A 72089-nucleotide genomic window follows, 5' to 3' on the forward strand; every position below is an offset into this window, starting at 1 on the left:
ATGTGTATGTATGGATGTCTCCATGGAGACCCTGGTCCAGCAGAATGGTAGCCATGGGTGAGTTCCTGCAGTGGCAACGCGGAGGGAAACGAGGCGCCTCAATGATCCCCCAGGTACTCCTTCCCCTCAAGGAGTCAGGGCATGGTCCTCGGGCACCCGAAGGGAGGGGAAATGGCAGCTGGACACCCCTGGGTCATCCACTCAGTAACCCCAGAAGCTGTCCTCTACCTTCAATCCCCTTTGTCTGTCAGCCTCTCCGCCTCATCCTCTCTCACCGCAGAGAGAGCAGCTGGCCGATGAGTGATTCTGGAGGGAGAAGCGTGTGTGTGGCACGCTCTTTCGGAGCCTTGTGCAAACACTCTCCCATGCACTCAGATTCTTCACATATCATACTCACCTCAATGCACCAAGCATTATCTATGCTGCCTGCTGGGGTTCAATTTCAGTTGTCCATCTGAGCTGACCTACATCTCTGCCCACCCACTGATCACATTCCCATGCAGCGCCTGATCTCGCCCATCACAACTCTCGTTTCACTTTCAATTTAGACAGGATGACGGGTATTCAGTTCTTCATTTACTTCCCCGTCCTTTCCCCTCCCACAGTCACTCATTTCCTCTCCCCCATCACAGTTGATTCCCCCTGACATCACCTTCTGCCTCCCCTCTGTGACCTACCAGCCACAACCCTTTTCCTTCGGGAATATCCATGTGAACGTGTACGTTCACTTCCTGCCTGAAAATCCCACCCCCATCCACCTTACCCTCTCCGACCTCCTCCTTCCCACCCCCAGGGTCCGTGCTGGTTCCGAGTCCCCACCAACCACCCTTGCCGTCCTTCCTACCGCTACCGTCAAACCCTCAGCCTCCCCACCACTACCTCACTCTGCCCTCGGCCATTCTCACCATTCCCTCATACCACGACCACCCTCAATGTGCTCCCCAGGAGATCATCATGGTTTCATCAGGGCCTGCGCTTGCAGGTTCACCTGGACATCCCCCCCTCCGGACCCCTTCCCCCTTTGGAACACCTTCCCACCTTCGAACCCCGTTCTCCACCCCTGGAATGCCCTCGCTTATTCCTCCCCCCTAGACTCCACCCCTGCTTAGTCCTTCCCCCTTCCTGACTCCTTCAGACACCTTTACATCTTCCACCACCCTTAGTCCTTCCCCCCTCCTGACCTCTTCTTCCAGCCTTACTTCTTCCTGTAGTTTTATTCCTTCCCCCCTCCCGACTCCTTCAGGCACCCTTACTTCTTCCTCCACCCTTACTTCCACTCCTCTCTGCACTCCTTCCTTCCCCTGGACTCCCTCCCCTCTGCACCCTCCTTCCTCCCCTTTGACTCCCTCCCCTCTCTGCACTCCTTCCTCCCCCTTGACTCCTTCCCCACTCCAAACTCCTTCCTCCATCTGAACTTCTTCCCTTACACTGTCCATCATACTTACACCTACCTCCCCAGTTGCCGTATTCTCCCCCATTACCCCCTCGTCTCCCGCACTCCTTCCCCCCTCCCAACCTCACCCACCCGACACCTTGGTTCCCTCTCTCTCAATCCTCACCTCCCCCGACACCTCTTACTCTCCAGTCAATCCTAGACATTGCCCATCCATCCCCCATTACATCTTTCTCTCTGAAACACAGCTGGATCTCCTGCTCCATTCCATCGACCATCATTCGTTGTGAAGACCCCCAACGATGACTTTCCAACTTCTGCGGGCTGCTTCGCAGCAGAGCCATGTCCATGAGAATCCACGCAGCATGACATGGATGATCCTCCAGTGTGCCATTGCTGTCCGGCTCCTCAGATGTCCGTGACGTGAGCAAGGCCCTGGTGGTAAGCCCAACTTCTGCACATCACACTTGCCAAAATATGTTTTGTACCGGCGTGCAACCACTGCAGGCATACGATCCAGCAGGGGCGGCGGGGGAATGATTCTGTTGGGCTGGCCTTATAATGATAAGGAGATGTATCACATTGATGTTCCCGATGTCCGATGACGGAAACGCTGCTTTCCATCGACGGGCTGAGTGGACGATTGCAAACTGTTTTCATGATGTCGTGAAACCGTTTCTGGCCTTCTCACCATATTGTCCATTCACGCCACCGAGCACACCCAATGCCAGCGTGCACGAAAAATTCTGTCCTTGAATGAGAAATAAGAGGGAGCCCAGGATAGATTCGTGGGGAACACCAGAGTCAATGTTGCGGAAGCAAGAAGAGAAGTCATTGCAAATGATACTTTGGCTACAATTAGGTGGATAAGAATGGAACCAGGCTAGTGCAGTCCCACGAAGCTGGATGATGGTGGAGACGCATTGGAGAGGGATGGTGTATTCAATCATGACAAAAGCTAAACACAGGTAAAGAAGGGACAGATTATCTTCCTCACAGTCACATAGGATGACATTTGTGTCTTTGATAAGAGCTGTTTTGGTACAGATTGGTATAGCAAGATTCAAAAAGTCAGAAAGGCTGTCATTCCAAAAAAATATGGTGGAATCAGAGTTTATTGTCGATTGTGCCTTGTAGATGATGGACAGTTTTGCGGGCTCAGGAATTGAGTTATTAACCCTAAAATTCCCAGCCTCTGACATGCTCTTGTTAGCTACAGTATTTGTGTGGCCGGTTCAGTTAAGTTTCTGGTCAATGGTAAACTCAGGATGTTGATGGTGGAGGATTCAGCAATAGTAATTTCGTTGAACATCGAGGGGAGACGGTTAGATTCTCTCCTGTTGGAGGTGGTCATTGCCTGGTACTTTTGTGGTGCAAATGTTACTTACCATATATCAGCCCAAGCCTGAAAGTTGTTTAGATCTTGCTGCATGTGGGCACAGTGTCTGAGAACTTGAGAATGGTTCTGAACAGATCATTTGTGGAATATCCCCACTGTGACCTTATGACGAGGGGAAGGTCATTTATGAAGCAACTGAAGATGGTTGGGATTAGGACATTACCCTGAGGAATATCCTGGAGTTGAGCTGGTTGGCCTCCAACAAGCAGGGACTTATGTCTTTGTGCTAGCTATGACTCCAGCAGTAGAGAGTTTTTCCCCTGTTATCACCTCCAGCCAGGCAACGCTCTGAGATACCCATGTTCCTCTAATTCCAGCCTCTTGAGCATCTCTGATGTTAATCACTCCACCATTGGCAGCCATGCCTTCAGCTGCCTGGGCCCTAAGCACTGGAATTCCTTCCCTAAACCTTTCCACCTCTACCTCTCTTTCCACCTTCAAAACTCTCCTTAAAACCTACCTCTTTGGCCAAGCATTTGGTCATCTGTCCTAAAATCTCCTCACATGGCTCCATGTCATATTTTGTTTTACAATATCTCTATGAAGTGCCTTGAGATGTTTTTATTATGTTAAAGGCACTATATAAATGCAAATTGGTGTTGTTGGGGTTGTTGAATATACCTGAGATATTCACTAATGACCCACTCACTCATAACCCACCACATAATCTGAAATCGTCACCCAATTTCACAGACACTGATGTAGGGAATTTCTAAATACATCAGCAATATGTTTATATTATTGAGTATAAATGAACTGAATGCAAGTGGTTGATGCCATATTCACCTAAACTATTTTTCTTAAGCTAGTTTGTTTATTTTTATTATTCAATTAACATCCAATTTAAAAGTGTGCTGAACTCAATTTTCTTTTCCTGTACATATTTTTTTTTCACTGCAATATTCTGTGCTATGCTTTCTGTGCAACATTCTTGCTATTCAAACTGTCACCAAAAGATGTTTTCAATAGTTGTTAAGGAGGAAGGGCTTACTGGAATCTGGAAGTATTGAGCTATGTCCTTCGAATCAAAGAATGCTACAAACAAGATCCAGGGCTGATTGAATTAGCTTTGATTACATTTTCTATACAACTGTGCATTCTAGCTATTGCAGGTCCTTACAAGTGTAATATGTATTTTATAACACTTTTTGTCAGTTAAGATGTTGCTCAAAAATAGTCCCCTGGTATCAATCAATATTTATAATTGTTTTTCTAAACAAAACAATTTTACCTAGTTTTTTAACGTCACATTGAGAAATTAATTAATAATACTTATGTTTAACTTGGAGCTTATATCAAAATGTCACAAAGTGCATTTAATTACTTCTTTAAATGAGATGATTGTTGATTATTACAGTGCAAACAAAAACAACCACCATCTCGATCAGCAGCATCCTCCAGACAACAATCTAATGTGTGGCAAGTTAATCTGTTTTTGGTGGCATTGGTTTAGGGATGGATGTTGATCAGGACATCAGTGAATTCTCTACTCTGCTTTGAGTAATGCTTTGTGATTTTTAAAATCCACTTGAAACCTAGATCTAAATAACAAAGCATTTTCAATGCGATGCCATAGCCAGAGTGACTCGGAATGAATTAGGTGAACTCGTTGTGGTAGACGCCAAAGGCAATGGGCAGAATCGTCTCAGATTTGCACTAAGTGTGGTAGTGGGCAGGAAAACAAATGGCTTTTCATGTCATATCAGTCCAATCCCACCTCACTAATCTTGCATTCCCGGGAAACACACCATTTTGATGGCGGGTGGGCTCCGATTTGTCCGCCATGCCATCACCTCACCGCTTCATCACACCAGACGCCACATTAAAAGTACAGCTGCGCACACATCTCTCAGTGCTTCCAGCTCAGGAATGCTGCAAAGACATGGTCCTGAAAGGCAAGAAGACTGCAGCCTCCAGTTTTGTGACATGAGAATCGAATGTCTTTTGGACACGGTGGAGGCCTGCCATGATGTCCTCTACTCTTGCCCTGGCTGTAGATGGGGCAGCAACATTGCCACTCCTGCTTGGTAGGCAATGGCAGCGGTGATCAGTGCCAATGCTGCGCAGAAGAGGTTAGCCATCCAATGCAGATAGAGGATGAATGATCTCATCCATGCAGCCAGGGTAAGGCAACAATCTAAATCTAACACTCTAAACTCTCACATTCAAGCCCATCACACATTCACTGGCATCTCACTCATTGCCAGCTCAAGGGACATCACCACTCACTCTCTCATGCACACCCTCACATCTCCATCTGGCCTCATATCCTCTGGAGACTACCTCCTCAGCCCTCACCATCTTGAGGCCACTTGCACAGATCAACCTGTGGCACCACACACACCCTGAGATAACCCCATTCCCCAGCATAGTTCTCACCCCGTAGCCTCTTCTCTTGACTGAGGCCACTTCTCCCCCTTCCCCAAGCAAGCCCTAGCCCTGCAGCTGTTGAAAAGCCACTCCCACCTTACATTTGGTCTGGTAGGTAGAGAACTGCCAGTGAGCCACCCTAAAAGTGATGCGGTGCTGTCTGTGAAGCCTGGCGCTGATGACTGTGAGTGCTGCCCAAAGCAACGTAGGCAAAGAAACTTGCAAGTCCCGAGCGAAGTGCAGCTCGCCAGGTGCACGTCGCTTATGTATCGTTGTGATACACTTCAGTGTGGCTTGGATGATCCAGCGTGGGGGGATGATTCTAGCGAACTGGGCTTCTAATGATGTGCAGATGTATTACAATAGTTCCTGACTTCTGATGATGGGAAACGCAGCCCGCCATTGACAGGCAGAGCGGACAACTGCAAAATGGCTTCACGGCATGTGAAACCGATTTTTGGCCTTCTTGCAGCATTGTCTACTCACGTCGCTTAACAAGCCAGCCACCAATGGGCATGGAAAATTCTGCCCAATGAATTAGATGAGTTTTAAAATGCTCTGGTTGTGGTGAAGGGTATCTTTGTAGAATTAAATCATTCAGTAAATGGTAGCATATTAATTTAATTTTATTTACCAGTGTTATGTTTTGTTTTGTCAAAATGGCGACCACCCACACCCACACCGGCAGTTCAAATTTTATACTCGGTGTATAAGTCAACCCCTGATTTTGGAAATATTTTTGGAGAACTCAAAGGTCGACTTATACACTGTGATCTACACCTTATATAGATCGAGCATATCCTTCATTACTCCATTTGGGAGGTTATGCTTCAACAGGCTATCCAATTGGCATAATATCAGCAACACAAAACTTCCAGAGGGCAATGTCAAGCTTCTCAAAAAGACTGGATGGAGTCGTATGTCACATGGATGATGTCCTGATCCATGGATCCACTACATGACATTGGAGTGCGAACTGTGCTGTAACGATTAGAGGAAGCAGGATTTACACTCAACAACAAATGTGAATTCTCACAGCTGACTGTCAAGTTCCTTGGGCATATTGTGCATGCATCCTGTGTCAGAGTTGATCCATAGAAGACAAGAGCCATCCAGACACTTCCAGCTCTTAGAGCATGACTGAGCTCCAGAGATTCATGGGTATATAAACCATGTTCGAAAGTTCCTGCCCAATCTAGCCATCGTCAATAAACCACTACATCAGCTGTTGCGACAGGACAACAAGTGCCAGAAAGAAGCATAACAGAGGTCTTTTGAGAAAATTAAAGAGATGCTGATATTACCTGTTACCTTAGCTCACTATGGCCCAGAGCTACCCACTATCCGTCCTGCAGATGAATCTTCTGCAGGACTGGGAGCTGTACTCTTTCAGATACAGATGATGGGCAGTTTACTATGCATCCCATTCTCGGGATGGAGAAAGAAGCACTCACTGATACATTGGCTTGCAAGAAATTCACAGTTTATATTCTTGGTCTCCACTTCAAGGTAGAGACAGACCATACACTCTTAGTGACACTCTTAAATTCTAAGGAGTTAGCTAAAATGCCTCCACAAATACAATTCAGACTGAAGGCAAAGAAAGGGTATGTTCAGAGAGAACAGCAGAATACAACAAATGTTTTGCCTCATATCCCAGTGTCAAGGCCCATACAAGGTGATATAATCCTTGTTGAAGAGTTAGAAACCTTTGCATTGACAACAACTACAACTCTACTGGCAATGAATCAGCAGCTTCATGAAATCAGAGATGCACAGAAAACTGATGAAGGATGTGCTCAGGTCAGATACTACTGCATCAAAAGTAGGCCAGCATACATGCCACACAATCCCCTTCTCAGACAGTACTATGAACACAGAGGGCACCTCAGTGTAGTTGATGATTTACTTATCTATGATGAGAGAGTGGTCGTTCCAAGAGTTCTAAGTCTTGACATACGACAATAACTGCACAAGGACCTTTGGGCATCACAAAAGGTCGAGCAAGAGCAAGATATTCTGTTTGGTGGCCAGCTCTCTCAAACTTATTGGAATAGATATCAAACTGTATTACTTGTGCTATTCATTGTCAGGAGACAAGAGAACCATTGATGTGAAATTGCTTTCCATCATGACCATGTTAATGTCTTGGATGAATCTCATTGGACACAGAGGTAAGATGTTCTTGATTTTAGTAGACTATTACTCCAGATGGAAGCAACTGCAGAGTCACACATCTGAAGCAGTGATTACATTGTTGAAAGAAATACTCGCAACACATGGAATCCCAGAACTTGTAACCTCAGACAATGGAGCACAGTTTATCGATGAATACTTTAAAGATTTCATGGCATTACATTGATTTGTCCATGTAATGTCCATACTACCAGCTTACCAAGATACCTTCAAGCCAACGGTGAAGCTGAAAGAGGAGTGCATACGGTGAAGGTATTGTTGAAGAAGAACAATTACACCCAATTTACACTTCTAAGCTATCATTCAACTCCATTCCAAAATGGTGAACTCCTAATGGGAAGAAGGCTGAAACCTCAACTCCCTACTCTCACTCACACACACATGCTGCAAGTACATGCCTATGCCTAGGGCATAGTGAAGGAGTAAGAGGACAAATATTGCTGCAGCCAGGTGTAGATAGAATTATGACAAAAGTCACAAAACATGCAACCTGCCAGGCCTCCAACCAGGAGAGCCAGTTCGGATCTGAGGCCAAGCTCGCTATGGACAAGTGGTTGAACAGACATCACATTCATGGTCCTACCTCATCCAAAAAGAGCACAGTTCAGTGAGATGGAACAGATGTGTGCTGGTTGACATACAGAAGCCTCCTCCTACCGCATGGAAGCAATCCTCTGCCAATCGACCGGACCAGGGATGCTGCATTCATCCACCAATCCAGATGATAACCTGGCTGGTGAACCTTGGTCATCTATCAATTTCTGTCCTGCCCAGCAAAGTCTGAGACACCAGCTGCAGAACTCAAACCCCCAAAACCCTCCAAATGAGGAGAGGACTGATTCTGGTAAACTCGTGAAACTGCCACTGCGGTTGTCCCTCTGAAAAGAAAGAAGGAAAGAAGAGGACCTAAGAGAAGAAAACAAGATTAAGGACTGAAACACACCAGAGTTAAAGTTGTGGTTTGTTTGCTCTTCTCAATATAGAAATGGAAATGAGAGACTTGAGTGGAGATGTAGTTTAATGGGTTAATTCTAACTGTTTAATATGCTAATCAGATACTGTGTTCATCCTCACAGGAAGTAATGCAACATCACATGATTTGCCCTTTTGTTCAGCCTTGTGGAAGATAAAGCCAGAGCAGTAAGTTATTTTCCAATAAAGCTCATGTTTTACCTCTGCAGACTCATTTATATATTCTGTATTAGTCGAACAATGCCAAGAATATTGTACCACCCTTATCATCTAGAGGGGTTTTGAATCTTTTAACTCTCACTAGGCTCACCTTTAAGTGACAAATATGTGCCTGATTTCACAGGGGCAGCCTCATGTATGTTATCAACCAGAAAATATTGAAAAAATAAGAATTTGATGCGCATGCCATTATTAGGGTACAAATAACCCAGCAATTTGTAGTGAAGAAGAGAAATGCTATGAGTTGCAAACCACCACAAATTGGTGAATGGTGTGTGTTGCTTCACAATTAACCTCATAAAAATGTAATTCAAGAAATTGTTGTGGTTACACTAGTTAAATGAATTAAATTTTCTGCAGAAAGTTAGGGCTTGTGTTTAACAACATAATGATCATTTCAATGATGAGATTAATCTTCTTACAATGGCACTCAATCACTTCACCCAAGAAAGGGAGCAACTGAAACTGCCTTCTCATTCCTATAGGTAAGACATTGTTCCTAAAGATTTTTAAAATGTCTTATTTATTCAATTATGTGTCCTTATTCTCTCTCTCTTAATGCAATCTTGTTTTCCCTCTTTCTGTGCCTAATTTAACACTAATTATTCAGATTTATTTTCTGTCATGATGCTGGTTCTTTCCATATCCTTAAATTTCATTGGTTAAGGGGATAGGCTCTTAGTCCCATTGTTCGCCATTGTCTCACATATCCTGTTGACCTCATCACACTATCATCAACCATTCTTCCAGCGATTTAAGGCACAAATATTTTTCGAGCTGAAGGCTGAGGAAATAAATCTAACAAACGAGGCACAATATGCCCCCTCTAGCAAACTCTGGGCCAATATCTCAAAAGCCTAAGGTGATTGGCTAACTGATCTGAAGCTTTTACCAGCAAGACATAAACAAAGATGGAACAACCATTTTGCTCTTCAGCATCAAATTAATCCAAAGGTTTGTTTGTATTCACTCACCCCAGGCCGTCAAATCACAACAAAGGACAGAGAAAATCTTATCAGAATCAGCAGCTGTGGCATTCATTTTAATTATCCCAGTTCTAAGGTCAAGTTACACTTCAAATAGAAAGATGCATTGTAAAAACATTTTTAAAACAGGGTGGAATTTTAGTTTTGTCATATATTTCCTGCTCACAACACAGGTTTCACAGGAAGACTAAACATGATTAGATAGCACTTTACTGCACATCTCTGTTCATTCCACAGGTGTGACCTTGAGTCTCCAGTCACTTGCCACTTTAATTTTCCATCCCACTCCCATTCTCACAATGGCTTCCTGCGCTATTCCAGCGAAGGTGATGGAAAAGTATTCATCTTTCTACTTTGTACTTTACAACCTTCCAGTCTTAACATTCAGTTCAACAGCTTGAGGCCTTAACCATTGTTCCCATTTTCCCTTGAACATTCTGTAGTCCTTTGTCATTCATCTGGACCCATCTTTTGTCTCCATGTTCGTCCCAATGTCACCTCCATTTGTCTTGTATTATCATCACAGACCTTGTTATTCTTCCTCTCCCACCTGCCACCAGCCACTACAGACTATACACACTAACACACACACACATTTTTCTGTATTTGCTTAAAAGCTGTCCAACTCCAGCATTTTCCTATTCTTATGAAAGGTCATTGGCATGAAACGTTAACCCTGTTTTATTCTCTACACATATGGTATGCGTAATAAACTTAGGAGTGCATAACGGGCTTCTTGAAAGAAACAGTAAGCTTTATTCACAGACTCCAGGATGAGAATTTTTCCTATGGCGGGCAGGCTGTGCGGGAACGGGCAGAGGCAGGCGCAGAGCTGATCACCACACTTGATCAGCTGCGCGCCACCATTTTACGCGGGCGGGCCAATTAAGGCTTGCCCAGCGTAATGTGTGGCCGGTAGCATTCAGCGCTACCTGTGCAGGTGGGGAGAGGAGGGAGAGTCGGGGCCTGTGCTCTTTCACATGGAACGATCTCCCCGAGGCACGGAGCTGCCTCGGGGAGATTGAATAGATAATAAAACATTTTAGTAAATGAAGTAAACATTTATTTAAACATGTCCCTTATGTGTCAGTTTCACATCAGTTGGGACATGTTTGTGAAGTTGGGAAAATTTATTTCATTGTTTTATAAAAGCTTCAGGAAACCTCATCCCGCCCATGGATGGGGTTTCCTGAAAAACGCAAAGGCCACTTGGGCTCTTTGCCTGCCTGCCAACCTTATGTTTGGACAGGCAGTGTTCTAAAGTATTTTAATTAATCCTTAAATAGCCTTAATAGGCCCTTAACATTTCGGCGGGTGCGCAGTCGACTCTGGTGTGCACTCGCCAAACCAAATATCGAGATGACGCGCGATGACATTGGGACACACGCCCAACGTCATTGCGCATCATTTTACACGTCAGCGTGTCAGGCCCACCCCCGCACGCCGACCAGAAGAGTCAGCCCCAGATGAGGCTACATGCTTGTTCCAAGACCAAGGCTAAAAAGCTCTGTCTCTAAGATTCCCCGCACTTAAGGCTGATTTGCCTATACAGTCATATGATCCCCATAACTGTTAGAAATGGTTTAACTTACAATTACTACATTCCTCCCCCTTTAATTTTGTTTTACCCTCTCATCTACAAAAACACCTTAACTCATGTTATATATAATTATATACAGTTCATGCCATTATAAATTTAGTCTTTGAGGAGATTTTAGGTCCAGGTAGAGCGACGCTACTCTACAACTGGAGATTCTTCCATTTGATTGACTTGCACAGGAGCTGCAGCATCAGGGACATCCTTAGACAATGGCAAGTAAATAATAGAATTATTTACTTCAACAGAGACATCCGTATGTCTATTCTTTGTTGATCTGGCACCTCAGGGGTCGAAGTTTCAACTTCAATTTCAAGTGGATTAATTGGTTGTTGGAGGGCTTCTTGACTTCTGAGGAGATCCATGTGTTTCCTAACTATCCTGTTTTCCACTTCGACTTGATAAGATAAGGGTCCTCTTTCAGAGGCGATTGTACCAGGGACCCATCTCGGTCCAGTTGCAAAATTTCATACAAAAACTGTTTCTCCCACAGTAAACTCTCTACCTTTACTGTGAACGTCATGATTCGCTTTCTGAATACCTTGGTTACTCTCCAGCTTCCCCTCTAAATTAGGAAATACTAGATTCAATCTCGTACAAAGTTGATGCTTCATCAACAATTCTGAAGGTGTTAAACCAATGGTCGCATGAGGAGTTGTGCGATAGATGAACAGAAATCTTGGAAATTCACGTTTCCAACATTCCCTCTTTAATCCCATTTAGGTTCACAAATCTTTGGAATTCAGTGCTAGTGTCATGAAGAGATATTAATATACATAATGTTATTGGAAATTATTTTTTTAAACAGACATTTAGTCTGTGTGTGTGTTAATTGGATTAAAGCCAGCTAGTCTGAGTGTTTTGATGTATAGTAGTTTTGAGATGTAAACAGTAAGGTAGAGGGTACATTTGCATTTTGTTGAATAGAGCATTTAAGAGTGGGAGTGAGATCTTGCACCTAGCTAGGACACAGCAAGCAATACTTATATTACTAATAAAATTGGTACTATGAAAGGAGTTCAATGGACCTGGTGATACAATGAGAATTTACATTCAAAGAGAAAGGCTGGGCACAACAGAAAGGTTTTTGTGCGTGCAGGTCAGAGGTATGTAAGATCTAAGCCTGTAAGCACACCACTGTGTCTCCGAAGGAACAAATTGAAAGGAAGCTCATTTTGAATTCATAAGGTGAAAAATTCTTTGCCTGGTGTCTGTTTAAGTCTATTGGTTATTGTTGCCTCAGTGGAGATTAATTTGGGAATTTGTGAAAAGTTATGATAGTAGTAATTTGTAGCCATGTGTACGTTTAATTTGTTGTAAATTAATACATGTTTCATTTAGTTTGATATAAAAACCTTTCGAGAGCTGGTGGTCTTATTCCTGAATTTAGAGCTGCAACTCAAAACATACCAATTGAAAATATAGGTTATGACAGCTGTTTAAAATTTCCCTCTGGGATTTTAAATAACTCAGCCTTTATCAACTGCTGTGTCATAACAGCTAGTGAAAGCAATGCCAATGCCTGACACAATAACTTCAGGTAAACCATGGACACTCAAACTCTGGCGCAGTTTTTCAATAGTTACAGATGAAGTAGGTGATCTCATTTAAAACACATCCATCCATTTTGAACATGCATCGATAATCACCGGAAACATGGTACCTAGAAATAAACCTACAGAGTCTATAGGTAGTCTAACCCAGGGTCAACCAGGCCACTCATGGATGCAGTGGAGCTGAAATGGGCAACTTCTGTTGTTGCTGGCACTGGAGACAGCATTTCACCATGTTTTCTATATCACTGTCTATACCTGGCCAGCAGATATAACTTTGTGTGAGCATCAGATATAACTTTGTGTGAGCACTTTCATTTTTGAAATGCCTGGATATGCACTATGAAGTTCTTCCAATAATGGTTCTCTTCCTTGCACAGGGATAACAACTCCTGCTCCCCATAACAAGATACCATCTTGACAACTCAGTTCAGATCTAAGTACAAAAAAGGTTTTAATTCTTCAGAGACTTGTGCATTTGACCATCCTTGTCATACCTGTTCACAGACTCTTGCTGAAATTGGACCCTGATTTGTCCAATTCTTTAATTGTCTCGCACAGACTGGTGAGGAATCCAGGAAATTCAATGCAAGTACTACCACTTGAGGTATTAAAACAGGTATAAGACTATCAAGCAAAGGCAGATGACTGAGGGCATCTGCATTTGCTTTATGCACACTCAAACGGTGCATAAAAATGTACCCGTATGCCAACAAAATTAAAGCCCATCTTTGAATTCTAGAAGAGGCTATTGGTGGGATTGCCTTATCTTCACCAAACAATCCTAACAGTGGTTTATGATCTGACACTGTGGTGAAGTTTTGACCGTGTAAGTATTGATGGAACTTTTTACTCCAAATACGATAGATTTTTCTATTTGCGAGTATCCTTTCTCGGATGCAGAAAGGGTTCTGGATATATATCCTATTGGTCTTTCAGATCCATCCTCCATTTTGTGTGACAATATTGCTCCCACTCCGTAAGAAGATGCATCACAAGTGAGTATCAATTCCTTAGACGGCTCATAGTGCACTAGCAGGCATGACGAGTGTAAAAGTTTCTTGACTCTTGTGAAGGCTTCCTCTTGCTGTGCCTTCCAGCACCACCTGTGGTCCTTCTTCAATAATAAGTGTAAAGGGACTAACACTGTAGATAGATTAGGCAAGACTGTAATAGTTTTCCATGCCCAAAATAGACTTGAGCTCCATGACGTTGTTAGGAAAGGGAGATTCCTTGATTGCCCTGACTTTCTCCTCTAATGGATGCAACCCTTAGGCATCCACTCAATGACCCAGATACATAACTTCCTTTGCTTGGAAAGTGCACTTCTGTTTTTTATATGAAAGCCAGCCTCTAAAAATATCTCCAGAACTCCTTCCAGGTTTGCCACATGTTCTGCTTCTGTGGATCCTGTGATTAGGACATCGTTCAGGTACACTATAACTCAGGAGAGTCCTTGTAGTAAGATTTCCATGGTTCTCTGGAAAATCGCACAGGCAAAAGACACACTGAAGGATAGGCATATATACTGGTACAGGGCCTTGTGCGTGTTTACTGTGACATAACTTCTTGATGTGTTGTCTAGCTCGAGCTGTTGATACACATGACTCATGTCTGGCTTAGTATAGGATCTTCCTCCTGCAAGTTTAGCATACAGATCTTCAATCTTTGGTATTGTGTGTTTGTCGAATTTCGCAGCCCTGTTTACAGTTAATTTATAATCCCCGCAGATGTGAATGGCTTGGTCTGGTTTTAGTACAGGGACTATGGGTGCTACCCAATCTGAAAATTGGACTGGCTGTATTATTCCCAACTTCTCCAAATGAACCAATTCCACATCTGGTTTTTCTTTTAGGATGTAAGGCACTTGCTTCAGAGTCCACATATATTTTAGCTTGTAGACCTTTGGTTTTCCCCAACTCATATCAGAATACTTTGTCATTTTTTCAGCAACTCTGGAATTCCTCCAGCCCTGACCTGAAAAATTTCTGACCAATTTAATTTGATTTCCTTCAACTAATCATGACCCAGAAGGCTAGGTCCTTCTCCTGTTACAACAATTATTGGCAGCTGATACAGGTACAGAGGTGATGCCTTTCACCTGCATTGCTTCTCCTGTATATGTTTTTAACTGAGCAGCGGTTTTCTCCAAACGCAATGGCTGGGCACCTTTTCTGAGGTATTTAAAGATGTGTTCCCCCACCACTGTGGTCGATGCTCCTGTGTCCAACTGCATGAGCAGAGGTTTTCCATTTACTTAAAGTGTAACAGTAATTGATTCCGTTTTCCTGGCCTTCAGATTTTGTAGGGAATAAACGTCAGCCTCAGTAACTGCTGGCTCATCTATATTGTTCACTTCATTTAACTTAATCTGCTGTCTGAACGGCTGCCTTGATCTAGTCCTGCATTGTTTAGCAACATGCTCTTTTCTGTGGCAGTAGTGGCATTCTGCCTCTTTAAATCCTCAAGCTTCAGGTGCATGATTTCCCCACAATGGTAACACTTTAACTCCTGGGTTACTGGTAATCTGCTTCCAGTATCTCTTTTTTATGTTTCTAGCGGTAGGGATCATGTCCCGCTTCGCGGTAGCCTCCTTGATCTTCGCACCACGCCTGGCAGCAGGTTCCTGCCCTAGCTGCAAAACAGTGCCATGTTGCACACTCTGCAGAGCCTGCTAGTCCCTCTCAGCACTCTCCATTGCTCGTGCTACCTCCATGGCTTAAGGTCTATCACAACTTCTGCAAGCAAACAGCCCTGAAGGACATTGTCATTCATGTCGCGAACCAAACGTTCGCGCAACATTTCATTTAAAGTATCACCGAAGTCACAGTGCTCCTTTGACTGTTTTAACTTTGTGATGTACGCTGCGCTCGACTCATCGGGGGCTCTTACATGAGAGTTAAACTTGAATCTTTGCATGCTCATTGATACAAACAAATCAGCCCTAAGTGTGGGGAATCTTAGGGGCGGAGCTTTTTAGACTTGGTCTTGGAACAAGCATGTAGTCTCATCTGGAGTCTGTAAAGAAACGTTACTGTTCCTTACAAGAAACCAGTCCTGCACACTCCAAGTTTATTACAATTGGCGATGAGGATAAATGGCGGCAGCACAGCACCTCACCTCTCGACTGTCAGCATTCCGACACTTTAAGGGAAGGAAGAAAATAAGTTTACTCATCAGTAATGCCTCTCTTTGGTAGAAATGACCCGTATGGCTTATCTGTAAAATGTCCTTTCATGAGGTCTACTATCTCAGTGAAGGTTCTGGAATTTGGCGTGTTCAGAGCCATCAAGCTATGGACTAGGTTTTACATTTTGCTCTTAGGAGAATTACCTTCTGTTTCTCCTCCACTGTTGTTTCATTAGCTACAAAGCTAATTGCAACTGGGCAACCTGGAAGTGCCTTAACAGATTTAGGACTGGTGTAGGTCGTTCAAAGGTGTCACTAAGCAAATGAGGATATACAACCAGCCCGACAACTTGTGAATGTGGAACTGAGCCACAGACTATGCAATATCTCCTGCAATGCCTATCGCTAGAGGAACCCTGCACTGTTGCAGATCTTGCCGAATTCAACAACAAGGTACAAAAATGTGTCCAGTTCTGGCTGGGCCATGTATAGACTGTCCGTGAACACGATAAGAAGAAGCTACAAAGTAGAAACCTAATCACTCAATGTATTGACTCCAGTCCTTGACAAATAAGTTGTACGGGTCATTTCTACCAAAGAGAGGCATTGCTGGTGAGTAAACTTATTTTCTTCCTTCCCTTAAAGTGTCGGAATGCTGACAGTCGAGAGGTGAGGTGCTGAGTCGCCGCCATTTATCCTCATCGCCAATTGTAATAAACTTGGAGAGTGCAGGACTGGTTTCTTGTAAGGAACAGTAACCTTTCTTTACAGACTCCAGATGAGACTACATGCTTGTTCCAAGACCAATGCTAAAAACCTCCGCCCCTAAGATTACCCGCACTTAGGGCTGATTTTTTTGTACAGTCACATGACCCCCTATAACTGTAAGAAATGGTTGAACTTATAATTACTACAGTACAGAATTTATTGGTTGCAGCAGTGGACCTGTCCACCAGCTAGAGAGCAGTGGCCATTTCTGGGAACCCAGTTGGGATTAAATCCCAATCAGTCTGCCGGCTGCTGTCAGGGTTCCTGGCTCCTGCATGTGGAGTCTCCTTCCTCTGAGAGCTGTCGATCAATCAGAGATTGTCCCAAGGATTAGGATAATCATTGGAGCCCTGGAACGCAGGTAAGTGTTGGGGGTGGAGTGGCAACTGTAAAGGGAAAGGGGGTGTCTTCCTGCAGATGCTTCCATTGGGCACAGGGTCCCCAAAAAGGATGACCCCTTCTCCAGGCTGCAGACATGCCCACCAGGGTTTACCTGGCATCCTACCCACACGGCGTGCCCCCCAGCCTGCCAATGTTGAATACCAGCTGAGATGGGATGAGTGCCTTAAATGGCCCTTAATTGGTTACGTAAGGGCCTCAATTGGCCTGTGGGCAGAAAGGCCATTCTCAACCCTTACTGCCCTGGAATTGAATGAGCAGAGTCAGGACGGCAACAGGTTCTATATGCCGAACAACCTCACCTGATTATCAAGCCTTCCCTCCCCCAGCCAGACTCTGAGCATTCTCCTGGGGAACATTAAAATCCACCCATGCTGCAAGACCTGCTGAGCGTTTCCAGAATGTTCTGTTTTTATTTTGATTTCATGCATCCACAGTATTTTCCTCTTATTCCAACAATAAATTATTTCTCTGATTTTATACTTGCTCATTATTTACTTGCTAAGCAAAAAACCTTTTAACTTAATCCATATTTAAATGTTCTTGCACCATCAAAGCTCATCTTATTATTTCAAATTACATGCAGTATTTCTGAAAAAAGTTGATAGTGCTGGCTAGGTTAATGAAACACACTGAAAATATATCAAATATTTTTATTGATGCTGAGATTTCTTAACACAATCTACTTTGTTAAAGTATGGGAAAACAATTAATTAAATATTCTTAAATATTTAAACAATTTATGCAGAATTTATTTTTTGATTTGAAAACCCCATTCTATTTGTGTGCCAGCCACATCTCAGTTGGTAGTGTTCTGGCCCCTAATTCACAAGGTTCCAGGTTCAAGTACCATTTGAAGACTTGGGCACAAGGATCAAGGCTGATGCTCCAGTGCAGGACTGAGCAAGTGCTGTACTATTGATGCGTTGTCTTTCAGATGAGATGTGAAACCGAGGCCCATCTGCTTTCTTAGGTGGATATAAAAGGTCCCGTGGCACTATTTGAACTAGAGCAGGAGAGTTAACGCCGGTGCCTGGCCAAATTTATCCCACAATAAATATTGCAAAAAAAAAAGGTTATCTGGCCATTTTCACATTGCTGTTTGTGGGATTTTGCTGAGTGCACACTGGCTGCCATGTTCCCTACATTAATGGCGAGTACAAGTAACTACGCTTCAAAAGTACCTCATTGGCTGTAAAGTGCTTTGAACAGTCCAGTGGTTAAGAGAAGTGCTATATAAATGCAAGCCTTTTTTTTCATTTTACCCATCATAAAGAAACAGCAATAGAATGCAGCTAATATGACTCCTAATAAATTATTGTTTGATCGTCTCTGCTCCATTTCATTTAAATGTTATGGTGAGAAACCATAACTTCAAAGATTGAGTAGGTTTTGGGAGGGATGGGTGGTTAAAAGCATCGGCATTAACAGCACGTTGGGCACTCGGCTCCAACTCCCCAGTTTCTGCAGTTAACTGGAGTGTGTTCAACTGTGCATGAGAAATATCCTAGTGGGAGGCCAGCTGTCAGCTGAAATATGATAGGAGATAATTAATAGCTACTTTAACAGAAATTTTCAACTATAACTGTGGGTGCACAGGTTTCCTGGGATTCCTGGAGCTCACCAGTGAAAGCAAAGCAAGAACACAGCAGCAATTGTGGGGTTTAAACAAATGACAGGCAAGAAGTCCCTTAAGCACGGAGATCTCACACCTGTTTCCTTGCCTCAGTGAAAGGCTTTTGCTTGCAGTATTTGTTCCGAGAGTTTGCTTTTACTGCTTTGGGGATGATTTCTACTACTTGGAGTTAGTTTTCACTGATTGACATTCTTCAGCGGTCACTTAGCAGATCAGCATGGCTGCACTTTGTTGCTTTATCTTTGTAGGAAGAAATATGAGCAGCAGCAACAGTACCTGCAGCAGGAGGACCGGTAACAGCAGCACTGGCAGAAGTAGCGGAAGCCTTCTTCTGACAGACCCTACTACTCTACAAGAGAGAGTGTTTGTAGCACAGAGATGCAGCTCACAGAAGGAAATAGCAGCAACACAAGATATACAGACAGAGGATCAGTTTTCTGAGGCAGGATCTTCCGCCTGTCGGTGGGGTGGTTGTGCGGGAGCAGGCATGAGCGGGCAGGTTCCCGATTGGTGCCCCCGGTTGGGGGTGCGCCACCATTTTACATGAGCGAGCCAATTAAGGCCCGCCCAGTGTGACATGCGCCAGGAAGCGCTATGCGCTCCTTGTGCGGGCGGGGGGCTGAATTCCCTGAGCCAGGAGTGCGCTCTTTCACGCACGCACACTAAAGAGCGCACAGATCTCCCTGAGGCAAAGTGCTGCGTCAGGGAGATCAGTGTCACTTTTAAAAAGATAATAAATGATGAGAAAAATTTTATCGACATGTCCCCTCGTGTGACGCTGTCACATGTGACACTCACATGAGTTGCGACATGTCAATTACTTTTATTAAAAATGTGACACAAATTATAAATCCCTCACGAAACCTCACCCCACCCGTGGATGAGGTTTCATGTTTTTTCTGAAGGCCGCCTGGGCTCCCAGCCTGCCCGCCAACCTTAAGGTTGGACAGGCAGCTCCTTTAACTGTTTTAATTACTTTTCAATAGGCCTTAGTAGGCCTTTGACCGTTCAGTAGGCGCACAGCCGAGTTGGCTGCATGTCCGCCAAACTGAAAATCTAACTGACACGCGGTGACATCCGGACACCCGCACGACGTCAACAGGTGTCATTTTACGCATTGGCAAGTGGGCCCCGCCCCCGCTCACCGAAGGGAGAATTCTTCCCTTGGACATATTGGAACACCAGTGCCTCAAGAGGCTCGAGTTATTGCTACAGGTCACCACAGACATTTTCAGCCTGTGGGAAGATCTGTCACAAAATGGATCTGATGGTCATACTTTGCCAATGGCTGTCAAAGTGACAACCACCTTCAACTTTTTTTCCCTCAGGTTCCTTCCAGGGATTTGCATCAGTCCACTTCCCTAAACCCTTTGCTCCTTTGAACACACTTGTTGGCTGGCTGCTTGGAGACAAGGACTATCACTTAGCCACATAAAATGTGGCTGATAACAGTTGTGAGGAGCCCAAGCAATGAGGAACAAGAATGTTACAATCAAAGCTCTATGGTGATGAGAAGAGTCATTGAACAAACAATATGGATGTTGAAAGAACCTCCTGAGGAACTGGAGGTGCCCTTCACTGCACACCAGCACACCGGCCAGGATCCTCAGAAGGATTGCCATGTGCTGTATTCTGCACAATAGCACAACAAGGTGCAGCAGTGAGGACTGGAGATGTAGAAGGTGCAATGTGCAGAGCACGGTCCCTTTTTGAAGGGACAGGAAGAGGGGGAGGAGGCGGAATGTGATGGTGCCATGGCACCAGCAGTGATACGCAATGCTGCCTGGGCCTCATAATCATAAGATTAAGTTAGTGTGCACCTATCTGGCAGCGACTTGCTGAACCCACTTGCCGTCCTGTCACCCACTCCACCCGCAACACAAAGTAATCCAACAATCAACAAAGCACCCCATTGCATGGCTTTAAGTCTAGTGCTACCATTCATTGCATTTGAATAGGCTACTTGTCAGGCAGCAGGCAAACATGGGCAAGACAGGAAAGTGGCAGAGACAAATCATTTCTATGTGACTGAAACTAAATCAGAAATTTAACAATCTAACATTGTGTTACATACCCATAATGTATACCCTTCTTCAACTTTAAATCTTTGTTTTAACTTTTTCTGCTATGCATAAGTGGTTCAACTCTAATAGCTTCAGTAGAGGCACGCAGCCCAAATTCCTGCACTGGCTGCTGAGATGCTCTTCACCTACGACCTCAGGTTTTGAAGCCCATGCAGGCCCCACCAAAGAATACTACACCTGCACCTGTGCAGGGGAAGATTCAGTCACAAGGACACAAAGCAGCATTGGCTACTGACTGAGGGGGGAATGTCGGGGGTGAGGGTGTTTATTGGTGGGAAGTAGAAGCTCTTTGAGCAGTGTTCCCCCTTCCATGTCTCCTTTCTCTATCTTCTCTCTCAGAGCCCAGCTGCACTTCCCTCCTGGCAATGAACTGGAGAACACTTTGTCGGGCAGTGCATCAATGAGAGCCAAATGGCCTCAGCAAGAGTTTTGTCAATCATATTTAATAAGCATTCAGAGATTGCTGAGGGTCAGTATGCAATCATTTGACTGCCACGTTTGATGCAGGAAGCCACTCTTTCCAGAGACAATGGCTTTATCATAAAGGCCTGCAACATCATTTCACTCATGCTTATGACGTACTCCTCCAACCTCTCTGCAAGTTCACACAGCATGGCTGGAATGCCTGCCAGTACCACACACACCTCTTGTTGCTACTCCAGAATTATTCTCTTCATTAATGGCCCCTTAAATTCAGCATCTGTGTCCGGCAGAGCAGGGTTTGCAACAACATACATCTTCTCACATGAACTCTCCTCTACTGTCCCTATCTCCACCATCTGCTCTTGCGCACCAGAGATCTGCAAGACATCAGGTGTAAACCCAACTATCTGACTTACTGGTCTAGCTCTCTGAGCTGCTGCATAGTCTACATGAGCTCTATGATGGTGTACCCTCCTCTGAGGACTTCTCATCCTCCTCCTGCATCACCTTCTGTGGGAGAGTAAGGACAAAAACTAAAACTATCAAGTTAAGAAGATGTTGAGTAAACATTATGAATGTGATCATATTTTTCTGGCTGCTGACATGAAGTCAACATGAGTGGGTGTCGTGTGCCATGTGGCCATGTGGTATTTAATTCTGCCACGACGTAGTTGGGAATCTGCATTGCTTCATCTCCGATTCCCAGGCAAGCCGAGATTTGGTTTTATCTCCAGCACCTTTTCCTCTGCAGCTGTCAATGCTGAGATGGCTGAAGGACCACTTCCAGGTATTTTCCTCTTCCTGGTTTTCTGTGTTCTCTTCTCCTATGAAGAGGGAAAGAAGAGACCACGAGTGAGAACAGTGGAATGTGTAGAAAAATGGATTAACCATATTTGTTTTAGGTGAGAGAGTGGTGTGACATTGCATTGAAATGAGAGAGAGTGTTAGTGGTGAATGGTCAGGTGGTATTGTGAGCATATGCATAAACAGAAGAGGGGTGGGTACACCTGCAAGGTAAGTTGGTGTGGACAATGATGTAATGGAATAGACTTTGAAAGACAGAGTGGGTGGTGTGTGATGAAACACACAACAGGTCACACAAGCGCCAGACAATGACCATATCCAACAAGAGAGAATCTAACCATTGTTAAATCCTCCACTATCAGCATTCTGGCGGTTACCATTGACCAGAAACTGAACTGGACTAGCCATAAGAATACTGTGGCGACAGGAGCAGGTCAGAGGCTAGGAATCCTGCGATGAGTAACTCACCTCCTGACTCCCCAAAGTCCATCCACCATCTACATAGCACAAGTCAGGAGTGTGATGGAATAGGCTCCACTTGCCTGGGTGAATGCAGCTCCAACAAACTCAAGAAGCTCAACACAATCCAGGACAAAGCCCGCTTGATTGGCACCCCATCCATAAACATTCACCACATCCACTAGTGATGCACAGTGGCAGCAGTGTGTACCATCAACAAGATGCACTGCAAGAATTCACCAAGGCTCCTTAGACAGCGCCTTCCAAACCCACAACCACTACCATCTAGTAGGACAAGGCCAACAGCACCACCTGGAAGTTCCCCTCCAAGCCACTCACCATCCCGACTTGGAAATATGTTGCCGTTCCTTCACTGTCACTGGGACAAATTCCTGGAACTCCTTTTCTGACAGCATTGTGGGTGTACCTACAACACATGGACTGCAGCGGTTCAAGGAGGCAGCTCAGCACCACCTTCTCAAGGGCAATTAGGGATGTGCAATAAATGCTGGCCCAGCCAGCAAAGCCCACATCCCATGAATGAAATTTTTAAAAATCTAGTTGTACTCTCCTTTCTTTGACTCAATCATTAACCACTTGCAGCATTGTATTGAGGAGTATGGCACCACAATTCTGCTGCTAACCACCTCAACAATCTCCAGTCACACCTTCTTGCTCACTGGGGCAGGTTTCTTCCACACATCACTAGGGAAGAACCTTTGGGCCCTTTCATGCCACAGCATCAGGTCTAGGAGGCATCTGTGAACCGAGGTGCAGCCTTGCCACATTGGGAATCCATTAGTACTATTGCTACCTCCATCCCCCTACCTGACCGTAACATATTTCAAATGTTATCTTTGCAATAGTTTGAATCATCTTTAAATAGCTCAGCTGAAAGACACATGCAGGTTGCCATCATGCCTGCTCACGCCAATTGATCAGGAAACAAGGAATTCAGATTTAAATTTAGTGGCTAGGTTAAAAAGCCAATGAAAAATGTGCTGCTGACTTTTCATGCGCTACCAGGTTTCACTGTCACGTTAAGATTCCACTCTGAGGGGGCTTATTACTAGCTAACCTCAATGGTGACTCCAAAATCCGAAGGCCAGCTCTACCTCCAAAGCTGCATCTGAAGCTTCGGGGAGAATTGCAGCCAAAATCTGTTTCCTGACAGATTAATCAGTACATCACTGGTGTGAAGTGAGATCTGGTGGCTCACAGTTGTACAGACACCGCGAGCTTCTGCTTACTGGAAAGTTTCTTTAATCGTCTTCTCAGAGTGTGTTAAAAGCAAAATACTGCGGATGCTGGAAATCTGAAACAAACACAGAAAATGCTGGAAAAACTCAACAGGTCTAACAGCATCTGTGGAGAGGGAAAAAACAGAGTTAGCATTTCGAGTCCATATAACTTTTCTTCAGAGTGTGTGTTGGGAACGAGAGGACATTCCGCTTTTTTATATCTATATCATGACAAGTATTCTAAAATCCTGTCTTTTAATGCATGAGTGTGTGTTAGTGAAAGGATGATTGAATGGCTGAGTGGATGAATGAATGAATGGTGATAAAATGGCTGACAAGTGTGAGTGGGTGAGGTGGGTTGATGAATAGGTGGGTGAATAGATAAGGTAGACTGGTGAGTAGGTGGGTGAGTGAGTAGGTGGGTGAGGTGAGTAGGTGGGCGAGTGCGTAAGTAGGAAAGTGGGTGAGGTGGGTAAGTGGCTGAAGTGGGCAGATGGGTGAGCTGAGCACATGGGTGATTTGGGTAGATTGGTGAGGTGGGTAGGTGGGTGACGTAGTTAGATGGATGAGGTGGGTAGGTGGGTGTGGTGTGTGACATGGGTAGGTGGGTAAGGTGAGTAAGTGGGTGAGTGAAGTGAATAGGTGGGTAAGTTGGGTGGGTGAGGTGGGCAGGTTGGTGAGGTGGATAGGTGGGTGTGGTGTGTGATGTGGGTGGTTGGGTGAGGTGGATTGGTAGGTGAAGTGTGTAGGTGGGTGATTGGGTGAGGCGGATGTAATCTGAGAGATGGGCAGGTGGGTGAGTGGTTAGCCAGGTCGGGGGTAGAGTGGTTGAGGGGGGAACGTGATGGAGGGGGACGGCATTGGTTATGGAGTTACCCAGCTGTTCAAACAGTTTTAAACTGCCTAACATTTCCTGGGTAACTATCAGGGTAAGTTGTGTGGATCTGTCGCAAGACTCCAAATCTGTCTCAGAGTCGGGGACACTCATGGCATCCACGAAACAGGGAATCAGCCCATCGGAAGTTTAAACTCTCTGGCCAATTCCCTCATATGTCTGCACATCAGGACTTCTGTAGGGTCCTGCATCTTCCACCGTACATTCAGTCTCCGAATCTGGAAACCAGAAGATTTGGACCAATATTTTTTTTTCCTTATCATATACATTCCTGACTGAAAACTCTTAGCACTTGACAATTTTGAAACATGATTAGTGATCTGCAAAAGATTTCATTAATGATCTGCGGAAATGAATTCTTCCAGAAAGTAATCTACAACCATTATTGAAATACATGCTGATTGGATTGTTTCAATCTTTGCCTTAATGACTCTCCAAAGGAAGGTAGTATTTAATTGAAACAAAAATAAAAATACCTGGAAAAACTCAGCAGGTCTGACAGCATCTGCGGAGAGGAACACAGTTAACGTTTCGAGTCCGAATGACTCTTCAACAGAATTAAGGAAAAGTAGAAAAGACGTGAAATATAAGCTGGTTTAAGTGGGGGGAGGGACAGGTAGAGCTGGATAGAGGGCCAGTGATGGGTGGAGATAGCCAAAAGATGTCAGAGACAAAAGGACAAAGAGGTGTTGACGGTGGTGATATTAGCTAAGAAATGTGCTAATGGTGACATCAAGGGTAGAAAGCAGGACAAGCAAGGTACAGATAGCCCTAGTGGGGATGGGGTGGGGGAAAGGGATTGAAATAGGCTCAAAGGTAGTGATAAAACAATGGCTGGAAATACATTTAAAAATAATGGAAATAGGTGGGAAAAGAAAAATATATACAAATTATTGGAAAAAAGGGGGATCGGAAAGAAGGTGGGGATGGAGGAGAGAGTTCATGATCTAAAGTTGTTGAACTCAATAATTTTGCTTCCAATTTCCACCCCTCCATCATTTTCACATGGTCCATCTCTGACACTTCCCTTCCCTTCCTTGGACCTCTCTGTCTCAATTTCTGGTGATAGACTGTCCACCAATATTCATTACAAGCCTACCGACTCCCACAGCTACCTTGACTACAGCTCCTCACACCCCACTTCCTGTAAGGATTCCACCCCATTCTCTCAATTCCTTCGCCTCCATTGCATCTGTTCTGATGATGCCACTTTCAAAAACAGTTCCTCTGACATGTCTTCCTTCTTCCTTAACTGAGGTTTTCCACCCACGGTGGTGGACAGGGCCCTCAACCGTGTCCAGCCCATCTCCCGCGCATCTGCCTTTACATCTTCCTCTCCCTCCCAGAACCATGATAGGGTCCCCCTTGTCCTCACTTACCACCCCACCAGACTCGGCATTCAAAGGATCATCCTCCACCATTTCCACCAACTGCAGCATGATGCCACCACCAAACACATCTTTCCTTCACCGCCCCTGGCGGCATTCCGCAGGGATTGTTCCCTCTGGGACACCCTGGTCCACTCCTCCATCACCCCCTACACCTCAATCCCCTCCCATGGCACCTTCCCTTGCAACCGCAGAAGGTGCAACACCTGCCCCTTTACTTCCCCTCTCCTTATTGTCCAAGGGCCCAAACACTCCTTTCAAGTGAAGCAGCATTTCACTTGCACTTCCCTCAATTTAGTCTACTGCATTCGTTGCTCCCAATGCGGTTTCCTCTACATTGGAGAGACGAAACGCAGACTGGGTGACCTTCGGTCTGTCTGCAAGCATGACCCAGACCTCCCTGTCGCTTGCCATTTCAACACTCCACCCTGCTCTCATGCCCACATGTCCGTCCTTGGCCTGCTGCAATGTTCCAGTGAAGCTCAACGCAAACTGGAGGAACAGCACCTCATCTTCTGACTAGGCACTTTACAGCCTTCCGGACTGAATATTGAGTTCAACAACTTTAGATCATGAACTGTCTCCTCCATCCCACACCCTTTCCGATCCCCCTTTTTTTCAATAATTTATATACATTTTTCTTTTCCCACCCATTTCCATTATTTTTAAATATATTTCCATCCATTGTTTTATTTCTACCTTTTAGCCTATTTCAATCCCTTCCCCCCACCCCACCCCACCCCACCCCCTCTAGGGCTATCCGTACCTTGCTCGTCCTGCTTTCTACCCTTAATGTCACCTATTAGCACATTTCTTAGCTAATATCACCACCGTTAACACCTCTTTGGCCTTTTGTCTATGACATCTTTTGGCAATCTCCACCAATCACTGGCCTTCTATCCAGCTCTATCTGTCCCACCCCCCCTTAAACCAGCTTCTAGTTCACCTCTCTTCTATTTTTCCTTAGTTCTGTTGAAGAGTCATTCGGACTCGAAACATTAACTGTGTTCCTCTCCGCAGATGCAGAGCTTTTTCAGGTATTTTTATTTTTGTTTTTGTTTTGGATTTCCAGCATCCACAGTTTTTTGCTTTTATCTTAGTATTTAATTGAATCCTTATAGGTATTCTCATCCTTTCATTCGAAGGCTGCATTGGGGCACGTTGAGGAAGAATTTACTTATTTGGCTAAATCTTTAGGTTTAGAAGCTGAATCATGAAAGTAATTATCAGGGGATCACATCCCAGCCCGCTCACCCTCTCCCCTCTCTGTGACTCCTCTCAAGAGATAAACATTTTTGCTGTGCTTTCTCACTTTATACATTTGTTTACTTCTATTCATAAACATTTTTACTATTTCTGTAAATAAATAACACCCAAATGACCCACCAATTCCTATGGATCAACCAAGCAACTCTCCTTCAGTTGCAGAAGTGCTTGTTTGAAATTTCCCAAATATAAGAAATATGCGACTCCAGAGTTTGTCCACGTGTACAGCAAGTTGTTCATTAAAATAGGAGCTGCTTATTTGAAAACCACCATTTAATACATTTACCACACAATCTTAATTAGCAGCTGTATTTCACAACTTAAAAAACAATTACAACAGACTACTGAGTGTGGCTTAAGATTTCGGGGAGGCAGTGGCATAGTGGTGATGTCACTGGACCCCGAGAACAAGGGTTCAAATCCCACCACAGCAGCCGGTGGAATTTAAATTCAATTAATAAATCTGCAATTAAAAGCTAGTCTAATGGTGACTAAAAGCCCATCTGGCTCATTATTGCCCTTTAGGGAGGAAATCTGCTGGCTTACATGTGACCCCAGATCTGCAGTAATGTGGTTGACTCTTAAAAGCCACTCAGTTGTATCAAACCACTACAAAATCTAAACGTCAAATGAAACCGGATAGATCACCTGGCATTGACCTATACACCAGGAAACAACAGCAGCAAACTCAACCCTGTCAACCCTGCAAAGTCCTCCTTACTAACATCTGGGGGCTTGTGCCAAAATTGGGAGAACAGACTGGTCAAGCAACAGCCTGATATAGTCATGCTCCTGGAATCACACCTTACAGATAATGTCCCAGACACCACCATCATCAGCCCTGGGTGTGCCCTGTACCACTGGGAGGGCACACACCCGAGCTGGTGGAACAGTGGAACACAGTTGGTAGAGAGTTGCCCTGGGAGTCCACAACATTGACTTCAGATTGCATGAAGTCAAACATGGGCAAGGAAACCTTCCCTGATGAATCACTACTCCTTCATGTTGAACACCCACTTGAAGGAAGAGCTGAGGGTGGCAAGGGTACAGAATGGGACTTCAATGTCCATCATCAAGAGTGGCTCGGGAACACCAGTGCTGGCCCAGTCCGAAAGAACATAGCCACTAGACTGGTTCTTTAGCAGTTGAAGGCACCAACAAGAGGGAAAAGCCTACTTGACTTTGTCCTCACCTATCTATCTGTTGCAGATGCACCTGTCCATGATAGTATTGGTAGGAGAGACCACCACACAGTCCTTGTGGCGTCGAAGACCTGTCTTCACATTGAGGAGCCCCCCCCCATCGGGCTACGTGGTACTGACACTGTAGTAAATGGGATGGATTTTGAACAGATCTAGTGACGCAGAATTGGCATCCATGAGACGCTGTGGGCCATCAGCAGTGGCAGAATTATATAAAACCATAATCTGTAACCTTATGGCCTATTTCCACTCTACCATTACCATCAAGCTGGGGGAATAACCTGGTTCAATAAAGGGTTCTGGAGGGCATGCCAGGAGCAGCACCAGGCATACTTAAAAATGAGGTGTCAAACTGGCAAAGCTACAACACAGAATTATTTGCATGCCAAACAGCAGGAGCAGCAAGTGATGGACAGACCTTAGCAATCCCAGAACCAATGGATCAGATCTAAGCTCTGCAGTCCTGCCATATCAAGTTGTGAATGGACAATTGAACAACTCACTGGTGGAAGAGGCTCTACAAATATCCCCATCCTCAATGATGGGGGAGCCCAGCACATCAGTGCAAAAGACAAGACTGAAGCATTTGCAACAATCTTCAGCCAGAAATGCCAAGTGGATGATCCATCTCAGCCTCCTCCTGAGGTCCCCAGTGTCACAGATGTCAATCTTCAGCCAATTCAATTCACTCCACATGATATCAAGAAATAGCTTAAGGCATTGGATACTGCAAAGGCTGTGGGTCTTGACAGCATTCTGGCAATAGTACTGAAGACTTGTGTTCCAAAACTAGCTGTGCCACTAGCCAAGCTATTCCAATATAGCTACAACACAGGCATCTACACAGCAATGTGGAAAATTGCCCAGGTATGTCCTGTACACAAAAAGCAGCACAATCTAACCCGACCAATTACCATCCCATAAGCCTACTATCGATCATCAGCAAAGTGATGGAAAGTATCATCAACAGTGCTATCAAGCAGCACTTACTCAGAAATAGCCTGTTCACTGATGCTCAGGGTCCCGCCATGGTCACTCAGCTCCTGACCTCATTACAGCCTTGGTCCAAACATGGATAAAAGAGGTGAACTGAGAGTGACTGCCCTTGACATCAAAGTAGCATTTGACTGAGTGTGGCATGAAAGAGCCAGAGCTAAACTGAAGTCAATGGGAAACAGGGGAAAACTTTCCACTGGTTCAAGTCATACCTAACACAAAGGAAGATGGTTGTGACTGTTGGAGGTCAATCATCTCTGCCCCGGGACATCAATGTAGGTGTTCCTCAGGCTCGTGTCCTAGGTCCAACCACCTTCAGCTGTTTCATCAATGACCTTCCCTCCATCATAAGGTCAGAAGCGGGGATGTTTGCAGATGATTGCACAATGTTCAGTGGCATTCGCAACTCCTCAGATATTGGAGCAGTCCTTGTGGCAGTGAAGTCCCAACTTCACACTAAAGGTACCCTCTGTTGTGTTGTGTGGCATTAATGTGGTGCTAAATGGGATAGACTCAGAACAAACAGTTCAAAACTGAGCATCCATGAGGCACTGTGGACCATCAGCAGCGGCAGAATGTATTCAACGACAATCTATAGCCTCATGGTCCAGCATATCCCCCACTCTTATCATTACCATGAAGCCATGGGACCAACCCTGGTTCAAAAAGGAGTGCATAAGAGCATGCAAGGAGCAGAACAAGGCATACCTCAGAATAGGGTGCCAAGCTGGTGAAGCTATAGCACAGGACTATGCATGCCAACAGCAGAAGCAGCATGCAACAGAAAGAGCTAAGCAATCCCACAACCAATGGATCAGATCTAAGCACCAGTTGTGAATGGTGGTGAACAATTAAACAACTCACTGGAGGAGGAGACTCCACAAATATCCCCATCCTCAATGATGGGGTAGCCCAGCACATCAGTGCAAAAGATAAGACAGAAGCATTTGCAACCATCTTCAGGCAGAAGTACTGGATGGATGATCCATCTTGGCCTCCTCCTGAGGACTCCAGCATCACAGATGCTGGTTTTTAGTCAATTCCATTAACTCTGCATGATGTCAAGAAATGGCGGAAGGCACTCAATACAGCAAAGGCTATGGGCCCTGACAGAATCCTGGCTGTAGTACTGAAGACGTGTGCTCCAGAATTAGCTGCACCTCCAGCCAAGCTGTTCCAGTACAGCTACAACACCGGCTTTTACCCGACAATGTGGGAAATTACCAAGGTATGTCCTGTACACAAAAGCAGGACATAACTAATCTGGCCATTTCTTCATGTGGAAGAGGATATAACTCAGGGGCACAGTTTAAAAATAAGGGGTCTCCCATTTAAGACAGAAATGAGAAGAATTTTTTTCTCTGAGGGTTGTGATTCTTTAGATTCCCCTGAGAGCGGTGAGGGCAGGGTCAATGAATATTTTTAAGGCAGAGGTAGATAGATTGTTGACTAACAAGGGAGTCAAAGAATATCGGAGGTGGGCTGAAATTGGAGTTGAGGACTCCAATCAGTTCAGCCATGATCTTATTTAATGGTGGAGCAGGCTCAAGGGGCAGGATGGCCTACGCCTACTCCTATTGCATATATTCATATGTATGTATGGCCAATTACCACCCTATCAGCTTACACTCAATCATCTGCAAAGATGACATACACATCAACGCTAAGAAGTGGCACTTCCTCAGCAACAACCTGCTCACCAACAGTTAAATTTGGGTCCCAGTAGGACACTTATCTTCAGACCTCATTACAGCCTTGGTTCAAACACGGGCAGAAGAGTTGAATTCCAGAGGTGAGATGAGAGTGACTGCCTTTGTTATCAAGGCAGCATTTGACCGAGTGTGGCTTTGAGGAGCCCTGGCAAAATTGAAGTAAATGGGAATTGGAGATGTTATGACTGAGCAGTTGGTAAAGCTGAGTTATTTAAAAATTCTGGAGGGAAACTTTAAACTGTATTAACATATATTTTCAAGTGGTATGTTTGAGATGCAACTCTAAATTCAGGAATCAGACCACCAGTTCGAGAGGTTTTATATTAAAATAAATGAAACATTTTATTAAGTTACAACACATTAAACACACTTACATGGCTACAAATTACTACTATCATAAATTTTAACAAATTCCCAAACTAATCTCCATTAAGGCAATAGTAATCCATAGACTTAACCAGATACCAGGCAAAGCATTTTCACCTTACAAATTCAAAATTAGGTTCTTTTCACTTTGTTTCCTGTGGAGACAGTTATCGGCTTCCAGCTGCTTTGACCTTACATTGCATCTGTCCCCTACACACAAAAACTGCCATCAGTTATATCCAGCAGATCTCATTGAATATACATTCTCATTGTATCACCAGCTTCTTTGAACTCCACCTCTTCTAACAATAAAACCCCATTCATAGTACCAATTTTATTAGTAATATAAACAAATTGTTTGGTCTCTGCTAGCTAGGTGCCAGACTTCACCCCATTTTTTGAATGCTCTATTCAAAAAATGCAAATGCACTCTACCTCTCTTACATCTCAAAACTAAGACACGTCAAAGCACCCCAACTAGCTGGCTTTAATCCAATTAAGACACACCCACAGACTAAACCTCTATCTAAAAGAAAAATATTTTCCAATAATATATACATTAATAGCTTCATGACAGGGGAAATCTCTCCACTGGCTGAAATAATACTGCTACAATTTTGAGCTTTTTAAGATTATAATATTGTTAGACTGTAGCTTAAAGACTGTGGTTACAAGAGCAGGAACCCTCCAAGTCACACACCATCCTGACATGGAACTATATCATCATTCCTTCACTATCATGGCGTCAAAATCCCGGAACTCCCTTCCTCACCGCACTATGGGTGCATCTACACCACATGGACTTCAGCGGTTCAAGAAGACGGCTCACCACCATCTTCTCGAGGACAATTAGGGATGGTAAACAAATGCTGGCCTTGCCAGCAATGCTCACCCATGTAAGAATGAAAATCAATGGGGTAGATGGTCAAGAGTGTTACTACATTTCTGGTGCTTATCTGCCTCCTGTGGCTAAAAATATGGCACCCACCAATCATGGCGGGATAGGTGGTTCCTCAGATCCTCCTCCCTGGGCTGCCTTGATAAGGGGAATAAGCAGAAAATACATTTCATTAGAGGTCCAAGCTGTTTTCATGACCAGCACATCATTGGTGGGACCCACTTTTTCTCACCAAGTGGCCAATAAACCTCAACTGACTTCAGGGACAAAACCATTCAAGACTTTTGCCTATCAGTTTTACTCCATTTTCACTTGAACTGGTTTCCTATACAGATCCCTGACTAAATTGCAGTGCTGGCCAAATCATCTTGAATTATGCGTGGAATCAAGTACATTGACAATGTCACTAACCAAAATGCCTACACTCAAGTGAAGCAGTAATTCTAATCAGCAGTCATGCTTTGGTGCTAAGTTTGATGATTTGAGGGAAAAGAGCAGTGAGCTTATGCATTGCACAAGCTCAAGCCAGATTTAGGTGATTTTTTTGCATGGTTACAGCTGCAGAGATGACTGATTATGTTTTGAATTGGAATCATATCATCTTGGTTTTTTGGGAGGTCAAGTTGCTATGTGTGGTAATTTTATTTTTTTTGTTTAAATGTGATGATAAGCCTTAACATTTCTTTTGCAGCTTCAGTATTTTTATTGCACCCTGGAGACCTGTCCTACTTACTGCAGAGAATATGATGGCCAAACTTAGATAGTTCATATGTCTGCTGTGTAATCTATTCTCTACAGGATAAACAAGAACCACTTTTCTCCGTAGCTTCAACCATCCCCATCAACTGAAATAGTTGGTATCAACCAGGGCAATAATGTGACACTCCGATAAAATTCTAACTGCAATAGCATGTTATAAAGCACTGTTCTATCATGCTCCAGTTATGATTCTCAATACAGTGTGTTACAGATCTTGGGGTCTTACAAGAAGCAACTCATCTAAGTTTGTCAATGTTGATTTGTCTACTCAAACCAGAGTAAGAAACTGAAACAAGGAATAAACTAAGCATGAAACATTAAAATAATCACTCATGAAATAATCAAAATCCAGCTTCACTGGCAACACAATATTCATTTTATAAATAGTGGAGCCTCTCAATCCATTCTCTGATTATCTTCCTTGACTACTTGTCAGAGTTTTGTGGAGCAAAGCCTTGTGAAAGCTTTATTGAGATTCCACAAACAGACATCCATCCTTCTACTGTTGAACAACATTTTGATGAATAATGTCACAGAAATGTTGCTTTTGGATACTTTCATATAATCATATAAAATTCCTCTTTAGAGGTCTTAAACTATTTTAAAAATCATATCATTCAAATCCTATATTCGTATTCTTATTTGTAATTTACTCAATTTCATTTTCATGCCTTGGGTATTTTTACGCTATATCTGCGAGGGCAAATTTGGGAATTCTTGAATTAATGCCAATTATCCAGCAAGGAATCTCTACAATGATTGTGGATAATGCAGGACCCATCTCATGCAGACAACCACCATGACATATTTGGATATTTTCATGCTGTGAGTTACGGACAGATTCACTGTAACTACATCAGTGCTTTACATGTTTTACATCTCCCCATTTGACTCATTCAATGCTGCATTTTACTTAAAGTACATCACCTTGCTGAATTTTCCATTTACAGGGCATATTGGGCAGAGGAATAACCAGATAAGCTTGGAAATGATTGTTGTTGATGTTACGTCATGAATGGTTAATGATTCTCATTTCTCTTTTTTTCAAAGAGATATTAACCAGTTTAAAATGTGTCGTCTTATGGTATTTTAAATAAATAACATCAACTATTTGAAAAATGTTTGCAAATTTTATTTTGATAATTGGACCTGTAGCATTGTACTAAAATACCAGGACAAAGATCATTATTGATTCTCATAGATATAGCTGCGCTTTTGTTAAAATAATGGAGAAAAAATTTGATACTTGATTTTGCATTTTTATGATAACATTACCTACAGTAATTTCCAGGCCACATTCTAAAACCTCATCACTATATAACAGTGTCACAATTCAACTCGCAATCTTGAATGGCAAAACAAGAGTTATTTTTAATGTAATTTTTGAAAAAGTTACATTCTGCAAATGCAAATATTTAGTTTCATATAACTTGTTAATTGCATTTTATGATAATGCATGGTTCTTGTTATTGAAGACACAATTAGTTGAGTAACATATAATTATGCAGGTTGCATTTATTTACTGAAGTTATTGAAACAGAAAAAATATTTGTGTCCTTTTTGCATGAATTGATGTGAAGCTATTTGGAACATTTTTTTTTATATTTATCAGGCAATTTTACTAGTGCACAACATGGATGTGACAGTTTGAAAACTAAGTGTGTCATAAATTATTGCTAAAGCTCTGCATGACCTTTAATGTTTCATGGCATTTTCAACTTGTTATGAAAACCAATGGTACATTCTATTAGCAATAATTTATGATTATCATTTGAAACTTGGAGAGACTGTTTGCCACCTTGGTGTTTAAATAAAAGTGGAGCAATGCAAATTATTAGCTTCATTCTATTTATACTTTTTTTTGAATATATATATTTTTCATTGAATACAAACTGCTTCAAGGAGGAAGTGAAAAATTAAACTTCTTGTGTACTAAGAGCAAAAGAGGTCTCACTGATTACTGATGAAACATACAAATTGTATGTGGTTCTTTCCCCCACAGAAACTCCCACATATGAAAGAGATATCTAGATGTATAGATATTGTATTTTTAAATAAATGGCATTGACTATTTGGAAAATGTTTCCAAATTTTAGTTTGATAACTGGACCTCTAGCTTTGTACTACAATACCAGGACAAAAAACACTATTGATTCTGACAGATGCAACTGTGTCTATTAAATACTTTTATTCTTATATACAATGCCCATTTTTCTCTGTGTATTTGTATCTGAATTATTGAAGAAAGACAGTTGCAAGATTTGAAGTTTCTGTACCTTTCTCAATATAAAAGCACAATGCCACTTCTTATAAGTTCTCTGTTGGTCCACTAGTTAGGATTCAGCGCATTCACTTCTATGGTCTGGGTTCGTATTCCTGGATGGGAAGTAGTTTCCACAAACAGTTTGGTGTCAGCCTTTGCTCAGTTAGTAGCACTCTCACTCAGAAAGGTGTGGGTTCAAGTCCCACTCCAGAACTTGAGCACAAAAATCAAGGTACACTCCAGTTCAGCACTGGGGGAGTGCTGCACTGTCAGAGATGCCATCTTTTCCATGAATATCAAACTAAGGTCCTGTCTGCCTTTGAGTGGACATAAAGGATCCCATGGTACAATTGTGAAGAAAAACAGGGGAGTTATCCTTGGTGTCTTAGCCAATACTTAATACTCAATCAACATGACAAAAACAGATAATCTGCTCATTATAACATTGCCATTTGTGGGAGCTTGTTGTGCACAAATTGGCTACTGTGTTTCCCACATTGCAACAGCGAATATACTTAAAAAGTACCTAATTAACTGTAAAGCACTTTGGGGCACCTGGTGGCCATGGAAGGTGCTATATAAATGCAAGTCTGCCTTTTTAAACATGTCCAACCAAATTTTCAACTTATTTGAAAAAGGAAGCTCATCTGCCATTCACGTAATACTAAATGCCAAGATCTAACACTTAAGGCTTCCACTGAGTACAGTACATCTGTAATAACAAAATTCTGTAGCGTGGTTCCGAAGTGAAAAATGGGCCAGCCATCCTAATGACTTTCAAATTGATTTTCTCGTCGTGATAAGTGAAACCACTTGCTTTCTCTGTTATATTTCACAGTGCAAACTGAATGAATTACAGATCTACATTATAATGTGATATTAGAATTCAACCTGAAAAATTTACATATTTACCAGTGACCATTATTAAGATGAATCTATCTTATTTCTTTAACTTGCGAGAAATTACCCTCTAGGATTTTTTCCTCAATGAATGCTAACTACTGTGCTTTGGTCAACTCACAGTTTATAAAAATGAAAAGGATAAACAAAGTCAAAGTCAACTAGATTAGGCAAAATGTTATGCTTCTAGGTAACATGGCTTTATTAAACCTGATGGCTAAAACTAGAAAGTACTTTCAAATAAGAGTATGGTCTACAAATTGCATGTTAATTGTAAATCATTAAAATTGGCATTTACACTGACTTGTGAGTGGATAAATACTACGTCAATAAAATGCTTGCAGTAGAAATTGGATTTTGAATGTGTAGTTAGAACTGAGAGAGGAAAAAGTGCTACCACTTCTAATTGTTGACGATGCTTATTAAGCATTCTCATTATTTTACTGTGTAAAACATTTCACAGCTGCATGTAGGAATGTTGAGATTTCTAGGAAAGTATATTACTTTATAGATTATGTACTTAAAGGGGAATGTGTCAAATCCTAATTAAATGGTGAGTGAACTACAAGTTTACCTTTTGGGTCTCTTTTAGTTTATCCTTAATTGGTGATGTTAAACTGTTCATGTCTTTGGACCTCCATTCAGCACAATACTGATACAGTGATCAATTTTTTTTAACCATTCCCTTATGTCTACCTTTGATGCCCTTTCTCCTAGAAAATATTTTACTTTCTCAATGACACTGATATGACCCCCATCATCACCTCTCAATTCCAATGAATGCAAACCTGAGCATTGCTATCACACAAATTATTTAGCCTCCATCGTCATATCTAGCTAGACCACATCAAGTGCTGTCAGGCCACACTCCTTTATTCTATATATATTTCCAGAATCATGCTGTAGAGTAAAGATAACTGACAGCTTCTTTTCTCAATTATTGAATTAAATTTGGGGTTTTGAGGACTAATACTAGCATTCAAATTGTTAGATTGTGCTTAGGTGTCTCATATGGACAGGCTACTGCTTCTAATTGGTGTTTAGTTTTCAGAGAGGGAGACCCTGTTGGTCTAGATTTCTGCTGTCACCAAAGAGTCCCAAGGGAAACAATCATTTCCTTCATCTTTCATTGAAGAAAAGTGATATTCCACAGTGACACAAATATCGATGATTGCCAGGTTTTGAAATAGATCAGAGAGTGGGCATGGGCATTAATGCAATTGAGGGATTAAAGACATGCATTATGAGGGTGAAGGCACCATTAGGAGATCTAGCTTGTGCAGCAGAAGGCACAATTGGAAAGTCACTAATAGGCAAATAAATCCAAGGAATGTTCAAGGGACAGGTAACTAGGAGCTTCAGATTTGACTCGAAGTATTATTATGCAGAGAGGCAAAATGACATATGAAACTGAAAATTCTAAGAAAGAGGATGAAGATAATGATGCATCTGAAAAAAAAACTAACCACAGGGAGTTTAAGCCCTGTGAGGAATGTGTTAGTTGAAGATACTTTTAACTATGCGGTACTGGATAGTGCTTGCACTTCAACACTATGTGGAACCAACTAGTTAAAACATCATCTTGATTTACTAAGCAATAAGAATTAACACAAGGTGAAGAAATATAACGGTACTATCTGCTTTAGGTTTGGTGATGGAAACACATTGTGGTCATTAAGGAGAGTCGTAATTTCATGTAAAATGGTCAGAGTAAACCATTTTTAAGTACTGAAATAGTTCCTCATGAGACACCTACGTTGCTCTGTAAACCTTCTATGAAAAAGTCATAAATGAAACTTGATATGGAACTTAATAATGCAATAACGTTTGAAAAGTCAGTGTATATATGGTTTACCCAATACTATTGTAGCCTCTTGACAAAACCTATTGTTTTTCATCAGAGTGTTGGACAAGTATTAATGGCATCAGGTAGTACAAATCAGAGAACAAAAAAGCAAATTGTCTTAAAGTTATATGGGCTAGAATCTTCGGGTCAGCGAGCGGGAGTGGGCCCTGCTCACCGACATATAGAATGACGCGCGATGACATCAGGCGTGTGACCCGACTTCACCGCGTGTCATTCTAATTTTCAGTTCGGCGGGCACACACCGGAGTCGGCTACACGCCCACCAAACTGTCAAAGGCCTATTAAGGCCATTTAAATATCAGTTGAAATGCTTAACGGAGCTGCCCGTCCAACCTTAAGGTTGGCGGGCAGGCGAAGAGCCCTGGCGGCCTTCGCATTTCTCATGAAACCTCATCCACTCCTCAAAGGATTCTATTTAAGCACAATCATCTTTTTTGAAATCTATGCTGGCAACTGCTATTTCAAATATTTCTGTGGCAGTTTTTTCCTAAATTGAAGACTCAAATATTTTTCCCATCGTAGATGCTAACATAATCCTGTAATTGTGGGTATTGGCTTCATTTCCCATGGAAACAGGTACCACATGGAACAACCTCCAGTCCTCCAGCACACAATTCCTCAGGCCTCATCAGCAATTTCCTTCCTCCTCTCCTTCAGAATCCTAGGATGAGTCATAAGATTTGGACATCACTCCCTAACCCTCTCTGCTCCTCCTCCTTTAAGGATGCTGCTTAAAACCTACCCCTTTGAACAAGCTTTTAGTCATCTGTCCCAATATCTCCTTATAGAATTCAGTATCAACTCCTGTGTATTAATGCTCCTGTGAAGCAGCTTGGGGCATTTTACTATATTAAAGATGGTGCTTTGTGTGCTATTCCTTTGTGATTTCCTAATGGAAGAGACAGACATAATACTTTCTGTGACATCTTTGCACCATATTAAATGCAAGTTGTTGCTGTATCCAATCAGGCACTAGCAAAATGGCTGCCTTTAGTTTAACTAACTTCCCGACAAATTTCCTTTTCTCTATCATAATGTCAGCTAGCTCTTTTCCAAGCGCTTCAGGATTCACCTGCTTTCTAATATTCCTCTTGTAAGTATGTGAAGTACTTATTAAATAACTTCATTTTTTTATCATTACCTTCAAATGGACAACCCTTTCCTCTCAGGGATCTCACTTCAGTTATAGGAACATACATAGTAACTTAGGACTTAGGAGCAGGAGTAGACCATTCAGCCCTTCGAGTCTGCTCTGCCATTCATAAGATCACGGCTGATCTGGTTGTGATCTCGATTCTACTTTCCTGTCTGCCATCCATAACCCTTGACTCCCTTGTCTATCACCATCTATCCAACTCTGCTTTGACTAAATTCAATGACTCAGACTCCAGTGATCTCTGGGGAAGAGAATCCTACAGTTATAACATTCTCTCTTTACTGGTAAATTTAAGGGATTATTGTACAGGAAAATAAGTAAGCCTTAATTACAAGCCCTGATTTCACCACACCATACCTGGTGAGAACTGGTGACAGGTCGGGTAGAATGTAGGGGGTGTGGGAGTAGGTAAAGTTAAAATATTAGCAGTATGACACTCATCACAACCATGTTGCACACGGGCCTGCATTAGTTTAACAGGCATGTTTCGAGCAGTTACCCGCTTTTAATGAAGATGGTATCAGACAAGTCCTTGAAGAGATGAAAGCTTTGTATGAACAGAACCAAACAGATGTGTAAGTCAGAGATTCAGAAGACAAGGTTTGATGATGTCAATCGGACTTGGACACTATTTTAATTTGTGTCACACACTCAGTGCTTGATGCTGGCCTTGCAATGGAAACCCAGCATTACTGGGGGAGCATGTGCGCAAGAGGGCCAAGGAAGTCAGTTAATTCATTGTTTTTTAAGTTTCCTTGTTGACCAGGAGAAGGAAGAAGTGCTTTATTGGGTCATACAAGGAAACCCTGGGCCTTCTCTGCTTCCCACAATCCCTGACTGTGATCCCTGTTAGCTCCCAATCCAGTTACCTAACTGTCAGGGACCATTCCCAGCTCTCATGTCCTGTTGCACTCATCAAAAGCTTGCCCAATGGTCTTATATCGTTGATGACTGGAGTCGAGCCTTCTGTATTTAAATAAGATAAATTTATTTAAGTTGATCCTTGCCTTACTTTGGCACAAGGACAAGCTTGACATTGTACCACTGCCATCAGTCCCCCCTGTCCCCCACCCGAACCCTGCGTTAAACTCAAGACTTAAGTCTGTGTGCTGCTGTAATATGCCTTTAAGGGATTGCAGCATGACATCACTAGAAAGGAAGTGTTTCATTCTGCAATCCATTAACGGCATACAGATGCAATATTACAATCTTGCATGTTGTACTTCCAAGATTTTAGCACCTAAATTGTATCATCGGTTCTTTGCAAAAATCTTTAGGCCTGAATGTTTCAGGTGGTGGGTGGGCTCGGCAGGAGCAGGCGGAGGCACAGAGCTGCCTCAGGGAGATTGAATCGCTATTTAAATTATGAAATAAATGTTTTAAAAATTTAATTAATGTGGCTGTGTCACACGAGATGGGACATGTTTTTATATGTAGGAAAAGTTTTTTATTTATTTAATAAAAGCTTTAGGAAAACTCATCCCGCTCGTGGATGAGGTTTCCTAAAAAACGTCAAGGCCGCTTGGACTTTTTGCCTGCCCACCAACCTTGATGCAGGGCGGGCAACGTTAACAATTACATCAGTTACTCCCTTAATGGCCTTAATAGGCCATTTACATATCGGCAGGCGCGTAGCCGACTTTGCGTGCCCGCCGAACAAAGTATCGCAGGACTGCGAGATGACGTCGGGATGCATGCCCGACATCATCGCACGTCATTTTATGCGTCAGTGTGTCGGGCCCGCCCCTGCATGCCGACTGAAAAATCCTGCCCTTAGAGGTAAGATTTGGCCACCTTCAACTTCTTATCATATTTACACAAATACTGCAAAATTCATTGCTTATTTCCTGTCCTGTGTGCCGTGTTGCCGTATTTCACATTATTTTTTTGTCTTCAATCTTGCATTTTTTTTGCACATATCCTGCTGCATGTAGCAGATGTGCAACAGTGTGTTGACCCTCTTGTGCTTGAAATGGTGAAATTGTCTCCAGAAGGTGCTTTTGTACCTCATAGAGAGGATTTCACCTGTTCAAGATGCTTTTCACTTGCAAATTTTTTTCAGTGACATTGATCTCACATTGCATCCTCCTTTGCTTTGTAGTACAGTACTGAATACTTCAGGAGTTGATTTATGAACTATGTATGTCTTTTTTTAATTCTTTCACGGGATGTGGGTTTCACTGGCAAGGCCAGCATTTGTTGCCCATCTCTAATTGCCCTTGAACAAAATGGTTGGCTAGGCCATTTCAGAGGGCAGTTAAGAGTCAACCATACTGCTGCTGAACTGAAGTCACATGAAGGCTAAACTGGGTAAAGGTAACAGATTGCCTGCCCTAAATTTGTGAATTAGATGGGTTTTACAACAATTGATGATAGTTCTCAACATTACTGAGACTAGCTTCATATTCCAGATTTATTAATTGAACTTAAAACCCATGTCCCAGATCCTGGGCCTCTGGATTACTAGTCCAATGGTATTACTACATCACCGTCACCCCTGAATGGTTTATAAGATGCCCAGCAATGTTATTCCAGGTGTGCCTGAGTGTCTCATCTGTGCATAAGAGCGCATGAGGTTGAGGGTAATAAATTACCATGGATTGAAGGCTGGCTAAAGAATAGAAAGCTGAGAGCAGGAATAAACGGATAATTTTCAAGTTGGCAGGCTGTTACGAGGAGGTTATCGCTTTTTTCAGCGACTTTTAAAGATTTCTCCCCATGGAGACCTAAAATGTATTTCCCCTATATTTTTGAATGCATTTTTGTGACATCAGAATGATTTCTATTAAAAATCAATGGAGTGCCACATTTGATTATTCTACGTAAATGATGGCTTTGACGGTTTCCAACTTTGGGTTGGATTTTGAGGTCAGCGTCGATGCCACAGATACGTCATCTTTATAGTGTGGACACTCTCTTTCTTGGTGGCAGTTTAAATCTGGTACCAACTCAAGGGAATCTCCAGGAGTCCAGAACGGTCATTCAGCAAGCAGGTAAGCAACCTTGAAGTATTCTCACAGGCAGCAATACATGAAGTTAAAAGCACTGAATCCATTCTCTTCCAACTTAAATTCTCAGATAGCAAAATAAATGATTAGAATTGGATTAAGATAGAAGCTAAAATGTCTCATATACAAAGTTTAAAAACATTATTTTAAGTATATGGATTTTTAATATCATAATGGAGGAATTTGACATTCCACAAATAAAAAATAGCTTTTCAAAGCCAGTGAAGGTGTTTAACAATAATTTTGAACTAAATTTAGCCACTAAAAGCCTAGGGCTGAATTATTCAAGGGACATAGAAGGTTTGCCGCCAGCACTAAAATGTGACCCTGCTCCGGCGGGCGGTAGGACTCTGGGGCAGCATCTTGCTGGCAGTGGCCAATTAAGAGGCCACTACTGAGGCCACCATCCAATTGAGGATGACCATCTGCACCGAAGGGCTCCTAGCCCAATACCCAAAGTCATAAACTTTAGGTCAGACCTTGTGGCCTGAATTTTCGCTTCTGCTGAGCCAGGAGAATTCTACAAATCTGACCCGGGAAAATGTACCATGGCAGTTCTGATTTTCAGTTCAGGGGGGAAAGGTGAAAATGGGTGTCATGGGAGGTGATAGTTGAAAGAATTTGGAAGCTGCAGGGTGTGCAGGCAGGCTGGGTGGAAGGCGTGCCTCGCTGCTCTGGCACTTTGTAGAAGATATCAAAAAATGAATCAAACAAAAACAGCTCTCCAGCCCTCACCCCTCACTCCCCTTCAAACCCCTCCCCCCACACACACTCTCCATGCCTCATTCATGCCACCCCATGCCCCTCACCCACACCTCATGCCCTCCATGCCAACCCACCCCCCTCCAAATACCCGCTCCACGGCTGTTTACATCCACTATGTCAACCTATATCCCCCACCCACCCCAATGGCCTATTATAGTCCTTATGCCAACTTATGCCCTTCTACACATCCCCATGACCCTTTATAGCCCCTATTCTAACTTAGTTCCAACTCATGCCAACCCATGCCTCCCACAGCACCCACCACCGCCCTTTGCCCTTACACCTACCGTGCCAACTCACCCAGTATCCACCATGGACAGACCTGAGGACCCATACTGGAAGAAAATAAAGTTTTTAAGTAAAAGCAAAATAGTGCAGATGCTGGAAATCTGAAATAAAAACAGAAAATGCTGGACAAACTCAGCAGGCCTGGCAGCATCTATGGAGAGAGAAAGAGAGGGCAGAATTTTGCCCTTGTCGGGTGGGTTCAGTAGGGGCAAGTAGGGGTATTCAGGAAGGCGTCCACTGCCCGCAATCGGGGCCAGACCGTGATTTCACGCTGCTGGGCCAATTAAGGCACAACCAGCGTGAAACACATGCAGCAGTACTCAGTGCAGGCGGTGTGGGCGGCAGAGGAGGGCGAGCACAAACTTCATGCACAGAGCTGCCTCAGGGAGATGAACAGTTTTCAAAAAAAAATGTTTTAACATGTTCCCTCATGTGACACTGTCACATGACCAGGGACAGTTTATAAATCAAATGTAAAATGTTTTATTTTATTTTTATTTGCTTTTGGAAACCTCATCCTGCCTGTGGATGAGGTTTCCTTAAAAACCGCAAAGGCCACTTGGCCTTTTTGCCTGCCTGCCAACCATAAGGTTGGATGGGCAGCCAAAAATTTATGTTCATTATCTTTTTAATGGCCTTAATGGGCCTTTTAATTGTCGGCAGGCATGTTGGGCACTCGCCTGACATCAACATGCATCATTTTAGGTTCGAGCGGATCGGACACATGCCCATCCACCAAGTTAAAAGTTCTGCCCAGAGTTATTGTTTTAAGTCCATATGACTCTTCTTCAGACTCTGAAGAAGAGTCATATGGACTCGAAAATTAACTCTGTTTCTCTCTCCACAGATGCTGCCAGACCTGCTGAGTGTTTCCAGCATTTTCTGTTTTTATTAAAGTTCTTAAGTGTCTATTGATGAATTCACTATTTCAAAAAAAAGACACTCTCATCAATAAAAACCTATTCACTCCATTTAATGTCCTTTAATCCATTATGAAAATAAGCATTTGTATTCATAGTCCCACCTCAAAGAAGTTATAACCACTTAGAGCTGTGAATCAAACTGTGAACTGACTGGCACCCCACTGTGATAATGATAGGCTGTGAAGTTAGTCATGCAACACTAATCCTGTAATCATAACCCTCAGACTTATGTCAATAGACAGAGTGAAATAGCAAGCACCATTTTTTTAACACTACAGCCAGTTTTCTTTCTAATATTTAAAGGACAGGACACTTAAATGTTTTGACAGCTCGACAGTTCTTCTAACAGTTCACTTGACAATATTTTTGACAGGTTTCTTTCGACAGTTCTCGTGACAGTTCTCTTGACAGTTCCAATGGGATTAATAGCTCCAATGAGTTCATGCATTTCTTACACACATTCATGTCGACATTGAACAATCTCAAAGGGCATCTTAATTCTCCGAACGTTGACATTAGCTCTCCCAAAGGGTGCTTTACCTCTCCCAATGGTGTCCCGAGACCATATACAAAAGAGTACCTTATTTCTCCAGAAGAGTACCCCACCTCTCCAAAGAATCCCAGCAGCTTTAGATATACTCCTAAAGTGCAGGAGTCATGTTTTGGACATCCCACTAGCCAAAATTGGATCTTAGTGAGGTAGCTGAACTTTAACATCTGCAGTTGCCTCCAAAACCAACAGATATGCTATTTAGAACCTGCCCCCATTCCCATCCCTGCAAAAATAGCAGAGGCCGGGTTCAGAGGCGGGACTTCCTGATCCGTGTTTCTGCTGCCATTTTCACAAAGACAAAAAGCCCCTCTGTCTGCAAACATTCTAGCCTATATCTCAGGCCAACAGTTTACCAGCAACTACTTTCAATGATAGTCAATATCTGGGTACCTTTTCCAGTAAATTGACAGTAAAAGGCAACTGAACAAAGTCGAATACCCTTTTTTTCAGTTAACACATTACAATGGAGACTATTGCCCACTTATCTCACACAATACAATAGCCAACTATTTCACTGATCAAAATGAGTGAAAGCTCTGTTCTATTTTTCTTGAGTCCAAAGTTGCAATGACTGGCAGTTTCTTGCCTTTGGCTTCAGGCACTGCAACAGAAGCATCATTAATTCTATAACCAATTGGGCTTCAGTTCTCTGCTACAGATTTCAAAGGAAATTATAGCCACATAATATTCACTGAAAATGTATATTTTCCAATGTTTGGGATTTCACAGCCAACGAAAATCAGTGCAAATTTCTGTCACTGTGATAGGGACAATGCTTAGTATCCATAATATAGAAAGAACAACATGGACTGAACCCAGCCTGTTATGCATCAATTGGTAGCACTTTTGCCTCTGAGTCAGAAGGTCCCAATTCAGGGCACAAGAACAAAAAATCAAAGCTGCCACTCCAGGGCAGCGCTGAGGGAGGTGCATCTTTTGGATGGGAAATTAAACTGAGATCCTGCCTGCCCTATTAGGTAGGTGAAAAAGATCCCACAGCACTATTTTGAAGAAGAGCAGGAGAGATGTCCTGACCAATATTTAACCCCAATCCATATTACAAAAAACAGATTTTCTGGTCATTATCACATTGCTGCTTGTTGGAACTTGTTGTGTGCAAATTGGTTGTCACATTTCCTACATTACAACATGCTTATACTTCAAAATTACTTCACTGACTGTAAAGCACTTTGTGATGTCCTATGGGCATTTTATCAGGTTTAAAAGTTGACTTTTATTTTATGTAATCTTTGAAGAAAAAAAACACATATCTGTATAAAGAACATATTTGTGCAAAATTGTGCAATGTACAATCGAAAATGATGTTACTTGCCAGATTTCTTTTGCAGTAATGTAAATCGGCATTGTGCTCAAAGGAAATAATTACCTATAAAGAGTTATACTTCGTTTTTCTTCAGGATTTAGCTCAAATTCTATTACTCAAAAGCTGAATGCCCAGAAGTAGCAGAAGATTTTCAAGAAAAAGAAGAGCATCTGTAATAATTATCTTGTTAACTGATTTGAATACTTACACAAAATAGAAGAACGTATGTGAATCCTGCTGGTGGTTTCATGTGTTGCATACAATCCACCATCATGCTTTACAATGATTTTGTCATTTGTTGGAATTGTAGTTAAATATGAACGATTAATGGGAATCAGATAAACTCAATTTTTTCTCTTCTCCTTGTTTCACCAATGTTGCAAACTTTCTGGGTAATGAGCTATAAAATCCTTCATCTTTAAACTATTTTCTTCTCTCATTTCCTGAAAATGCTAACTGGTTACAATGATAAGCTTGCTAATAGTACTCTATAATTTAACTCCAGTGACCATTCCACATACATGTATGGGTCAGGCAATGAAGTAACTGTTTAACTGTGATGTGTACAAAACCTGAATCGGATTTTGATCTCCAACAACTCATACATATGTGCATTTTTAGCAAAAGCTTCTGGGTAGTAATCAGGGGCAGGTACACTGGCTGATTTTTGCCTTCTAGCAGAAGAGTGATTAGACCATTTGCAGTGCCCCCAATTGCAATTCTGACTGGTATAACTGGTAATAAACCTTGACTCCTCAATCTGGCATAGTTCTGTTGCTGAAATACAGTTTACAAAGAAACATAGGGGCAGAAGAACATTTAACATCACAAGCCAGTTTCCCCATTCAATGAAATCATGGTTGATCTGCGCCCCAACTCCATGTAACATCCTTTGCCCCATGTCCCTTAATGTCTTTGGTTAACAAAATGTATCCATTTCAGTTTTAAAGTTAACAGTTGATAAAGTAACAATTGTCATTTATGGATGTCTACCATCCTTTCCATGAGGAAATGTTTCCAAGAGGTCTGGCTCTAAGCCCTAGACCATGTACATAGAAACAAGGAGCAGGAGTCGGCCATTCAGCCCTTCGAGCCTGCTCCACCATTCATTACGATCATGGCTGATCATCCAACTCAATAGCCTGCTCCCGCTTTCTCCCCATACCCTTTGATCCCTTTCTCCCCAAGAGCTATACCTAACTCCTTCTTGAAAACATACAATGTTTTGGTCTCAACTACTTTCTGTGGTAACGAATTCCACAGGCTCACCACTCTCTGGGTAAAGAAATTTCTCCTCATCTCAGTCCTAAATGGTTTACCCAGTATCCTCAGACTGTGACCCCTAGTGCTGGACTCCCCCACCATCGGGAACATTCTTCCTGCATCTACCCTGTCTAGTCCTGTTGGAATTGTATAGGTTTCTACGAGATCCCCCCTCATTCTTCTGAACTCCAGTGAATATAATCCTAATCGACTCAATCTCTCCTCATATGTCAGTCCCGCCATCCCAGGAATCAGTCGGGTAAACCTTCGCCGCACTCCTTCTATAGCAAGTACATCCTTCCTCAGATAAGGAGACCAAAACTACACACAACATTCCAGATGTGGTTTCACCAAGGCCCTGTACAATTGCAGCAAGGCATCCCTGTTCCTGTACTCGAATCCTCTGTCTATGAAGGCCAACATACCATTTGCCTTCTTTACCACCTGCTGCACTTGCATGCTTACCTTCAGCGACTGGTGTACAAGGACACCCAGGTCTCGTTGCACATTCTCCTCTCTCAATTTATAGCCATTCAGATAATAATCTGCCTTCCTGTTTTTGCTACCAAAATGGATAACCTCACACTTATCCACATTATACTGCATCTGCCATGCATTTACCCACACACTCAGCTTGTCCAAATCACACTGAAGCATCTCTGCATCCTCCTCACAGCTCACCCTCCCACCCAGCTTTGTGTCATCTGCAAATTTGGAGATATTACATTTAATTCCCTCATCTAAATCATTAATATATATTGTGAATAGCTGGGGTCCCAGGACCGATCCCTGCGGTACCCCACTAGACACTGCCTGCCATTCGGAAAAGACCCGTTTATTCCTACTCTTTATTTCCTGTCTGCCAACCAGTTTTCTATCCATCTCAATACACTACCCTCAATCCCATGTGCTTTAATTTTACATGCCAATCTCTTATGTGGGACTTTGTCAAAAGCCTTCTGAAAGTCCAAATAAACCACATCCACTGGCTCCCCCTCATCAACTCTACTAGTTACATCCTCTCAAAATTCCAGTAGATTTGCCAAGCATGATTTCCCTTTTATAAATCCATGCTGACTCTGTCCGATTCTGCCACTGTTTTCCACGTGCTCAGCTATTAAATCTTTTATAATGGATTCTAGAATTTTCCCCACTACCGACGTCAGGCTGACTTGTCTATAATTCCCTTTTTTCTCTCTGCCTCCCTTTTTAAATAGTGGAGTTACATTAGCTACCCTCCAATCTGTAGGAACTGTTCCAGAGTCCATAGAATCTCAGAAGATGACCACCAATGCATCCACTATTTCTAGGGCCACTTCCTTAAGTACTCTAGGATGTAGATTATCAGGCCCCGGGGATTTATCGGCCTTCAATCCCATCAATTTCCCCAACACCATTTCCCTACTAATACTGATTTCTTTCAGTTCCTCCCTCTCACTGAACCCTGTGTTCCCCAACATTTCTGGTATGTTATTATTGTCCTCCTTTGTGAAGACAGAACCAAAGTATGTATTTAGTTGGTCAGCCATTTCTTTGTTCCCCATTATAAATTCCCCTGTTTCTGACTGTAAGGGACCTACGTTTGTCTTCACCAAAGTTTTTCTCTTCACATACCTATAGAAACTTTTACAGTCAGTTTTTATGTTCCCTGCAAGCTTACTGTTGTACTCTATTTTCCCATTCTTAATAAATCCCTTGGTTCTCCTTTGCTGAATTCTAAACTGCTCCCAATCCTGAGGTCTGTTGTTTTTTTCTGGCCAATTTGTATGCCTCTTCCTTGCATCTAATACTATCTCTAATTTCCCTCATAAACCATGGTTTGGCCACCTTTCCTGTTTTACTTTTGTGCCAGACACGAATAAACAATTGTTGCAGTTCACCCATGCGCTCTTTGAATGTTTGCCATTGCCTATCCACCGTCATACCTCTAAGTAACATTTCCCAATCCATCATAGCCAACTCACACCTCATACCATCGTAGTTTCCTTTATTAAGATTCAGTACCCAAATCTCAGAATCAACTACGTCACTCTTCATCTTGATGAAGAATTCTATCATATTATGGTCGCTCATTCTCAAGGGGCCTCGTGCAACTAGATTGCCAATTATTCCTTTCTCATTACACAATACCCAGTCAAGGATGGCCTGTTCTCTCGTTGGTTTTCAGTGTATTGGTCCAGAAAAATATCCCGTATACACTGCAGGAATTCCTTCTCTTTGGTATTGTTACTAATTTGATTTGCCCAATCTAAATGCATATTAAAGTCACCCATAATTACAGGTGTTCCTTTATTACATGCGTCTCTAATTTCCTGTTTAATGCCATTCCCAACATCATCACTACAGTTTGGGGGTCTATATACAATCCCCACTAATGTTTTTTGCCCCTTAGTGTTTCTCAGCTCTACCCATACAGATTCCACATTGTCAGAGCTAATATCTTTCCTCACTACTGCGTTAATTTCCTCTTTAACCAACAAGGCAACTCCACTGCCTTTTCATTTTTGTCTGTCCTTCCTAAATACTGAATACCCCTGGATGTTCAGTTCCCACCCCTGGTCATCGTGCAGCCATGTCTCCATAATCACGATGATATCATACCTGTTTACATCTATTTGCGTAGTTAATTCATCCACTTTATTGCGAATGCTCCTCGCGTTAAGGCACAAAGCCTTAAGGCTTGTCTTTTTGACATTACTTGTCCCGTTCCCACTATTTTTCACTGAGGCCCTGTTTGATTCTTGCACCTGATTTCTCTGACTTTCACTTTTCTTATTCCATTTTCTGTCTTTTGTTCTTGTCTTTGATTCCCCTTCCTCTGCCTCTTTGCATAGGTTCCCATCCCCCTGCCATTTTAATTTAAACCCTCCCCAACCACTCGAGCAAATATTCCCCCGAGGATATCAGTCCCAGTCCTGCCCAGGTGTAACCCGTCCAGTTTGTACTGGCCCCACCTCCCCCAGAACCGGTCCTAATGTCCCAGGAATCTGAAACCCTCCCCCTCACACCATCTCTTCAGCCATGTATTCATCCGATATATCCTGTTATTTCTACTCTGACTGGCACGTGGCACTGGTAGTAATCCTGAGATCACTACGTTTGAGGTCCTACTTTTCAACTTATTTCCGAACACCCTATATTCTGCTTTTAGGACTCATCCCTTTTTTTGCCTATGTCGTTTGTACCAATGTGTACCATGACCACTGGCTGTTCACCCTCCCCCTTCAGAATGTCCTCTAGCCACTCTGAGACATCCTTGACCCTAGCACCTGGGAGGCAACATACCATCCTGGAGTCTCGTTTGCAGCCACAGAAATGCCCATCCATTCCCCTTATAATTGAATCCCTTAAAACTATTGCATTCCCACACTTTTTACTCCTCCCCTGTGCAGCAGAACCAACCGTGGTGCAATGAATTTGGCTGTTGCTGCTTTCTCCTGAGAGGCCATTCCCCCCAACAGCTGTTTTGCAGGGGAATAGCCACAGGAGATTCCTGCACTGCCTGCCTAGTCCTCTTGCTTTGCCTGGTGGTCATCCACTCCCTTCCTGCCTGTGGACTCTTAGACTGCGGTGTGACCACCTCTCTATACATGCTATCCACGATACTCTCCGCCTCATGGATGCTCCACAGTGTCCCCAACCGCTGTTCCAGCTCCAAAGCCTGGGCTTCCAGGAGCTGCACCTGGAGACACTTCCCACACACATGCTGGCTCCGTGCACTGGAAATATGCCCAGCTTCCCACATGGAGCAGGGGGAGCACACCTCGGCTTTGAGCTCTCCTGACATGACATAACCTTTTAAATTAAATTAAATCTTTTGGAAGATACTTAATATCAATTACTCCCAGGCCCTTCTTCCCTGCTCCTCATTGTCACAGAATAGAGCCCCTACAAATGATGAACCACAAAATAGGACCTTAAAAACTATAAGCAATAAAAGTAGTAAATGCTTACCTGGCTGTACTCACAGTGCTCAAAGGATCACCTCGTTCCCTCCTCACTGAACTCCCTCAGTCACCCCTGCCCTCCCAACTTCTCTTCAACTCCTGACTCCTCTCGTGCTTCTCTTCAACTCCCGCTCCTCTCGCGCTTCTCTTCAACTCCCAGCTCCTCTCGCGTTTCTCTTCAACTCCCAGCTCCTCTCGCGCTTCTCTTCAACTCCCAGCTCCTCTCGCGCTTCTCTTCAACTCCCGGCTCCTCTTACATTTCTCTTCAACTTCCGGCTCCTCTCGCGCTCCTCTTCTGCACCTAGTCCTAGACTCCCCAATCAAAGGTTTCTCCTTATCTATGCTATTTGTTCCCCATAATGTCTTGAGAGTCCATTTGCTTTGTGCTGCCGCCATGTTCTATGGACTCTGAGTGTGGTTCCTGGCTTGCTGGTATGCGTGATCTATCCTCCCTAGACAGAATGTAGTCTTACTCTGGTATTTGCTTTAAACTGGTTTATTAACACTGAATTTTCCATTCTGGACACTAAGTGCAGTGGTAGGCAAGATAAGCAGTGCATTTCCCGTTGGGCAGTGGAGCAGGTTCTTGTGCCTGATTGTAGACTTGGAACCTCATTAATTATGCATCAGCAAGCCGCTCATCAAATCACATGGCAGGTGGGCACAGATTCGTCTGCCCCGCCATCCTGGCACCATATTTAAATGCCACCCAAACATACATATTCATTCTCTGCAGCCTAGCTGTGTGGTCTGGATTTCCTAAGATGGCCCCCAGGAGAAAGAAGCCATGCGCCCCAAGGTTCAGCCATGGTGGTTCTCCTAAATGCTGTCCGCAAACGCTGTGATGTCGTCTTCCCGAGGGATGGAACCAGGAGGTCCACCAACCTCATCTCACCGACATGGGAGGGGGTTGCAGTGGAAGTCTATGCAGCTGGGACCTAAAAAAGAAATGCCCTTCAGTGCAGGAAGAGGACAAATGATCTAATCCATTCCGCCAGGGTAAGTCAACCTTCTGCTCACTCCAAACTCTCACTCTCATAATGGCATCAGGCACTCAAAGGGTTACATTTATCAGGAATCTCACACACTGTTAGCAGAGGAGACATCAGCACTGAATGTCTCATGCAAACCTTAACATCACCACCATCTCAAGTATCATCTATCTTCAGCCCTGACTGGGGAGGGCTCAGCACACACAACAGGCATGCATGCTTCCCAACCTCTCCTCCATCTCTTCTCATCACATTCCATCCATGTGTCTTCATGCAGGCCAAGCTAGCCCACAACAGAAGAGATCCCAGGCGGGAGGAGGGACATCCAGGAACTCACTCCCCTCAAGGAGGAGGCAGCCGAGTTGGCGGGCGAGGATAGCGATCGCTCCTGTGGTGAAGAAGAGATTGGCCTCCCCCATCAACCCAGTATGGATGAGCCGTCCATTAGTTGATCACATCCTGTTATTCACAGTGAGTGACATGCAATGTTGCATTCTGTCTGCTAATGAACAAAATCTATTTTCTCTCTCTTAGAGGCACAAGCAGGCCCAGACACAGGTCCAGCCAGCCTACCAGCCTCAGCTCCCAGCCCACCTCAGATGAGGATCCAATCTATGAAGACCCTTCACAACATTCACCCACACCATTCACCAGTGAAGGGGCACACACCTCGGTGGGTGATAGGTCTAGATTAGGCTTGAGATCACTTTCTGGAGAGAATTTCCACAGCACTCGAAGGCAGTGACAGCCCAGGTCCCTGGCACTTGGAGAACTGCTGGAGTACAGGCACCTGCTCAGTCTGAGTCAGATGATGAGCATCTAAAAATGGCCATCTCAACATGCTAGAGGTGCAAAGACAGGCGGCGGAACATCAGGCAGAGTTGCGTGAGGCAGTCAACAGATTAGACTGAAGGATGGAGGAGTCCATTCACGCTATGTCTGATGTCGTAGCTCCAAAAATGCGAGCGCCTCAAGGTCACCATGGCAAGGGTAGAGGCCGCCTTAGAGATCTTGGTCCAGCAAGTTCTGCCGGATTTGTGCTTGGACATGCATTCATCGCTCGAGGCATAGGTCACACCCTTCAGTGGCTAGGCGAGAGGGGAACAGGGCACCTCCAGGGAACAGGGCACTTATCAGCTGTAGCTCCCCAGGCCGAGGAGGGCGTATATGCCCCTCAGCAGGAGACCCAAGGCAGGCCTCATGGCCCTCCAGAGGACACCCGCCAAGGACATCACAGAAAATAGTACATAGCAGTCACCAAGCTGCCTCCATCTTTGCTGCGGATGTCAGGGCTGCACCAAGACGTAGAGGTAGGGTAAAAAACATTGAGAACACAATGTTGTCATGGGTGTTCACTCACTATATACATCATGCACTTTCTAAATACATTGTGACGTCCATGATAATGATATCATCATGTGAATGCCTCTTGCATATGAATCTATGTGCCCCCTTATTGCGAGGGTGACATAAGCTGCCACTCCATGATTGCCTCCCTTTGTGTACCTCAGATTCATGTGAAGTTTAGCAGACTCATGTGAGTCTCTCACCCTTTGTGACATGTAAGGGAGATGTGTCAAGTGTCAAGTCCTGAAAATGACTGCACATTGAGATTTGATCCTTTAAGCCTTGAAACACACCATGGAATTATTTGTGCTCATGTGTCTTGGGGGTTTAAATGTAATGTTGTTTCATCAACACTGAGCTGTGTTCATTGTGAGTGTGAGAGCATGACCTGGAGCTGTTATGGTCTCTTCAGCCATGTGTGCATCTCTGTGGCTGCTCAAAGTGTCTCCTTTAGGTGGCATCGACTGCACAATGTGCAGTTGATGTAGGGTCCATGCTGGTGTGCTGCCTTTCACCTCACACAGCAGCTATTTGCTGCTTTGGGTGCTGACCTTTTCAAGAATGAAGGCTTCATGATCCTTGAGGGTTAAAGGTCCAAGGCCAAAAGCTGACCCTGTTTGTGATGTCACTGCTTGTAAAGGCCTTTCCAATCACTGGGATGACACTAAGGACAAGGAGAAATGTGCTCAGGTCCCCTTGCCTGGATCTTCCTCCTGCTGGAACCTTGTGGCTATCAGTGTGTTGCTGGGATGTCTTCTGTGCTGTGCCACTGCACTGGCATCCTCACATAGAAGCTGACCATCATGGCCCTCCTCAGGTTCCTGACCTTCTGAGTCCTCCTCATCCAAGGCAATCCCTGCCTCTTCCATGTCTCCCTGTGGCAAATGATCTTTCCTTTGAAGCGTCAGGTTGTTCAAGGCGCAACAAACCACCTTGGAGAGTACTGCAGAACCCCACCTCAGTGGTCCAGACAACGGAAGTGCATCTTCAGGATGCCATTTGCTCAATGTTGGACCTTGTCAAATGGTATGCCATGTTGTATCTCTCCTCTGAGGCACTTTGAGGATGGCACATGTGTGTCATGAGTAATCCCTTCAGTGGGTACCCCTTATCACCTAGTAGCCAACCCTATAAGCAGCCCTTTAAGTATCTGTGGCACCTGGGAGTGACTCAGGGCGTAGCAGTCATGGGAACTCCCAGGGTACATGGCAAACATGTGCATAATCTGCTTCTAATGATCGCAGTCCAGCTGAATGTTGATGGAGTGGAACCCTTTCCTGTTGATGGAGATCAGGGGCTGTTGCTAGGGAGCTCTTAAAGAGGTATGTGTGCAACTAATCATACCCTGCACTTTTGGGAAGCTAGAGATTGCCGTAAATCCCAGAAATCTAGCAGCCTGGCTCACTTCATCCATTGTGAACTTGACATAATGATGAGCCTTAGTGTAGAGGGCATCCATCACCTCCTTGATACATTTATGTGTTGACAGCTGAGAGATACCTTATAGGTCCCCTGTGGGTCCCTGGAATGAGCCATTTGCAAAAAAATTGAGTGCAGCAGTGGCCTTCAGGTGCACTGGCAGAGGATGGCCTCTCAGTCTACGTGGCATCAGATCCTCCCATAGAATGTAGCAGATATGAGCGACCACATCTCTTGACAAACGTAGACGTGTGCGGCACAGTTTCTTGCTCATCTCCAAATAAGAGAGGATTCTTTGGTATACCCTTGGTCGTGCCTTTTGCCTCTGTTGGATGGATTTGACCTCCTCAACTTTTGGGTCTTCCTGAGGTACTGCTGGACCATGGGCCTCTGGCTTTGGCTCTTCTCTTAGCTGTGTTAGATGACACTGGGCCCTTCTCCTCCTCCTCAATCTGAGCACTGCCATCAAGAAGGCAGCACTGAGCACAGCCACCATTCTGTAATCCTCCTTCTTCCTATGGACAGATAGATCCAAGAAATGAATGTATCTCACCCAACTATTATAGACCTCCCACTCATAGCCAGAAAGCCACTGTCAAGCCCTTGGGCTGAGCTTGCACTACCTGTTTTTCCCTTGTAGCTGAGGCACTCCCTCATGGATCATTGGTGTCTAAAATGCCAGCCGAACAATTTGACATCTCAATCCCATATAGGATGTAACAGGATTGGGCACAGCCATGTCATTTTGAGGCTCACTAAAGGCACTCACACTCTGCCTAATTTGGATTTGAGATTACCCCTGCCTTGCACTTTTGGAATGTTTGGATGCCTTGTGTGCTGTGACTCATGTCAAATGGATGATGCAGTTTGCAGGGTTTGATAGAGCTACTTGCATATATCCAGCAGCTCTGGCCCCTTAATGTCTGGCTGCCTCTTCCCTTCTCACATTCCTCTGATGGTTAAATGCTCAATGAGACCACCTCTATTGTGAACCCAGTGCCTAGTGTAGTCTCCCGTAAAAGCACACCATGAGTTACTGGTTCCGACTCTAACGTTACAATAAAGTCTTCATGAGTTCTCTAAGCTGAGCCTTCATCTCCATGTTAAAATTCTAATAAGGATGACATTGTCCTCATCGCAAAACTGTTGTGATAGCATGGCAAAGTTGCCCTTGTGGATTTGGTCAGCCTGGCAAATACCACCTGCTGTGTCAGTACAAACTTAACAACAATCTGAAACTATGTTTTAACTATTGACATTGTATTTCTGTAACTCCCCTTTGCTGCTACAGATTCTACCCAAATCCTACTCCTACTCTTGAGTTGCTCAAATGCTGATCATCATTTGGTTTTTCCAGAATTCCTCGAGGTAAGCCAACATCACCATTCAATAAGGATATGTGTTGATTGTGAACAAAGTGGAGAGGATCAACAATTTGTCGCCCCCTTGTAGTGAAGAGGAGCACTAATCCTGTCTTTGAGTGGAAGGTCAGTGCCACCTGGACCTTGCAATTTAATATTGGATGGGTGAAGGGGTATTGGCTGAAGCCAGTCTAGATCACCTGCTAGTATGTTGATTTCAGCTCCAGTATCAATTTTGAAGTTGGTATCGAAGCTTTTAGCTTGCACTGTAACTGATGTCTTGATTAAAACCATTTACGTCCTCTAGAAACTCTATAATTTCGTCTATGTCTTGATTTCCAATTTCTTGGATGGAGTGTGTTTCATAAATATTCTCTTGGTCTTCTACCTCAAGTAAAGTTGTTGGACTTGCAGAAATGTTTGAAATGTCCAGTCTTCCTGCACTGAAAGCATTCCGTGCCCCTGCTGGGAAGTCTTGGCATCTGTGTTGTTTCTTTGCACCACAATGTAAGCATCTCAAAATGGCTGCTGCTGTGGCGTTTCCTGCCCTTTTGCTTGTTTTGGCGAGCTTTTATGTGGGTGGGGCCATTGCCTGTGGGCCTACCCAGTTAACAGAGTCATTTAGAGCCTCGGAGTTGCGAAAAATTATAGCCCAGTTTATTTCTCTGAATTTGGCCTGCTTCATGTATTGAACCACTTGATCTAAAATTAGGTCGTCTTTGGTCTGCAGAAAGTTGGGGAGTTTTTCATCATGGACACTCACCACTATGCGGTTGCAGGTGAACTCATCCTTCAGCGCCTGTATCTGTAAGAGCTAGCTAGGCGATATAGGTCAGTGAGAAATAATTGAACTGATTCCCTGGTCGTTGAGACCTTTGGTTAAAATGTGCCTACTTTATCACTGAGGTTTGCTTCAGGCTAAAACAGGTGTCAAAGGCTTTGAGAATGGTGTCGAATGGATTCCTCCAGCTCCTGCCTCACGAGAATGTTGTCTGCTACTGAACCCACAGCATAAAGAAACAAACTGACTTGGTGTTTCTGCTCCTTTGGGAGAAGGCCTGATGCTGCTCAATATTGGAGGAAGTGCCTCTTCCATTACTTCCACTTCTGGCCTCTCTGCAGGCCCTTGAGACATTCAAACAGTCATGATAAGGCCATCGCTGACATTAATGGTAGAAAGCAGGACGAGCAAGGTACAGATAGCCCTAGTAGGGGTGGGGTGGGGGGAAGGGATCGAAATAGGCTAAAAGGTAGAGATAAAACAATGGATGGAAATACATTTAAAAATAATGGAAATAGGTGGGAGAAGAAAATTATATATAAATTATTGGAAAAAGGGGGATCGGAAAGGGGGTGGGGATGGGGGAGAGAGTTCATGATTTAAAGTTGTTGAACTCAATATTCAGTCCGGAAGGCTGTAAAGTGCCTAGTCGGAAGATGAGGTGCTGTTCCTCCAGTTTGCATTGAGCTTCACTGGAACATTGCAGCAGGTCAAGGACGGACATGTGGGCATGAGAGCAGGGTGGTGTGTTGAAATTGCAAGCAACAGGGAGGTCTGGGTCATGCTTGCGGACAGACCGAAGGTGTTCCACAAAGCGGTCACCCAGTCTGCGTTTGGTCTCTCCAATGTAGAGGAAACCGCATTGGGAGCAGCGAATGCAGTAGACTAAATTGAGGGAAGTGCAAGTGAAATGCTGCTTCACTTGAAAGGAGTGTTTAGGCTCTTGGACAGTGAGGAGGGGGAATTAAAGGTGCAGGTGTTACACCTTCTGTGGTTCACCCTCCACCCCTGCCCATCCCTCTGTCCCCATCCCATCTTCCAATCCCAGCCCCAGCCGTGTATTCACCATCCCCTCTCTGATGCTGAACGTTCAGTGCTCAGCAAAGGAGTCAGTTTCATACCCTTACGCCCTCATCTCAATGAATTTCGGGTTCGGCACGATGCTGAACTCTTCTTCTGCCGCCTTCGTCTCAGTGCTCACTTCTTCGGGCGGGAGTCCGAGAGAGAGTCTAGCGCATGACTGCTGATGTCACTGAAACATCATCATCTACATTGCTTATTGGCATATCTATTCTATTAACCCATTACATGACACTGTTAACCTTCTAAATTCCATGGAATACAACCCCATTTAGTTTAATCCCACCTCGTAGCTTAATCCTATATTTTAGTATCATTTTAGTAAATAAAAACAGAAAATGCCAGAATTACTTAGCAGGTCAGGTAGCCTCTCTGGAGAGAGAAAAAGAGTTAGTGTTTCAGGTGAATGACTTTCACCAGGACTGCAAGAAGGAAAATAGAAGGCAAAAAGTTGAACAAGGTAAAAGGGAGAAATGAAAATCCCATCAGAGAGCAAAGCACAACTGCTTCAACGTATTATTTCAGATTTCCAGCACCTACAGTATTTTGCTTTTGTATTATCATTCTTGAGTATTGCTGAAAAAAGACATGTTGCCGAAGCTTTTCGTATTGCACTCTCAGGACAATTTCAAGAATACCAAATGTAAAGAGAACAACAATTTATACTGCATGAGAAGACAATGCTGATTTGTTGGCAAGTGACTCTGACAAGCAGGGGCATTGCCATGGAGAATGCACCGGTTAACTGATAACTGGCAGTTAACTGCCAAGCTATGTTTAAGTTCAAACCAGGCAGGTTATCTCTAATTGGTCAACTAATTGCCCTGGGAAATGAGCTAGAGAATGGTTGTTGCCTAGTTTCTTTATTTGAAAAAGGCACAATGTGTGTACATGTTTTTTCTGTCTGCAAAAGGCAAGGCCCTGTGTATTAATATATGTAGCTTCTAGCACGTGTATATGATGCATACTGCGAGCCCAACTGATAATCTTAAATTGATTGTGAGTGCAATTCTTAGCACATGCAGGATTGTTTAGCAAATGTTGTCCAATTATGGAATCACATCTAATGTTGAACACTATGTTTGAGTTTTGCAAGCACGGGCTGGTTGGATATGGTCAGTACTTTGCCTGTCGTGAATAGCAGAAGGGACATGCTGTTTGATGCCATTTGCCAGTCTTTGGGACGTATGGCCTACATACCTAGCATCACACCAGCACTGAAATTCATACACCACATTACTCATATGTGTGTATTTTATGGCAGCATCCTGTTGGTGGTGAATACCACTCATGTTGCTACTGCATAGTAGCAGAGTAAGATGGCTAGTTCCACCTGTTGCTTAAATTTTTGAGATACTTTGAGATACCCTTCCAGGGTAATCTGAGGTAGACTGGGCACTTTTTGGGACTGAAAGTGGTGGCCTTAGGCCCATTCATGAGTTTGAGCGATATACAGCAAGCAATGATCTGATCAGAGTAGCCTTTACCTTGCAGGGTGGCTTTGATGCACCCTATTTCAACATCAAGCTTGCACAGTTAGCAAATGGCTCGGGCTCTGTTTACAAGGCTAATCTGATAAGGCTAATCTTGTAGCATGTGGAACTGTAGGAATCTCATTGTATATATTGGTCAGTGAAGGTAGCCTTGTAGTAGACGGTAGTAGAAAACCCATTGGCAGATTTCTCAACCAGCACGTCAAGGAAAGGGAGCTCATTTGACTGCTCCATCTCAAAGGTGAATTGGAATGCAGGATGGAGCCCATTAAGGTGTGTAAGTGAGTTCTTACATGCAACTGCAAATTCAAACAAAGTAAATATATCGTCTACATATTGGAAATATGCAAGGGCTAGGAGGTTAAGTGTCATTCTAATGAAGACACAGTTCTTGTGGAACCCAACATAGATTTTGAGAGAGCTGGGCCTAGAGGGGATCCCATGGCAACATCATCTATTTGAGCATACATGATGTCGTTAAAACTGAACTCAACTGCGCAAGTTGCTAAGTTCATAAGTTCAATGAATACTGATTCACACAATGGCGGTGGGTCACCATGATATAGTTCTGCAATGCAAATGCCTATGGCTACCTTGAGTGGTACATTGGTGACTCGGCTAGCATTGTCAAATAAGCACATGGACACAGCATTGCTATCGATTTGTAAGTCCTGTATGGTCTTTGCAAATGTGGAGAATACTTCATCGTGTATCTGGAAAACTTGCTCAAAACCAGTTGTAGCAACTTGCCCAACCATTTGGCCAATTCATGTTGTGCAGAGCTGGTCATAGATAAGATAGGGCGTAAAGGGACATCACTTTTCTGTGTCTTGGGCAGCCCATACGTACGCAGACAGAGTAAGTCGCAAGGACAAATCATATCACATATATCACCCGGCAGCTCGTTGCTCTTACACAAGTCCAAAAAGCAATTTTTCTAGCTTGCTTTCGAGCAAGGCTGTCCAAACATGTTGAGCAGCGGGTCCAATATATACGACTTTGGACCCCTCATTAAGAATGGTGTACATTTTGTTGATATAGTCATGAGTATTCCAGTCCCCCTGTCAGGTTTACAGATGTATATGTGTGGGTTGGCCCTGAGGACTTGCAATGCTGCCAGACATTCGCGTTGCCTATGAAATTTGGCCAAGTCATTCAGAATCCTGCAATATGCATGCATTAGATCAGCTAGGCGCACTTTCAAGGATTCAGCATCTTCAGTGGGCTCTGATTTGTGGCAGGAAAGCTGGAAGTAGAGGAGTTCGAACTCAGAAAATACCTCTTCCCGTTTGATTTGGGATGAAGGCACACTAAAATTGAAACCACGTGCAAGAACAAACTCCTTGTTTTCAGAGAGTACGTGGTCAGAGAGATTTACTACCTGTTTGATGGCATTGTTAATTGCATTAATTGCGTTACCAAGCCACTTCTGCTTAAGTGAGTTTACAGTGTGGGCATGTTTCAAATGAGTATTGTTTATGGTGCGGTCATCTGTTGAAGCAATATAGCAGCACAAATGGATCAAACCAAAAAAATGAAAGAAAGTTGTGCACTTCAGACTAAGTGCAATGAAGGACACAGCGTAAATTAGTAACCCTGTTACCAATCAGTTCAATCTCATCTTGCATAAACGCTCGCTCAATCGTGGGACTGTGTCTCACTTTACCATTATTAATGCATTTGGAAATTAAAACTGGCACAACTTTGAGTCTAATACACTCTCAGAGAAATTTGATAGATAGCTTACCTGTTCTTAACTTATCTTTGAGTCGAACTATGTTGTTGGAATGTCGAATTTGGTCTTTGTTGTACCTCTGTCTCAGGCATACAAATAGTTATTTGGTAGTGCAGAGCTTGAGTATTGCTGAAAAAAACACATGTTGAAAATTTTTGTCTTACACTCATCAGGATAATTCGCAAGAAAACCAAAGCCAAAGGGAACACAATTTATATTAAACGAGAAGAGAGTGCTGATTGTTTGGCAAGTGGGCTATGATTGGTGGAGGCGTTGCCATAGAAAATGCGCTAGTTAACTGATGACTGACAGTTATTGCCAAGCTATTATCATTCAAGGAAATCTAGAGTGCACTCCCTCCAAGGCCAATTTATCCATCATAAAGCATGGTGCCCAGAACTGCTCACGGTACTCTGGGTGTGTCTTAAATGGGCATCGTATAGTTGAAGCAACCCCTTATATTATCGTCCTCTAGATATAAAGGATCATGTTGCATTAGCCTTTTTGATTATTGTCTGTACCTATTCATAACATTTTGATGATCAATGTACCCAGACCTCCAAGTCTGGTTGTTTCTAGCTTTTCATCATTTAAAAGATCCAAAGTGAATGACCTCACATTTGCCTTTGTTCACCTGCAGCATCTCACTCAAATAGCCACTCCTTGTGCATGTGTAGGTATAGACATTGAGTGTTAGTAACATAGGAACAGAAGGAGGCCATCGCACCCTTCGAGCCTTTTCCACTATTTGATTAGATCAGAGCAGATCTCTGCTTCAACTCTGCTTACCTGCTTCTGCTCCAAAACCCTTGATATTCTTACCTAATAAAAATCTACCAAACTTAGCTTTGAAAGCTCCAATTGTCCCACCAACCACAGCCTTTTCCTTGGAGGGGTTGGAGGGGGCAGAATCCCAGATTTATACCATTCTTTGTCAATAAGCTACCTGATTGTGATGGGCATCACACCAATGCTGTTGGAGAAACCATAGTTTGGCTTATCAAAGGTGGTGTAAGAGATACAGATATATCATAAACCCAGAATAAGCTCAGTGGGGAAATATTAAATATAGAATTTATTCATTTAGTGAAAAGTACTCTGGTAAATCATGACTAATTACATTACAAGTAAAATTACTACTATATTGCATTCATGCGCTTACAGGGGAAATAATCTCTCTGGTCTCTATGTAAAAGCTTTCATGAACATTTTATTGGTTAATATTTCTAGCACCATCATAAGCACATTCAAAAAAAATGTCTTTCTGATTTCCTTAGAGATATTAACCATAGAGACAGGCTGTTCTTCTCCAATATACATTTAAATGAAGGCAAGTAACGTTAAGGTAAAAAAATGTTTTATTATTTGCATAGCTCTGCCTGTAATAAGAATTACAAGAACTGAGGTACTTTAATGATACTGAATATGATTTTATTTCAGGTGTGGACATGTAGCATCTTTGAAATGACCTTGGAGAGGATGAGGATTTAAATTCATGGAACATTGCAACTCAAAAAAGAATATATTATACTCAAGAGTTAAAAACAGAGATAGGATGTTATCTCTATGATCAGGTACAGGTTTAAAAGAAATAAAGGATAAAAAGTAGAGTAAGTGGATTATGCAGTTCAGTCATGTGCCAACTAAGAAGGACTCATTGGTGCAACATGCCATTTCCCTCTGAAACATGGGTATGAATCCAGCTGACAGATGAGAAGAAAGTCTCCTCTCTTTCAGGTCTCAAAGGACCTAAGTGAGATGAGATGAGTTGTCTTGACCTAATTCCAAGCAGATCTGAGTCTACGGTACAACATTAACTACAATCTGACATGGACTAGCACTAAATTATCATGTGCTTTAAGTCAGATTGTGGGGTTGGTGGTGAGGGGGGAGGGTTTGGAGGGAAAGGGAGCTCGGGACTTCTATTTGGCATTTTTTTACTGAGCTGGAGTGCCTAAAGCTGGCACTGATTGTTAGAAATGGGGAAAAAAAAGTGTCTGATTTCCCAGCACTGTGTTGTTCACCTTTGAGTTCAAAAATGCACACAGAATCAAATCGCTCCAATCGATAACATGAGTCAATTTTTCAGTTGTCTTAACATGACATTACTTTAGCCTTCTGGCCAAATATTTTGGACAGAGATAGCCTTATGAGTATAATTCTTTATCTCCACTAAGGAGATTTGCAAGAGGTTCTGAAAAGATTTTCGAGGGTGTGATGAAAGTAGATCAGGTTATTCAGCAAAAGATTTGAAATAAAATAATTTGCAATAAATGGAGCTTTCCTCTTTAAGATTCTTTTATTTGCTATCTGCATGGCTATTTCATACTACCTGCAGTCAAAAGAATGTGAGGTAACTTATTACCAGGTGTCCACGAATGCCACTCTTAAAACACAAGTTGGAGATCTCGGTCCAGCACGACTCGTCTTTCCTCTCCTGGTTTCCTCATTGGCTCCTTGTGAATGCACTGTTAAATTACATGGTGGAACTTTCTGGCCCCACCCATCGCCAGGATCGTCCAGTCCTGCCGAAAGTCAATGGACTTTTGGCTGGGCCGCCGAAACTCCTGCGGTGGGTCCCACCAGAACGGAGCTGGAAACCCAGCTACAGAATCCATACAGAATGCCGGAAATTCAGAAACAAGCTATACAGAGAGGGAGAGACAAAGAAAGAGACTCAAGGCTATGTTTTCATTCCAAAGGCGGTAACCCAGTTTCAGGTCCCGACCCCACATGGCGTGTTAGAGACACGCCCACTACTACTTTTAAAGGAATAGCCAATTAAAGGCCAGCGGTGGGGGTGGTGGGCTTGCTGTCCAATTAGGAATGGTGAGTGGACTCCCTAGGCTGGAGGGCCCATGGGTGGCCCTTCAGCACTCATAGATCGACAACCCCACCAGCCAAGGTGGGAGCTGCCAATCTGAAGATGGGGAGAGAGAGAGAGAAAAAGAGTGAGGAGGCCGGCTAAGTATTTTTTGTTTTTAAAATGACCACAGCACAGTTACCTGGCTGTGATCCTGGAGGGTAATCCCTCCATGGGACAGCCAGTAGCCGCAGCTGTGGTCCAGTGGCCATTACAGCTGTCCCTCATGGGTTCAAGCACAGCCCCCCACTCCCCATTTCCTGACCTGAGCCCACCATATTGGGCTGGGCATGTCGCAGGCCAATGTGGGTTGTCTGCATTCTGACTGGAAATCCCAGTCAGGGTGGGAACAGGACCTTAATAGGTCCCTTAACTACACTAATTTGAACTAAATTTGCTACCTGCCACTCTTGCATACCATCTGATCCCCAACCCCTGAAGTACTCTAGGCCCTCTCCTCCTGAGCGTTTGCTGGTCTCAGACCTCATAAATAGTTTCACTAAGTTCTATGCAGTTCACCCACCCCACAACAGACTCAAGGCCAGTCAGTACCAGAGTTGGTGAATAAATGCTGGCCTTGCTAGCCTTATAACAAAATGAACTGAAAGAAGCTCCAGTCCTAAACTTGTGGCCTGCTCCTGTAGTAGAAAGATTCAGTACCTAAGGGGTTAACATGAGACTAAATACAGTACTGCCCACATGATGATGTGGAAGGCACATGACCTAGAGCTAGGCCAGTCTAACGATGAGTAGCAATGTGTTAGGACTGAGGATGGAATCCTCGCCATACCTACTGTAAATGTATACACAGTTCCATTTGGTAATAAAGACCTTCCTGTAACTTATACAAGACTGCTTCATGGTGTGCAAGCAGTATCCTTCAAATGTAGCAACAACAGAATATATCATGGTAACAGCTCCCACTCAGACTTAGTCTTGAAATGCCTTCCTTCACAAATGACAACCCTTGGCCCTAGATTTGCTATTCATAATTCCAACCCTGACACTCTCTCTTGCTCCTATGCATTATACTAACTTCACAACACTCTGTACCTACCTGAAATCTGGTAGGTGGTGGCTGCCATCCTAACATCAGTAAAGGAACATGAGTGAGGACCATATAGATCAAAGGACCTTTCAGCACAGAAGAACATATTCTGCCCGTCATTTTGTGTTGGCTCTATGAAAAAAATGATCTAATTATTCCCAATCTCCTGCTCTTTCCCTGGGTAGATTAAAGAAATTGGCAGTGATAAAAGATTCACATGAAAATACAATGGAAAGGTATGTGAGAGCCATGCAGAGAGATGAAAAATAGAAAGACACAAACAATATCAGAGAGTGAGAAAGAAACGGTTACTGGAAGTGATTTGTCAGAGCAATCCCAAAAGATATATATATCCTCCATAGGTCTAACTTGTGGCTTGTTCTATTTCACCAGATATTTTTTGTTGGAGTGTGGTTTGTTGTTTGTTAGGGGTTTAGATGGGGTTTGGGAATTGACTAGTCTTTCAAAAGTATGCTGCTCAACTCCATAGTCTTTTTAACCAGAACAATTTATTTACAGAAAGTACTTACATATTTGGATCTCAACACGGTGTAAGAGCTTCTGCCCTCTTCAAGATCTCGCTTACTTCTCAGTCATGTGCTCTGACATCATTATTACATCAGTATCATGTATGTTTCTCATGTTGACCGTTTACTCTACATCTCCCCTCAAGTCTTTATTCACATCATATTTACATCCTTCCCCCAGAGTCTCAGACTTCAGAGGGTTAATCTCTGAGGTGCCTTGGCCAATCTCCCTGATTTTGTTCTGAGCTCCTTTTGAGCTCAAGGATATTCAATACTCTCTCGTCTGTCGGTGTGAATGTCCTTCTCCTGAGTGACTGCCGAGCTTGTAGTAGGTCTTTCCCTCTTCTTCAGGATCTGAGTAGTAAACCCAAATTTCTATTGGCTTTCCTTTCAATGATATTAAGGCACTGTGGTTTGGCCTTATGATACCCTAGCCTGTCGCAACCCTGTACGATCTTGGATGTGGAGTTTTTCTAATGATTGGACCTACCTTCCCTCTGTTGGCTTCAGACCCATATTCTCTCTCCAAGCTCCAGCACTGGTAACTCACATGCTCTATGCCCATGATTAAAGTTCCAAGCCTGGTTGTTTCTCTGTTTTTCCTCACACTGTTTTACCCTTTCAGGGTCATTCATGGTGATGTTGGGTTTGAATTTTTGTGTCAGAGCTGGAAGCTGCATTCTCCATCTCCTACCCATTAGTAACTCTGATGGTGAGAAACCATTCTGTAGTAGTGAGGATCGATAACACAGAAAAGCTAGATTAAGGTCTTTGTTTTACTTTAATAACTCCTTAACAGTTTTCACCCCTCTCACAGCCTCTCAATTTGTTTGAGGATAGTGAGGTGAACTGGTTACATGAACGAAGCCATATTTGTTTGCAAAATTTTGGAATTGTTCATTTGCAAGGTGCAGTCCATTTCAGACACTACAATGTCTGGAATGCCGTGCGTTGGATAAATTTTCTTGAGGGATTGAATCACTGCTTCTGCTGTGATACTATGCAACCACTTTACATCAATCCACCATGAATAATAATCAATAATGGTAAGGAATGTTTTCCCCTCAAATTCAAATAAATCCATTCCCAGGTGCCCCCACAGACTTGATGGGAAAGAAGGTGGTAATAGTAATTATTTTTGTTCCTGGCTGTTTATGGCACAAAGAATACAGTTAGAAATAATTCCTTCCATACAGCGAGTAACACCAGACTGATTGTTGCACCCTTACATGACACTTTGTAATTCCTAAATGTCCTTGGTGAAGTCTTTGAAGAATATCAAGCCAAATGGCTCTCAGTATGACTAATCTCTCGTTGAAGACTAGTAAATCATCAATAACAGTGAGGTGCTTGCACTGTTCAAAATACTGGTGTACTATTGGATTACTAGGTGTATAGTCTGGCCATCCATCCAGATAATATTCTCAGATTTGAAGATATTCTTCAACCTGTTTCTGGGCTGGCTTTATTTTCTGTAACTTTCTTACAGTAGCTGCTAAGTACTGACTGATTAAGGGTTTATATGCTTCAACCTCCTGGATGAAGTCTTAATTCTCTTGTTCAGCTCCTTCTGATGATATTCATAACAGTATGTCTGCTGTTGTTTGACATTTCCTTTGCACATACTCTGTGATGGAATCGTATCTCATCAATTTTAATCTGAACTGCTGGATTCTGGAATCTTTGTAATTTCTTTTATGTTCAGAAGGGTGACTAGTAACTTATGATCTGTTTCAATTTTGAAACGTAATCCCATAATATAATCTCTACATTTTCTCACATAAGAACATAAGAACTAGGAGCAAGAGTAGGCAATTCAGCCCCTTGAGCCTGCCCCGCCATTGAATAAGATCATGGCTGATCTCATTTAGGCCTCAACTCCAATTCCCACCATCTTCCCATAACCTTTCAATCTGTTACTAATTAAAAATCTGTCTATCTCCTCCTTAAATTTATTCAGCGTCCCGGCATTCACTGCACTCTGAGGTAATGAATTCCACAGATTCATGACCCTTTGAGAAAAGTAATTCCTCCTCATCTCTGATTTAAATCTACCACCCCTTAGTCTAAGACTATGGCCTCTCATTCTAGAATGCCCCACAAGGGGAAACATCCGCTCCACATCTACTTTGTCTATCCCCTTTAGCATCTTATATACCTCAATTAGATCTCCTCTCATCCTTCTAAACTCTAGCGAGTATAGGTCTAAACTGCTCAATCACTCTTCATAAGACAAGCCCTGCATCTCTGGGATCAATCTAGTGAACCTCCTCTGAACTGCCTCCAATGCAACTACATTCTTCCTCAAGTAAGGGGACCAAAACTGTGCACAGTACTCCAGGCACGGTCTCACTGATGCCTTGTACAGTTGCAACAACTTTCCTATTTTTATACTCTATTCCTTTACCAATAAATGCCAAATTTCCATTTGCCTTCCTTATTACTTGCTGTACCTGCATAATAGCTTTCAGCGATTCATGCACGAGGACACCCAGATCCCTCTGCACTGAAGCATTCTGAAGTTTCTCTCCATTTAAATAATAAGTCGCCTTTTTATTCTTCCGACCAAAATGGATAACCTCACACTTATCCACGTTAAACTCCATCTGCCAAATTTTGGCCCATTCACCAAACCTGTCCATATCCATTTGTAAATTTGTTATTTCTTGATTGCAGCTTACTTTCCCACCTATTTTGGTGTCATCTGCAAATTTAGCTATTGTACCTTCTATCTCTGAATCCAAGTCATTAATATAGATTGTAAATAGTGGGGGCTCAAGGACAAAACCCTGTGGCACCCCACTAGTTACAGCTTGCCATCCAGAAAAAGATCCATTTATCCCGACTCTCTGCTTTCTGTTGGTTAGCCAATCCTCTATCCAAGCTAAATATATTACCCCTAACTCTGTATTAATCTTTTGTGCGGCACCTTATCAAAGGCCTTCTGGAAGTCCAGATATACTACATCTACAGGATCCCCATTATCCATTTTGCTTGTCACATCTTCAAAGAACTCTAGCAAATTAGTCAAACACGATTTACTCTTCATAAAACCATGCTGACTCTGATGGATTGCATTTTGACTTTCCAAATGCCCCATTACTACTTCCTTAATATTGGATTTCAACAATTTCCCAATGATAGACGTTAAACTAACTGGTCTATAGTTTCCTACTTTCTGCCTCTCCCCCCCCCCCACTTTTTGAACAAAGGCATTATATTAGCATTTTTCCAATCCACTGGAACCTTTCCAGAATCCAGGGAATTTTGGAATATTATAGCCAATGCATCCACTATTTCTGCTGCCACTTCCTTTAAGACCCTAGGATGTAGGCCATCAGGTCCTGGGGACTAGTCACCCTTTAATCCCAATAATTTGCTCAGTACTTTTTCTCTGGTGATGGTGATTGTTCTAAGTTCCTCCTTCTCTATACCCTCTGCACTACCTGTTACTATTGGGGTAGTACTAGTGTCCTCCACTGTGAAAACTGAGGCAAAATATTGATTAAGCCTCTCTGCCATTTCTGCGTTCCCCACTATTAACTCCCCAGTCTCATCCTCCAAGGGACCAACATTCACTTTAGCTACTCTCTTTCCTTTTATATACTTGTAGAAGCTTTTGCTATCAGTTTTTACATTTTGCGCTAGTTTTCTTTCATAATTTACCTTTGCTTTTTTAAATATTTTTTTAGTAACCCTTTGTTGATCTTTAAAAGTTTCCCAATCTTCCAGCCTGCCACTGACCTTTGCAATTTGGTATGCCTTAGTTTTTGCGTTTATGTTATCTGTAACATCCTTGCTTAGCCATGGAAGGTTTTTTCCTCTCTTGCCATCCTTCTTTCTCTTTGGAATATATTTTACTTGGGAGGAATTGAATATCTCCTTAAATATCTGCCACTTTTCATCAACTGTCCTACTTTGCAGTCTTCCTGCCCAGTCCATGGCCATGCTGCTGCCAAAACCTCTTTTTCTATCATGGCAGACTGTTGTTCCATTTCTGTTAGTGACCTAGAGGCATAGTAGGCTATGCTTTCCATCTTTTTGCACTTGAAAAAGTACTGCCACCAGACCTGTAGATGATGCATCCGCCGCTACTATGGTCAGTAAGCCTGGGTTGTAATGTGCCAAAGTTTCGGAAGTGATTAAAAGTTGTTTCATCCTTTCAAAATTATTTTGCTGGTCCACGTTCCAGCACCACTGTTAATCCTGTCTCAACAGCTGTCTCAAGGGCTCATTGACCTCTGTTAAATTTGATAGAAACTTGCCTACTTCGTTTACCATCTCTAGGAATCTTTGAAGCTCAGTAATGTTCCTGGGATGCAGAAATTATCTTATAGCTTTTGTTTATTTTGCAGATCGAATGTCATTCCAGTGGTTTGTGACATAGAAACTTAATAATGTTTGGCAAACTCACAGTTTTTCTATTCAGTGTTAGTCCTGAACCCTGTAAGGATCTCAGGACTGCTCTGGCCCTGTGAACATGCTCCTCTCTCATGGATCCATGCATGAATATTTTGTCCATATGACATATTACTCCCATGCCTTTTAAAGTGGTGGACATTGTTCTCTGGAAAATTTCTGGAGCGGACACAATTCTAAAGGGGTGCATAATGATCAAAGGGCATTATAAATATAGTCAGAAACCTAGATTCTCTGTTCAGAGGCAATTGACAAAATCTACTGTTTGCAATCAATTTGGTAAGTAAAATGCCCTTGGCTAGTTTTGCTAGGTTCTTGTCCACCGAGGCCATTGGGTGGATCTCACATTCCACTGTTTTGTTTAGCTGAGTTAAATCCATGCAGATTCTTATAGAGCTGTTTGGTTTTGGGACTGTAAACATCATTTTGTTGGCATTGTGACTGGTGAGGTAACCCATGGCTACTGCATCTTTTCTATTTTAATCTTGACTTTGTCCAAGAGTGGGTGAGAGACTTTCCTTGGGGTAAAGACTCCCCAAGCAGATGTTTACAGCACTGGCTGCCATGCCCTGCCCGCAGATATCAAAGTCATCCTGGCTTTGAGCTTCTTTGCTTCTGGCTCATGCCAATGATCAGCATTTCAAAAATGATTGCACACCAATTTATCTCACTGGGCCAAGAAAGGGTTGCCATATGAGGAAAGGTTGAACAGGTTGGGCCTATTCGCATTGGAGCTTAGAAGAATGAGAGTTGATCTTATTGAAACATATGATGGAGGGCTTGGCAGGGTATTTGCTGAGAGGATGTTTCCCCATGTAGGGGAATATCGAACTGGGGGGCACAGTTTCAAAATAAGGGATCTCCCATTTAAGATGGCAATGAAAAGGGTTTTTTTCTCTCGGGGATCATTATTCTTTGAAATTCAGTAGCTCAGGGAGCAGTAGAGGCTGGGCCATTGAATTTGTTCAAGGCCCAGTTAAGGCAGATTTTTGAACTACAGGGGATTCAAGGGTTTTGTGGACCAGGCAGGAAATTGGAGTTAAGGTCACAATCCGATCGGCCATGCATTTATTGAATAGTGGAGCAGGCTCAAGGGGCCAAATGGCCTCATCTGTTTCTATTACTTATGTTCTTCTGACAGCACATTCCTTTAGCATAAGACACAAGCTTGCATGGACAGATGATATTGGGTTTCACTTCCATCACTGAATTGCCACAACTCTTTCAAGCACAAACAAAGTTGAATTGCCACAGGTGCAGGGCATCAATCAATTGCATCCATGAGGCCATCAAGGCACCCAGCAACTGGCCAGTGAGATCCATCTATAGGAAGCGATTCCACTCCCTCAACATCCAACTGGTCAGCAACCATGTCAACCACTTCCCCCATGTGTGGGATTGTTTTCCAAGCAGTTACCATGACTCTTTAATCCTCTATCAGTCAGGGCTGCCTCAGATCTCGACTCAACCCAAAAATGCATGGATGGCTCCTAGGAAACAAGCAAAATCCCTTGAAAAGATGGTTACTGACCCCTCTACAGGATACTCAGACAGAGGCAGTACAACCAATGCCACTTTTTCAGCAGGACAAACATGAATAGGCCATCAAGCTTCTGAAGATGCTATTCCAGTATCTGGCCAGTTGGGTGGTGCCCTG

This window comes from Cetorhinus maximus, chromosome 2 (assembly GCF_964194155.1).
Source record: "Cetorhinus maximus chromosome 2, sCetMax3.hap1.1, whole genome shotgun sequence".
Taxonomy (NCBI): Eukaryota; Metazoa; Chordata; class Chondrichthyes; order Lamniformes; family Cetorhinidae; genus Cetorhinus; species Cetorhinus maximus.